Source organism: Sinocyclocheilus grahami, unplaced genomic scaffold (genome assembly GCF_001515645.1).
Source record: "Sinocyclocheilus grahami isolate Dianchi unplaced genomic scaffold, SAMN03320097.WGS_v1.1 scaffold6.1, whole genome shotgun sequence".
NCBI lineage: Eukaryota > Metazoa > Chordata > Actinopteri > Cypriniformes > Cyprinidae > Sinocyclocheilus > Sinocyclocheilus grahami.
The window spans coordinates 552405-618901 of record NW_015505185.1 but is presented as its reverse complement, the minus strand read 5'-3'; the positions used below and the strand labels follow the sequence as shown (position 1 = coordinate 618901).

General features: G+C 36.0%; 2 protein-coding genes across 2 annotated transcripts in view; one reads left to right on the top strand and one right to left on the bottom strand.

The window, feature by feature from the left end:
- Positions 1–5026, bottom strand: part of mffa (mitochondrial fission factor a) — a 10540-nt gene extending 5514 nt beyond the window's left edge. The window contains exons 1-2 of the mRNA XM_016274339.1: positions 4863–5026; positions 1383–1596 (exon numbers count right to left, since the gene is read on the bottom strand). Of these exons, the coding sequence (XP_016129825.1) occupies positions 1383–1596 (214 nt within the window). The 5' untranslated portion in view covers positions 4863–5026. The remainder of the gene's footprint in view (positions 1–1382; positions 1597–4862) is intronic.
- A 770-nt stretch (positions 5027–5796) lies between these two features.
- egfem1 (EGF-like and EMI domain containing 1) lies at positions 5797–52970 on the top strand. The gene is made up of 31 exons (XM_016275741.1): positions 5797–5879; positions 8495–8629; positions 15246–15382; positions 16531–16653; positions 20007–20129; positions 21178–21303; positions 21398–21520; positions 22023–22145; positions 22610–22747; positions 23906–24022; positions 24202–24324; positions 24619–24840; positions 24932–25063; positions 26179–26307; positions 28237–28365; positions 28454–28588; positions 28667–28801; positions 30455–30586; positions 32322–32450; positions 36634–36762; positions 38344–38472; positions 38882–39010; positions 42552–42683; positions 43315–43443; positions 43685–43813; positions 46386–46514; positions 47287–47415; positions 47516–47644; positions 48259–48384; positions 48469–48597; positions 51810–52970. Exons 1-31 carry the CDS (start codon positions 5797–5799, stop codon positions 51872–51874), a joined length of 3978 nt encoding a protein of 1325 aa, XP_016131227.1. The 3' UTR covers positions 51875–52970.
- The last annotated feature ends 13527 nt before the right edge of the window (positions 52971–66497 follow it).

Below are 66497 nucleotides of genomic sequence, written 5' to 3'. Positions count from 1 at the left end.
CTCATTTTGTCTCTCATAGTTGAGGTATACCTATGATGAAAATTACAGGCCTCTCTCATCTTTTTAAGTGGGAGAACTTGCACAATTGGTGGCTGACTAAATACTTTTTTGCCTCACTGTATATATATATAATTTTTTTTTTTGTGTGTCTCACAAAAAAAGTCATACAGGTTCGGAACGACATGAGGGGGGGTAAATAAAGCTTGAGGGACAGTGTTGACTCCAGTTGGGTGGACTGGATGAGGTCTAGATCTCTGGGAAACTGCATGTCATCACTGTCTCCTGAAAAAAAAAAAGATTGAACAAATGATCAGATATTCAACCCTTTGACAATTGGTTAGCAAATGAAATTGACCAAACATGTATGACTTTGGTTTTATGTTTTTTTTATAATGAAAGTCACTGGGGTCCAAAACTACATTTGATTGTCTAGATAAAAAAACACAAGGAATATTTAATATATACAGTATATATATATATATATATATAAATTTTTTTTTTGTGTGTCTCATACTCATTTTGTGTGTCATACAGGTTCGGAACGACATGAGGGGGGGTAAATAAAGACAGAATTACATTTTTTGGGGGATTTTTGATTTTGTGAATTTTTACATTTTTTATTGTTATTTTTTATGTAATATAGTGCTGCAGGGATGACATTTTTATAGGCCATATTCAGTTCTCTCTCTTTTTTTGTGTTTATCACACATTTGTTTGGTTTCTTCAATGGGTTTATGGTTAAATGTCTAAAAAAGGTCTGTGCTTAACAAAATTTTCACATTTTATTCTACAACATATAATACATCAAACTTACTAGTCTAAATTACAGCATCATTGTGTTTAAAATCACACTCCTGCAAACTATTCTAACAAACTTTCAGGGAAAAAGTTTTTTCTTTTTTTTTCTTTTTAAATATAGAGTGAAAGCTGTCAGAAGCTTAGTTGTGATGTTAAAGTTGTGAGACTGTGGTGTAGTTAATTTATAGCCATTTATATGTTTACCTTCTTATTTCTGGTGTTTGTATTTAGATTTCAAAAGTAAGTGCTCATAAGTTGTGCTCATTTTTCATGATGAAAAAAATATGCGAGTATCATGAACTTTTGTTGGTCACAGGGCGTATTTTCTGCAATAATCCAAAAGCCAATGGAAAAATCCTATTGGTTTTTTGTCGAGAGAACCAGGGCTGCGTTTCCCAAAAGCATCATAAGCCTAAGTTGATCATAGAACCAATTGTCACCAATGGAGCTATGATCAATTTATGATTACAATGATTTTGGGAAACACAGCCCAGGGTGATGCCAACATCTGGGTTGGCCTACAAAAATACATCATCACTGCACTATATCCCACTGTAATGTGCAAAGATCTTCCCATCTCGTACCTGCCACCACGATTCTCTCGGGAACGTGCATCATTGCCGTGTGGAGCGTCTCGTGCTCTGGAAGTTCCTGCTCTTCGTGCTCATACGAAGCCACTCTCAGCTGCACAGGAATACGCATTCTCTGACTGATGCCCTCTGTGTACTCCAGCTCATAGTGGATCCGGTTCATCTCCGCCATCTCGGCTGTGGGAGAGGGGAACGCCGCTCCATTCATCTACAGGGAAAAGAGGAGGAGGGCTTTGATGTGAGGAGCTCTTTCTTTCTTTGTACTGTACTGAAAAATGTTTCACGTCAGGACAGCTAAAAGAAACCAGGACTGCGTTTCCCAAAAGCATCGTGACCCGAAGTAGATCGTAGAACCATTGCCACCAATGGTCTCAAATATCAACTTATTTTATGATGAGAAACGAAGCCCAGATTAGGAGTCAGATTAAAATCCTGAAAAAGGTCCTTTATATCCGTCTTGCATTTTATTACATAGGTAATCATAGTTATTGTTATTGTTTTAGTATTATCTTTATACTATTATAGCATTTATTAGTATTTTACACTCGCTTTTATTTTTGTTTTCATCTTAATTAAAGTGTTAGTAATTTTGTAATTTTTATTATTGTGTTTTTTAATATATATATATATATATCTATTAAGCTTTAATCCATTTTTATATCAGTTTTAGTACTTTAATTTATAATACAATTTATTTTTTTCACTTATTGCCAAGACAGCATTTCTCATTTTAAATTTTTTGTTTGGTTTTACATTTTTCAACTAATATTTATATTTTGTTCAAGTTTTATTTCAATTACCAAAAACAATAGATTTAGTTTCAGTTCACAACAACAACACTTTCTAAATGATCTACAGTGGTGTGAAAAAGTGTTGGCCCCCTTCCTGGTTTCTTATTTTTTTGCATGTTTGTCACACTTTGTTTCAGACCATCAAACAAATTTAAATATTAGTAAAAGATAACACAAGATGCCGTTTTTAAATGAAGGTTTTTATTATTAAGGGAAAACAAAATCCAAAACTACATGGCCCTGTGTGAAAAAGTGTTGGCCCCCTTCCTGGTTTCTTATTTTTTTGCATGTTTGTCACACTTTGTTTCAGACCATCAAACAAATTTAAATATTAGTAAAAGATAACACAAGATGCCGTTTTTAAATGAAGGTTTTTATTATTAAGGGAAAACAAAATCCAAAACTACATGGCCCTGTGTGAAAAAGTGTTTGCCCCCTAAACCTAATAACTGGTTGGGCCACCCTTAGCAGCAACAACTGCAATCAAGCGTTTGCGATAACTTGCAATGAGTCTGTTACAGCGCTGTGGAGGAATTTTGGTCCACTCATCTATGCAGAATTGTTGTAATTCAGACACATTGGAGGGTTTTCGAGCATGAACCACACTTTTAAGGTCATGCCACAGCATCTCAAAAGGATTCAGGTCAGGACTTTGACTAGGCCACTCCAAAGTCTTCATTTTGTTTTTCTTCAGCCATTCAGAGGGGGACTTGCTGGTGTGTTTTGGATCATTGTCCTGCTGCAGAACCCAAGTTCGCTTCAGCCTGAGGTCACGGACAGATGGCCGGACATTCTCCTTCAGGATTTTTTGGTAAACAGCAGAATTCATGGTTCCATTTAATCACAGCAAGTCTTCCAGGTCCTGAAACAGCAAAACAGCCCCAGACCATCACACTAACACCACCATATTTTACTAAACAGCAGAATTTATGGTTCCATTTATCACAGCAAGTCTTCCAGGTCCTGAAGCAGCAAAACAGCCCCAGACCATCACACTACCACCACCATATTTTACTGTTGGTTTGATGTTCTTTTTCTGAAATGCAGTGTTACTTTTACGCCAGATGTAATGGGACACACACCTTCCAAAAAGTTCAACTTTTGTCTCGTCAGTCCGTCAGAGTATTTTCCCAAAAGTCTTGGGGATCATCAAGATGTTTTCTGGCAAAACTGAGACGAGCCTTTATGTTCTTTTTGCTCAGCAGTGGTTTTCGTCTTGGAACTCTGCCATGCAGACCATTTTTGCCCAGTCTCTTTCTTATGGTGGAGTCATGAACACTGGCCTTAACTGAGGCAAGTGAGGCCTGCAGTTCTTTGGATGTTGTTGTGGGGTCTTTTGTGACCTCTTGGATGAGTCGTCGCTGTGCTCTTGGGGTAATTTTGGTCGGCCGGCCACTCCTGGGAAGGTTCTCCACTGTTCCATGTTTTTGCCATTTGTGAATAATGGCTCTCACTGTGGTTCGCTGGAGTCCCAAAGCTTTAGAAATGGCTTTATAACCTTTTCCAGACTGATAGATCTCAATTACTTTCTTTCGCATTTGTTTCGGAGTTTCTTTGGATCTCGGCATGATGTCTAGCTTTTGAGCATCTTTTGGTCTACTTCACTTTGTTAGGCAGGTCCTATTTAAGAGATTTCTTGATTGCGAACAGGTGTGGCAGTAATCAGGCCTGGGTGTGGCTAGAGAAACTGAACTCAGGTGTGATAAACCACAGTTTTAACAGGGGGGCAAACAGTTCTTCACACAGGTCCATGTAGTTTTGGATTTTGTTTTCCCTTAATAATAAAAACCTTCATTTAAAAACGGCATGTTTTGGTACTTGTGTTATCTTTGACTAATATTTACATTTGTTTGATGATCTGAAACATTAAAGTGTGACAAACATGCAAAAAAATAAGAAATCAGGAAGGGGGCCAACACTTTTTCACACCACTGTGGTTTTGTTATGCTTAATCCAAAGACGATCCCTTATATTTCCTTCCAGATTATAAAATGAAATACTTCCAAACAGCAAACCATGCATCAGAATCTCTCATACAGCAAAACCGGAATCACAGGTTGTCTTACCTGGCCTGCTGTGCCATTTACCCCCAATACAAAAAGAGCTAATAAGACTGTAAGCTTGGTTGTGTGGTAACTAAATAATACCACATTTATGTAATATAAATAAATAAGCAACGCACACAGTGTCATGCCCAGATCCTCAGGCTAAAATGAAGCACAGAAAGAAAAGCATCCGTCATCTGTAGCTTGTGGTTGGATCATGAGATCAACTATTTCAGGAAGCAAAATGCCACTGAATACACTGGCTGCTCCAAAGTTTAATCTCTTAGAGAACATGCCTACTGAATGCTATTGTGGATTGTGTTTCAGAAAGTCAGACAACAAAAAACAACATCAATATGGGCGTTTTTCTTTGGTTTCATTTATGCTGGATACAAGACAGCAGCAGTAACTTACTACAGTAAAAGCACTTGTAATATTTTGTTTTGAATGTTTGGGTGGATCAATTCAAAACAAACAGAAGATACATAACGAGGTTTAGTACTTTAATGTGTCATATTTGGGCCGTAAAAACGGGAAATAGGTGATGAGCACATCAGGGCCCCCGAGCACATCAATGACAGCTGATAAAGGGCCAAATCATGACCGAAAACCACATCACAAATCTTTCAGACACATACCTTCACCGAGATCAGATGCTCCGACCGATTAGACACGTTAAAGTGAAACGCTATCGTAAAATGCGGCTATTTTGAGCTTTTTTGTTGTTGTTTAGAAATAGACAATCATCCCGTAGTACAACACAGACCAGATCAACCCAGACGTGCGTGAAGCTGGCGGACGAGGAGCGTAAGCAGTGCTTTTCAAAATAAAAGTCTCTCTGTATGTCATTTAAAAGTCACGCGTTTTCACTATCTCTTCTGGCGAAAGTTTGTTAATTATCACAGTCTACATAGTTTTCAGTTTAAGTTTATTGTGGGTTGCATTCCCTCAGTCACAAAACAGGAAACACACAAATTACAACTGTGATGGAAAAGTCTAGAACATTTTTTAAAAATAATAATTTATATTAAAGTTTTTGTTTTAACTCTTTGATTACATTAAAAAGCACGATCCACCAGCTGATTAGACGCGTTAAATGGTAAATGGTACATTTTCTGTTACTTCACATGCAATAATGACTTGGCGCGACACAAAACATTTACATTTAGTAGAATAAAATCTAATTGGTTTGTATTGTAGTATTACAAAAGCAAAAGAATATTCATGCATGTAAAACAGAATTTGAGAAACAACAGCAATGTTATGGGTCGTCGTGCTTCCATCGTGGCCCCTGGCGGTTGTGTGTGTGTGTGTGTGTGTGCTTGGAAGAGCGCTGAGCGATTGTCCAGTCTGTCTCAGTGAGCTCCCAGTTGAGGATACCAGCTCCAGAACTTCTAGGATGCTCGATGCAAGGAGAAAAGCTTTAGTGCTTTCATAAAGTTATTAACTACAGCACCTTACTCGTGTATAATGAAGTGATCGGACACTTTAAAGTGGACGGTGGGCCCCTGAAACCTGCTGACCACAAGCCCTGAAGAGTGTATGCTGCATGTGGATGCTGTAAAGTGTACGATGTGCTGCTCCGTGACGCTTCTCCTCTGCTGTGTGATCGTGTCTCTGAACGGTGCAGCATCACTGGACCTGCAGCCCGACATGTGAGTTATATTATATTTATTTTGAATCATGTTTTGTGGTCGCAAAAGTCGTACACGGGATATTCTTATCTGAAACTTAATTCCAACGTGTGTAAAACAAAACAAACTATGTTTTATTTTAAAATAATCAAAGAAAGCACTTTAAAATAACGTTAATTAATAACATTAATAAGAATTTACATGTTACATAGGCTATCATAATGATCATTAATGTACATTCAAATAATAAGTAATGTCTTGACGTTTTAATTAGCCTAATAGAAATGTTCATGTTCACATAAAACATGCATGATATATTTTAGTGATTAAAGTTATTTTTAGTTATTAAAGTACTCATTACAGGTTAAATAGTAAATGTGCTACCAGTGTTTTTAAGAAAATGTAACACCAACTGAAACCATTTCGCTTATGAAATGCTTATCTGTGAGTTTTCAAATTACTTAATGTTCAAATTACTATTAATAATAATAAATAACAATACATAGCATACTAATTACTTAATTAGTTTCATATTCCTGTTATTAATAATAACAAACAATAATTAATTCACTTGGTTTCTTACTGTTAGTTCTTTGTTTTGGTATAGCACAATAATTTGGAAGGTTCACTGACAATTAATCTAAATAAATAATGCATTATTTCTGTAGTGATTTAATTTCTCAGGTGTCGCCAAAAGTGCCAGAGGCCATTTGAAATGTGAAATGATATTCAAATATAAATGATCATCAAATAATTGAATTTATTCTGTAAACACTTGATTATCATGTTTTGAATTTGTACATATAGGCTACGTTTATCTAAACAAAATGTATTGGTCCAAATGGACTCAGATTCTGCACTATAAGAATTAGTAAATATGTTAAGTGTGACTGAGGCAGTGAATCAACGCCTCCTTGAGTCTCTGACACTCTAACTCCAGGGCTGATCCGGTGTGTGACTGTGCAGTTTATCTGCGAGCCCCCTAATGAACTCAGGATGTGTTGTATTAAGCCCAGATGGTCATAGGAAGCAACCTGAGAGAGAACAGGACCCTCTGAGGCAGAGCCCAGACTCAGTCTATAAAACTAAATTCAAGGATTTAAGAAGCAGAGTGTCACAGATGGATTATAACAAATCATTCTGCAATATCCTGATTTATTTATGAAGGTGAAATGCATTCCCAGCAATATTCCATACTCTGAGCTGTGAATAGGCTGCTCTAACATTTGGACAACCATAAGAAAGGTTTAAATCAACGAAAAGCTCCTGACATATATGGCTGTAAGGAGAAGTGAAAAAAAGTTGAGCGTGTATGTATTTAGCTATACTTTACGACCAAAATTATCCCTAAAATGGTCTAATTGTGAGAAAACCTCCCATTGGAAATATTCAGGTATATTTTCAATCTATAAATGACAGCATATCCTGTTTGAATTATACAAATAATTTTTAAAAAATCTTTCGGCGGTAGGATTTGGCTTAGTCTATAACACAGTTATTTGATTATTTATCAGTATTTATATTAATATTTTAAATATAACTATAGTTAAATTTGTGTGTTGGTGCAAATGATCATTTGGATCTTGAACATGTGGTTCAATGTGTTCTTGGAGCATCAGACTTTACAAGCTGTTAGGACATTGTGTCAACATCCTAAAATGAGCTGTTTCCGCAGCCACAAGATCTAAGAGCAGATTATTGATTTATTTTCTCAATGGCTCATAACACCATAGCATGATAAGAGCCCAACTCATTAAAGTTTTTCTACATATCCGTGTAGTGACATAATAAACAAATGCAGAACATCAAGACCCAGCACAGATATAAATGCTCTTTTTACTCTAAAAAGCCAACTTTCCCTTTGTCCACTATTTAGGGTTTGTAATTATTACATTTAGTCCCCAAGTCCTTATGTGGTTACATCCTTGCACAAATTATTGTGCAAGGATGCAAAAAAAGTCTGCATACTCTCAGCTGACAATAGGGTACACATATGTTGACCCACATACGTGTTCTTCTGTGAGCATTTATGTTGAAATTAACAATGCTTTTTTTTTAGCATGTGAACAGGATGGGTAATTATGACATCTCACTAAAGAAGGAGTTTTGATGTTCGAGGCCCTGTCGCAAATAAGACTTTGTTTTTCATGTTATTGCATGTGTTTTATAGTTCATGATGTTGCTCACAAGCACCCCCTATGTGCAATTCATTTACCCTTAATGTGCCCCCACTGGTCTGGATTTCACAGCGAACTGCTATCCAACAATCCATGCAACATTACATAACCAAACTGAGGAAGACCAAAATTGGATCAGGCCATAAATTTGAGACAGAAGTTGAGACGGTCCTAAAGAAAATCCAACCAACAATGAAAATTGGCTGAAAATGTACTTATCTTCAGGCCATCCGAGATGAGTTTGTTTCTTCATTGGAACATATTTGGAGAAATTTAGCATTCACCAATGGATCCTCTGCAGTGAATGGGTACCAAATCTGTTCCAATGAAGAAACAAACTCATCTACATCTAGGATGGCCTGAGGTTAAGTACATTTTCAGCAATTTTTTTATTTTTGGGTGAACTATTCCTTTAGGTTCCATGGGTTTTTGTATAGTATCATTTTCACTATTTCTTAGGCCGAATGTGTGTGAGGAGCAGGAGATGTCTATGCTGGGGGTGAGGCAACCATGCGTTCAGGCATTTACGCGAATGGTGAAGGTGTGGAGGCAGGGCTGCTCTTCTCAGCGCTGGTGCATGGGCTACGAGAGGAGGTAAGACACTCAAACAACAGCTGATCTTGAATGAATGGGTTCTGTTTTAGATCTGTTGCTTCTTGGGTCAGGTTATGTGCATTAATGCATGTGCACCACACACTCTGTCCACCACCTGTGAGTGCAGAGGGAGTTTTCGCAGGCAAACATCACTTTGGTTTGTTAGATTCCCACTTGTTTCTCCCCCTCTCAGTTTGTTTTGACAGTATATGTGAGGTTTTCTGTGAGGTGTCGAATGAGGCAGAATGAGGGTGTATGTGTTCATCTAAACATATGTGTGGTACCTTTCAAAAGTCTGGTGTCAGTATTTTGTTGATGTTTTTTTGAAAGAAATTAATACTTTTATGCAGCAAGGCTGCATTAAATTGATTAGAACTGACAGTAAAGACATGTATAATGTTACAAATGAATGCTTCTCTTTTAAACCTTCCATTCATCAAATAATCCTCAAATAAATGTCTCACAGTTTCCAAAAAAATACGAAGCAGCACACCACTTTCTCACTGCTCCATTCTGGTCTTTATCCTTCAGTTCAGTCATCTACTCTGAACTAAGACATGAAATGTTCTGATCCAGCACAAATATGTGTATGCGTGCAAACTTTGACTAAGCGGTTTGTAAATTATGATTGAGGTTCTCGAATAGATTACATGCTGTTCAAAAGCATGCTTATCCGACCGGGACAGCTATCCCTTTTAGTTTAATGAACTCGTACTGACATGCTCCATGTGCTGGTTTGGTGAGAAACTCATATTTGAACAAGAGCCTCACTGCTGCAGGACGCTCTGGCAGACACGGGCCGTTGAAACGGAAATTCGGTTTGAAGAATTATTGAAAAGCAAAACACTGGCAATGAAATCACTGGCATTGAAAACAGAGACCTTGTGAGTGAGAAGTGAGTTTCCCGATCAACAGTAGGTTACATCTTCTTGTTGTTGAGATGGGCAGCAGCAAGTCTGGCATCTTTAAAACGTTATTCCAGTGAGAACTTGAAAAGAAAATGAATCTAGCATTTCCACTCAGCAGGTGATCTCAGCTGAGAGACAGAGAAACCAAATCCTGCTGTGGAGAAACAGGAACCGGTTGTGTGTGTGTGCTGGAAGGTTCTTTTGCTTTTAACACAAAACCCTTTGGACTTCTAAAGATCAGTTTTTAAACAGTATCAGCTGTCAATATTCAGTGTTATAAAATATGAGTTGTTAAAGGAAAATTCTATTGCTTTTTAATGGTTCATGACTACACTTTAAAAAAACGCTGGGTTAAATACAACCCAGTGCTGGGTAAAATAGGGACAAACCCAGCAATTGGGATGCTTTGACCCAGCGGCTGGGTTAAATGTTTAAATGTTTAACCCAACCTTCTGGGTAGTAACCCAACCACTGGGTCAAAACAACCCAATTGCTGGGTTTGTCCCTATTTTACCCAGCACGTGTTGTATTTAACCCAGCATTTTTTAGAGTGTAAATAGGGCTTTCATTATCAACATTGTCTTAGATGTTTCCTTAGAGGACACATCAATATAGACAAAAATGAGGCAAACTGTTGACATAAAAAAAGAGTAGAGAGCTATAAAATTAGTCTTGATAGCATAGTACAGAATATGTTGAGAAATGTTTGTGTTTACATTGGAATTGACTGTTGATTGCAGACGCTTGGCTAATGTGAGACAATGTTTTGAGACATTATTGAGACATTAGTCTACTGTATATTTATTTATGTATATTATATTCTACCATTCAAGTAAAAAAAAAAAAAAAATTAATACTTTCATTTGACCAGAACACATTAAATGAATCAAAAGTGACAGTAAAAGGATTTATAATATTTCAGATATTTCAAATCAATTCTGTTCTTTTGAACTTTCTATCATCAGAGAATCCTGAAATAAAATGTATCACAGTTTCCACAAAAAATATAAAGCAGCACAACTGTTTTCAACATTGATAATAATGAGATATGTTTCTTGAGAAGCAAATCAGCATATTAAAATGATTTCTGAAGGATTACACTGAAGCCTATTGGCTGCAGTTATTTAAAATTATAATACTATTTCACAATATTACTGTTTTTACTGTATTTTGATCAGATAAATGCAGGCTTGGTGAGCATAAAAGACTTACTGACCCAAGTTTTGAATGGTATTTGAAATAATGGTATTTGAAATAAATATAATGATTCTCAGAAATGCTGTCTAATTTGTCTGTTTTCTTTTCATAGTCAGTTTCTTTCATGGAGTCTGTAAAGCAGACACCTGTAATTTAATATTTGATGGAATATGGAAACATCTCGTTGCTGTATACTGATCATCCGTTAATTGCGGAAACATGTAATTAATGTGCAAATGCTTGCCAGATGTTTTGCTGTCCCTTGCTGGTTGAAAAGAAGTCATGCTTGAATGTGAGGCCTGGATTGAATGTGTGTGTTTATGTAGGATAATACAGGGCCAAGTGCAGTGATCTGTGCGATCTCTATACAACAGAAGACACATGCCACTACATGCTGAGACAAAGCGGCTGGATACACAAAACTATCTTCTCTGATAGAGCACACAGCTCAAAGTTTCTAATGTTTTGTAACTCCTCTGTCTAAACCATTAAAGAGGATCTCCCAATGAAAGGACAGGGGATATTCCTGAGATACTGCTGCTTTTCCTCGAAGCATTTATAACCCTGAGAGATAACCAAACGACTTAACCATACATTGAGAAAAAGTAGAGGAAAGGAATGCAAGAGAATGAAAATGCCCAGTTTTTCCTCATTACGTTTCCTTTGAGACTTATTAGTGTATTTAAAATCTAGGACCTACAGTAAGCAGAAAGAGTTTATGCCTTAAATTCAAAGGTCGAATTGTTACAATAATCCTCTTTTCCAATTTTGAAGAGAAAAAGACACTATGTAGAGACCTTGTGAGGTCTTGTCAGCTGTCGTCTGTAGAATACATTAGGTGTGCTGTACTGTGGCCAAACTGAGTTCCCAGGAAAGATAGTTATGGTCATTAGATTTCCGCTTAATTCTGGCTTAGAATTTATGGCCATCAGTTAATATGTAACACTTCTTAATACTTAAATGGAAATACGTGAAAGATGTGTTTTATATAACTGAATGAACGAATGAATGGATGGTCAAAAAATCCAATACATTGAGGGACTCATGGGAAGAGTCTTGGATGGTGGGCCATTTTGACATGAGGCAATACTAACTACCTAGAAACACGCTGGTGAGTTTTGTGACTAAAAATGTGACTCTCCAGTCACATTTTCTATTGTATATGTCTATTTTTTTAAAGGATTAGTTCACTTCTCAGAATAAAAATTTCCTGATCATTTACTCACCCCCCCCATCTAAAATGTTCATGTCTTTCTTCAGTCGAAAAGATTAAAAAAATTAATGGGTTCATCGGATGCCCATTTTCCACAAGTTGATATGATTCTTTAGAGTCTTAATGAAAAGTCTATAACATACTTTGGTGAAATTTCTCAGTGGTAGTGTAAAACAACACCCTTTTTACCTTGTCAAAAACAGCTCCGTTTCCAGCAAGCTGTTTCGGTGCATGTCCCTTTAAATGCTAATGAGCTCTGCTTACCCCATCCCTCTCTTCTGTGGGGTAAAGCAGTTCTCACGAAACTGTAAACTTTAGCCGCATTTAGCCGTGGAACTTGCTAACTAGCACATTATTAGGAAAGGCGATTTGCAAAGATTCATAGAAAAACCTTATACTCACTTCTGAAGGTGAAGCTGGATCACGAATGATTCGCGCGAACATAGATGCATTTAGGTAGATTGGGGGAGCATTCCCTTCAAAAACAAGTGTAATCCACTGCGTCTTCAGCGGCTCAGATGTCGGGAGTAAATGATGACTGCTATGTTCATTATTACATCCAACAACAAAACACCTCAATCGCTTAGGAGACAATCTTGTCTACACCCGCTCCAGCATTGAAACAATGCGGACTGATGACAGCTCACTCAGGGTCTAAGGTAAAACACCAGTGTCAGTCAACAATCGTGGGAGGGAAAGCCTGATCCGAGAAAGTGATCATTATTATTGGGGATTTTTAAAAAAGCACTGGGTGGATTTTTATCATTACAGGGTGGATGTGAACATTCCAGGATTTTTCTCCATATAGTGGACTTCAATGGCGATCAACGGGTTGAAAGTCCAAATTGCAGTTTCATTGCAGCTTCAAAGGGCTCTACACGATCCCAGGCAAGAAATAAGGGTCTTATCTAGTGAAATGATCAGTCATTTTCTAAAAAAATACAAATAAATAAAAATGTATATACTTTTTAACCACAAATGCTCGTCTTGCACTGGCTCTGCGATGCACATGCGCGACTTCACACATAACGTAATCATGTTGGAAAGGTCACGCGTGGTTAGTTTTTCGTCTGTGTACTCCGGTTCAAAAAGGTACAGTAGGGTGAAAAACTCCATCTCATTTTCTCCTCCAAGTTCAAAGTCGTTCGACATCTCCGTTTTACCTTTTTCTTTAAAGGGCGTTTTGATTTAGCCTTTCATGTTTGCTTTTTAAACACTGGGTCGGTATTTCTGCCTACGCCATGCGTGACCTTTCCAGTGTGACTTCATAATGCGTGAAGTCGAGCTAGTGCAAGAAGAGCATTTGTGGGTACAATGTATACACATTTTTTAGCTTTTTTTTTAAGATAAAAATTGTTTCACTAGGTAAGACTCTTATTCCTCGGCTGGGATCGTGTAGAGCCCTTTGAAGCTGCATTGAAACTACAATTTGGACCTTCAACCTGTTGATCGCCATTGAAGTCCACTGTATGGAGAAAAATCCTGGAATGTTTTCCTCAAAAACCTAATTAAAAACCAAAGTAAAAATTTATTTTCGACTTAAGAAAGAAAGACATGAATATCTTGGATGACACGGGGGTGAGTAAATTATCAGGAAATTTTTATTCTGGAAGTGAAATAATCCTTTAAAGTACATACAAACTATTGTGCAAATACATTTTTTTATATATTTTTGTATATTTAATATTTTCAAATAAATTTATTTTATGTACATTTTTAAATATATTTACATTTATTTTATTTTTTTATTTTACATTTTTAAAATTGTTATGTAATATCCTATATTTTGTATTTCAATTAAAATGGTATATTTTAATTTTTAGCAAACTAACAGGGGTCATTCATTCAGAACGCACTTTTATGTTTAAAAATATGAGACACTGGGACAGTGGAATACCATAGTCTAGAGATTTTTTTTTTTGCCATAGTCTTAAGATATGGTTTTTTTAAAAATTGTAACTTGTTTTAAACTTAAATTTAGCATTTTTAGAACACAATTTATACACAAGATGCTGCAAAAGACTCAAGATGCAAGCCCACCAGTACCAGTGTGACTTCATAATGCGTGAAGTCGAGCTAGTGCAAGAAGAGCATTTGTGGGTACAATGTATACACATTTTTTAGCTTTTTTTTTAAGATAAAAATTGTTTCACTAGGTAAGACTCTTATTCCTCGGCTGGGATCGTGTAGAGCCCTTTGAAGCTGCATTGAAACTACAATTTGGACCTTCAACCTGTTGATCGCCATTGAAGTCCACTGTATGGAGAAAAATCCTGGAATGTTTTCCTCAAAAACCTAATTAAAAACCAAAGTAAAAATTTATTTTCGACTTAAGAAAGAAAGACATGAATATCTTGGATGACACGGGGGTGAGTAAATTATCAGGAAATTTTTATTCTGGAAGTGAAATAATCCTTTAAAGTACATACAAACTATTGTGCAAATACATTTTTTTTATATATTTTTGTATATTTAATATTTTCAAATAAATTTATTTTATGTACATTTTTAAATATATTTACATTTATTTTATTTTTTTATTTTACATTTTTTAAATTGTTATGTAATATCCTATATTTTGTATTTCAATTAAAATGGTATATTTTAATTTTTAGCAAACTAACAGGGGTCATTCATTCAGAACGCACTTTTATGTTTAAAAATATGAGACACTGGGACAGTGGAATACCATAGTCTAGAGATTTTTTTTTTGCCATAGTCTTAAGATATGGTTTTTTTAAAAATTGTAACTTGTTTTAAACTTAAATTTAGCATTTTTAGAACACAATTTATACACAAGATGCTGCAAAAGACTCAAGATGCAAGCCCACCAGTAAAACACGTTAATTTAGTGCATGTTTACATAGAAAAACAATGGAAAAACAGTGCAGTGGAATGCTAAAACACATTCCAAATTGAACAACATTCTTTATGGCATTCAATATACAGAAGTTCAGAAAGCTCTTCAAATGACAAATAATGGCTGAATGTTTAAATATTGCTCAACACAAACTATTTTAACATTTTAAAATAGTTTTTCCATTTGCTGTTCATTTCCTGTTGTTTGTTATTGATGTTTTTCTAGATGTTTTTCATCGTTCTATCGTGTTCCTGTTCATTGTTGCCAGAGCAAGATTAATGACAGAGGTCTGGACACAGAACAAGTCTAGATGTACAAAGATTTAATATGACAGAGAATGATCACCAGGTGTGAAACATGGAGAACAGGGGCCTAAACAAGCTAAACAGATGGCGGCGTGGATGTTTATTCTCAGATGTATTTGTGCCTGTATTTCAGAGTCAGTCCTTATCAAGATGCATTTCAGCCACTGCAGGCACATTCTACTTTTGTGAAATCACTTAAAGAGAAAGTTCACCCAAAAATGAAAATTCTGTCATCCTTTACTTACCCTCGTGATGCTGCAAACCCTATGTGTAGAGCATCTGTTTACTCCAGCACAGATGTCAAACTCAAAGACATTAGACACCTTGATCTGTTTTTGCGGTTGTAAATGGTTTTGCACTCTGCTTTTGTCTGTTTCTCACTCTTCTGTCTGTTTTAAACACTTAGACACACTTAGATACTAAAAGACATTTAAAGTATTTCCTCTGTCTCTTAAAGGGGTCATAGGATGCCCATTTTCCACAAGTTGATATGATTCTTTAGGGTCTTAATGAAAAGTCTGTAACATACTTTGGTGAAATTTCTCAATGGTAGTGTAAAACAACACCCTTTTTACCTTGTCAAAAACAGCTCTGTTTACAGCAAGCTGTTTCGGTGCATGTCCCTTTAAATGTCAAATGTGTCCTAAATCTGGGCATCGGAGAATGTCCTCATGTTTATAATATTAAAGAGTTAGATGTGGAGTTCATCTGGTGATGCTGTGTTGCCTTAGAAACCAAGTGTGGGTGTGGCCTGGATCTTTGTTATGGCGACCCATCCTTGGTTTCTGAGGCTTTACAGAAAAACACATTTTATTTATTTTTAAAAAGATCATTTTCTTTTGAATTATTTTTAGGCATTTTTGCCTTCACTGTTTCAAAACCCATCTTGTGTCTCCTTGATGAGAAGCGGTAATTGTGCAGAAGGCAGTTGTTTGGAGCAGCATGGACTTATTACCTGAGTCTGAGTGCTGGTGTGTGTTTGTTTGTGTGGTTCATTTGTTTATGTCTGTGTGATGACATTTTTTCGCAAGCATGTTAAAATGACCGCAAAATGTCCTATTTGAAGACATCAGACTGGAAACATTATTACAAAAAGCTTTTCACCGATCTAAACATCATGCTGGAAAGAAGAATGTATTCAAAATAAAGAAAGATTTTCCAGGTGGATGGTGAAGTAAAATGTTATAACTAACTTTGTATCAAATAACAACATACTATACTTGATTATTTTAAAAAATGTGTGAATTTTAAATCAAAATGATCTAAAAGCTTGGGTACATTTGAAGCATCTACATTTTTTCAGTGGAAAAAAATGACCACAACTCAATTTAATGAGTTTGTTGTTTTTTTTGTGCCTTTTTTTTCATGTTTCTAACAACATGCTCAGCGGTTTTCTTTTTTCTTTCTTGTCTTTTCAGATATAAACGAGTGTGCGGACAGTAATGGAGGATGTGAAGGCATGTGCTGTAACACTATTGGCAGTTTTTACTGCAGGTGTCCTGATGGAATGAAACTCGGAGCTGATGGGAAATCCTGCCAAGGTGAGTGAACACTCACATCCATTGAGTTTATTTCATCTTTCTAAAGTCATTTAACCTCTGTATAATCAGAGTGTTCCATTTAAAACCACCATCTGAGAAAAGAGCTCTAAATATTAATATCTATAAGCTGCAGTAAATCAAATCATAAGCTGTATAATATTGTGTATTCACCATAAAACATTCAGACACATTTATGACCAGATCATTAATGCATTAAACTATCATGATCATAAGTGAGAGTAGTTTTTAAAGCTCTCTTTTAATGATATCCAGGATTCACTTTTTTATCCATCCTGTGAATGTTATTGAATCTGGAGCTTGTTTAAGGCCATTCGTTTGGCCAGGTTTCATCATGAGATGAAGAAGGATGTATGATGGGCTTTGTGTGGGCTGTAGTTCCTGAATGCGCTGAGAGAGACGGTTTTACATCTGTGTCCATCTCAGCTATTAGTGTGTAGGTGTGGGAATGATGATCTGGCCTTCTGTCTCAGGTCCTGCTGGACTGAAAGGCTACAGGTGAGGAAACAGGTGTATGAGAGGGACGTGGCGGTTGGGGGATTGAACACAGAAATGCAGATGTTTTGTTATTATGTAGATCAACTTATTGTTGTTAATTTAATGAGAGAAATGAAGAGAAATAAAAGAGAGGATCCTGTATAATAGATTTAACAGTAATTCCGATGAAGAAATACTAAAGAATGCTGAAATCAGTACAGGTTAGGGTAAATTACTGTAAATAATTTTGCACTTGAATAATTTGCATTGGCAAAAATGTTACTTGTGTGAAAGTGTGAATAATTCTAATTAAAATTCGTTTTTTGGATGATTTCCACCAGTATCCAGTAAGTTATTATAAATTCACAATGACATTTTACTGGGTAATGAAGTTAGAGTAAATCTCTCTCTAATGGGGCTGCTCTAGATTTGTGGAAAATTGTCAGACGGCTGTAATTGATTTCTTTTGGGTCAAAAGGGTTAATTAGTGCTAATGAACTACATTCAATAATCCAGTCATGGGGCAGGCTGTATGTTAAAGCACTTGACCCACATAGATGACTGCATTCATGTAGGAATCTGTAGGAATTCATCCTGACAAAAAACAAATTAACACAGAGGAAATTGTAAATGATCTTAATAGCAACAGTATTGTGTATTTTTAAACATTTGCAATAGATCCCAACAATATTGTGCTGTGTTGATTTTGGATAGAGTTCTTTGACAAAGCAGAATGAATATGGACATTATTTGCACATTCACACATGCAGCAGATGTAATATATTTAATTATGAATGATGGATCAGACATCGTTCATCAGCTCTTTGGTTCAACATTTCCGATTTTTCTGAGAATTCTGTAAGTTTGACATTTTAGAATCTAGAATTTTAACAAAGTTATATTTTTCTTTAAAACCAAACTGACATCTGACAGGTCAGTTCTATTCTGACACCAGAATTAATGATAAGAAATCTACAATGACATCATGTCTGTGTTTTAACAGATACAGTTTCTTGTAATGTCATAAGCACATGTGTAGATAGGGCTGGGCGATATAGCTAAAAAATGTATCAACGATATAATGTTTCATATTGTTCGGTATCGATAATTATTGACATTTTTTATAACCTTTTTAAAAAACAAAGAGCAATACAAATTTTTTTTTCAATTAAACAAATATCTCATTTCTAATGTTTTATATGCAGATTAAATAGGTTTTGAGAAAACATTTGGCTTGTTTCCCGAGGCCACAGAAGAGCGCAATGAGCAAAATAATGCAGCACATTTAAATTGTCAATGCAAGGAAATAACTGTCTATAAAAAACGTGCATTACGTCTAAATTAACTCATATAAATCAAATATAATTTTGTAAATTGCAAAAACAATTATGAACAAAACAGCATCATGTATTTATGCATTGCTTAATACAAAGAGCCGAATCGCCCATCACACAGATTGCATTTAAAAACATATGAGACAGGGAAAAGGAATAAACCTCCACAAATTCGCGACGTGTTTTGTTAAAAGTTTAAACTGGTTTAACTTTGCATGGCTACATCTCTTGTGTGAGACGCGAGTGCAGCAGTCATATTTGTCCGTCTAAAAAATGTGCTGAATATGCATGTGTGTGAATGGCTTGGTTTCGGTTTTCACCTAATCAAGATCTTCTCCGCATTGAGCTTCTATAGTTCTCTAATATTTTGAATGCATAACACAGCAGCGGCGCATCTCGTGGGCTAGACTAACAAAACATGAAAATGCAACATCACTTACATCATTATCACCGCATCTCGTGCGCCACTGATGACGCTCCCTGACACACTCCTAACATTCAAATGCAAATGTTTATTTTAAATTCGACTAATATTAATTTTTTTTATTCACAATCTCCTCATCACAGGCAGGCACAGCACTCAATTCAGCATGTGTTCATGTTTGTGTGTGCTGTCTGCGTCACTCATAGCACGTGCCTATATCGTGGACTATATCAAACATTTTTATATCGTTATCGAAGAAGGTGTACCGTCGATAAATATCGATACCGTTTTATCGCCCAGGCCTATGTGTAGGATTTATCCACTACAGACTCATCTTTAACTCAAATGTCCACGTAATCCTTAATTTTTTCCCCCTTAAACATTAACTGAGGCTTATTTTGTGTGTATAAATAAGCTTTTAAAAGCAACCATCTGTTAAAACAGTCAAGAACTGGATGGAGTGAAACATGGTTGGTCACCATTAATCTCCTGTATTTAAGCACATTCCTCACAGTGACGGCTTGACATTTACTATTTATGGCAACTCATATGTATTGAACACAATGTTTCAAACCATACGTTTTGCAAAATGACCAAAAAGTACTTTGGTACTGTCATAAGTACCTAGGAGTACCATGTAAATACCATGGTGTATAAATATGGTAGTCATTTAGTACCATGGTATATATCAAAGTCCTCTGAGACCATCACTGTACTATGGTACTTTTTGGAAGGGTGTTGACAAAAGATAAAGGAATTAACTTACTAGCAGAAAAACAGTAAGTAAAATATTCAGAACTACATTTAGCATTTTTATTGCTTTTAAAATGATTATTTTTTATTATTATTTTTTGATTTTACCATTTAGATTTTTACATTTAAAGACATTAATGAATAAATGAATAAAATTAAGGACATAAATAATTAAATCACTTTAAATACATAAACACATTTAAAGGCAAGCAAACTAATAAATAAGACAAAGATAAATAAAGATTTTTAAAGAAAGAATAGGTGCCGACCAAATGTGTCAGCCTAATTTTGTCAATTTTTTAGGTGAAGGCAGACCATGTCTCATTTGTTGCATGCTATCTCAACAGATAAAGATGAGTGTGAAGAGCTAAATGGTGGTTGCCAGCAGACATGTGTGAACACACTCGGTTCATACCACTGTGAGTGCAGCGAGGGTTTCCGCATACATGCTGATGCTCACACATGCATAGGTAAGATCTCTATAACATGCATACATGCTCACAAACACACATACATGATGGAGAATCTCTCTCAGTCTTGAGTGGCATCTGTTTATCACCTGTAGTGATGCATTCAACAGCAGGCTGCCTAAAACTCAACAAACAGTGTTAACACAGCAAGAGAGCTCTGGTTCTGCCGATCTCATCACCCTAAAACAGCCTTTATCCTGTTTTACTGGAGTCTGGATGTGTCATCACTCTGTGACAGGCCTGGCGATGTCAAAACAGTGAGACAACAGCTCTGACCTGTCCCCTAAGACTCCGTAAATCTGCCAACTCAGACACGACATGGAAACATCATCAGCCAGAGAGCCGGAGAGAAGGAATGAGAACCTTTCAAAACTCTCAATATATATACAAACTCCAAACTGGATTTGATTCAGAGATGTTTTCCCTTTATAATAAAAGTTTTTCCTGTCCAAACAGAAAATCTGAGTTTGTCATTACAAGATTTCTGATTTTTATGTGCTCTAACTGGGATTATTATGGTTAGCTAAAAATAAAAGCATAAAAAACTTGCATGTTACTTAAAATAAAATCAATATTAACTGTAATAAAATAATAAAATAAAATACCAAACTTTAAAATAAAAAAACTTTATTTTATTTCAGCTTGTTGTCAAGGCAATATTTATATATATAAGTTGCAGTACTAAAATTGAGGTTGCAGTACTAACATAAATTAAAAATAATTAATAAAATTAATAAATACTATATAGACATATTAAAAAACGAATACAAATGACAAAAACACAACTAAAATACTAAAACTTTAACTAAAAGTAAAGTGAAAATAGAAAACATAAATATAAAGTCAAATTCAAAATATGAACCAAAACTATAATAGAATATCAATGATACTAAAACAGCACTGGCTGGTTGTTGGAGCATTAGCAAAGCTACGGTTATTACAGAGGGATTGTCCTTGTAGTATATGTGTGTAGATACTTATTTTTGATCATTACATGCATTGTGTGTGTGTGTGTGTGTGTGTGTGTGTGTACGTGACATTTTTCCAGCGGTGAACTCTTGCTCTGTGAAGAATGGCGGCTGTGAGCACAGGTGTGTGGATTTGGGGAACGAGCAGTACAAGTGTGAATGTCGCAGCAACTACCAGCTCAAAAGAGACGGCAAACACTGTGAATGTGAGTTCACATACATACGTTGTCTTTGACTTACCGTTTTACTGTAGTAATATTGTGATGATTATTGTGTGTGTGTGCTGTGTTATTCTCTCAGTGAAGAACCCCTGTAAGGAACATAACGGCGGATGTGCTCATATCTGCAGTAATGTGAATGGACAGGCGCAGTGCAGCTGCAGATCAGGATTCAAAATGGGAGCTGACTTCAAGAGATGTGAAGGTTCGAGTGCATGACATGTACCCATGTATATGTAGATTTCTTTACAGATAAATATTTATTTTACTTTTTATCTTTCACCAGCTTAGACATTAACAACTGTTATCTGTTTTATGTCCGTTTCAAAAAGTACCAATAGAATAGTCAATAGCCAATAATATTGTGTAGTTTTGTCACATTTTCTGTTACTAAATTTATTTAATTTAATTTTATTTTATTTTACCTGTCAGTGCAATTCCATTGGTCACAGCAAATCTTTAAAAAGAGTTTACAAAGTCTTGAAGACTTTATGAGACTACCTTAGCTGACCCCATGAAGAGACTCTGATTCCTGCTGTGCACACACATGCATTGCCACGCTTACGCACAGACACACACATACACACACTCATATTGCTGGTATCCTAACTGAATACATTGTGTTTATTTATTAATTTTAAAATACAAACTAGTGGTGAGTTTTACACTGACATATCTTCTAACTATCCAAACATTTCCTCTCCCAGACATAGATGAATGTGTGTCTGGTCAGACTAAATGTGCTCACGGCTGTGTTAACGTGCCAGGATCATTCCGTTGTGTGTGTAACCCAGGATTCGAGCTGGGTGCTGATGGGAAACAGTGCTACCGTGAGTACAAATACACACACTAACATGTGCTCTGTGATTCTTTTAGTGTAATATGAGGTGGAAAACTTAAAACACTTTAGAAAACAGTTATTAGATTATCTCAGTAGTTCACTGACATGTGGATTTGGTTTACTGGAGCCAAACAGTCTGTGATTGGTCAGTGTTTTTGACATGCACCAATCAGTGAAGTCTTAATCCTTCAAGCGACAGCTGAAAACTCATCTCTTTTGTCACTATTTGACTTCAACCTAAAAAAAAAACTTTCTCTTTTCTTTAATCTTTCCCTGGCTAGCTTGTACTTATTTGAACAATGCTTGAAACTTGGTATTATGACTTTCTGTGTCTCTTTGCCTCTTTAAGATGAATCATTTGATGTATTCCCCAATTGTAAGTCACTTTGGATAAAAGCTTCTGCTAAATGAATAAATGTAAATGTTAGTAATGTGGAGTGATGTATCCTTTAGGTATAGAGATGGAGATCGTGAATGGCTGTGAGAAAAACAATGGGGGCTGCTCCCATCACTGTGAGCACACCACCAGTGGGCCCCTGTGCTCCTGTAACCAAGGTTACCATCTCGCTGATGACCTCAAGACGTGTATAGGTATGGGCCCCACTTGATGGTTGTCTAAGAAATTCTTCACTATGTAAAATGTAGTCATTTTTAGATTATGAATTATATGTATATTTGCTACAATTATAAAGTTTGGGGTTGGTGAGAGTTTAAAGGGTTAGTTCACTCAAAAATGAAAATTAGCCCATGTTTTACTCACCCTCAAGGCATCCTAGGTGTATATGACTTTCTTCTTTTTAGTTATATTAAAAATTATCCTTGCTCTTCCAAGCTTTAGAATGGGAGTAGGTGGGGTTTTTTCAACAGTCCAATAGACGTCAAATAAAGTGTGTGCATCCATAATAAAACGTGCCTCAAACGGCTCCGGGGGTGGGGGTGAATAAAGGCCTCCTGTAGCGAATCAATGCAATTTTATAAAAAAAATATCCATATTTAAAATGTTATAAATACTTTTTTCTCTTCTGCTGACTGTCATACGTGCAAGCCATTCCGGCGGATGACATAGGACGTATGCGTCGCGCACGCGCCGGTGAGATATGCTACTCTCGCAAGTTTGTTTACAGGAGCATAGGGAGCAAAGTTTCCTTAATTTAGCAAAGGAAAACCAGTCCCCTTTTGGCTTATATCGAACCGTTTGAGGCACGTTTTATTATGGATGCACGCGCTTTATTTGACGGCTTTTGGACTGTTGAACAAAAACACCTGCCTGCTCCCATTCTAAAGCTTGGAAGAGCAAGGATAATTTTTCATATAACTCCGATTGGATTCGTCTGAAAAAAGGAAGTAATATATACCTAGGATGCCTTGAGGGTGAGTAAATCATGGACTAATTTTCATTTTTGGGTGAACTAACCCTTTAATGCTTTTGAAGGAAGTCACTTATACTCACTAAGGCTGCATTTATTTAATAAAAAAAATAATAATAATGTGTAATATTATTACAGTATATAATAACTTTTCTATTTTAATATTTTTTTAAATGTACATTCCTGTGCAAAAGTCTTGGGCCACTAGTAATTTCACCAACAAAAAATGGTTTCAAGTCAGTTCTTTCTATCTTTAGATTAAACATACTTATTGGTTTGTGTTGTCTAAACACTGTAAATATTTACCTGCTTTTTAGTGTTAATGTCACAGTATTGTTTTCTTATGAGAAAATGCTTCTGTATTTGTGTGTGTCGTCCACAGACACTGATGAGTGTGAAAACGGGGAGGCGTGCTGTAGTCACTACTGTAAGAATTACCCAGGAGGCTATGAGTGCGGCTGTAGACCTGGATACACACCCAACGGCTGCACATGTGATGGTGTGTGTTTAGTTTCATGTCTTCCTTGTTTCATCCTCTCTTAACCAAACCCTTTTTTAACATACTTGCAAGTTAAGATATTTTTCCTAGCTTTCCTCATAAATTGACTGTTTAAAGTTTACTTAAGCACATTTAGTGTAACACGAAAGCTGTTTTAATATGACTCTCTTTTTCTTCAGACATTGACGAGTGTGTATCCGAGACGTCAGGATGTTCTCAGTACTGTGTGAACACGCTGGGCTCCTATGAGTGTTTCTGTCAGGTGGGCTTCAGACTGGACCACGACCAGAAATCATGCTTACGTGAGTACAAGTTTAATTGGCTTTATGTAGCGTTGACTTCATAGTCAGGAAGTGATGCACAGACTTCATAATAAAGTTATAAACCAGAGTATTATTAACACCCAGGAGACATGCTTTAAGTTGGCAAAATGTTATTGTTATATATATTAGTTTGTTTTGTTATATGTAAAATGTTATATATTTCATATTTCCTGTTTTCATTATAAAATACAATTTTTATTTGATTTCAACTATTTATCTCTGTATGTCTCTATTTGCCTGTCTCTTTTGTTCTTTCCCATTGTGTGTGTTTAGCTCTCTATGAGAGGGAATTGGAGGAGGAGGAAGAGGTTGTCGACAGTGAAGATGAGGCGGAGGTTCTACGTTTGCCGGACTTGCTGTTCCGTCGCCCCCCTCAACTGCTGCATTACACCGCTGCTTTAAGTAGACCGTATGATGACGACACATACACCTATGACCCAGAACACCCACAAAACCTTGAACAGAGAGAGGAGCTGACCATCATCAGCAAGATTCGTAAGAGAAACCCAGAATGTTAACGTAAACTGTCTGTGACAAAAACATACAGAGATAAGGACATATGAATATGTTAATCTCTCTGTATCAGTGTGTGAGGAGGGTTCATTCGGTGACGACTGCGGTGTGAGCTGTGAGGACTGTGCTAATGGAGGAGTGTGTGCGTCAGAGAGGGATCGCTGTGTATGTGGACCTGGCTGGACAGGGGTCACCTGTAATGACAGTGAGTGTCTTTATTCTGAACAGAAGCCTTGAGGAAACACAGCTACATTGTTATGGTTTATTTACACAAAGCTAGACATTTTTACACAAAACATGCCAAGTACAAATTTAAATTCTTGCTTCTTTTGAACTCCCACAGACTCTGAGATATCATAATGCAAAAGATTATTTATTAGAGGTTAAGTTAACTTATTTCTTATTATATTTTTTTAGATGACAAACAACAAAATTATTCAGAGCAGGTTTATTATAGTTAACTAAAACTAAAACCATAAAAATATTTTCATTACTTAAAATAAACATTCAATATATAAAATAAAAACTTATTTCAGGTAGTTGCCAAGGCAACTTTTTTCATTTTAATTTAGTTTAACTTGATGGACTAAAATAACTAAAACTAAAACAGAAATAAAAATGAATAAAAATCATATAGACATGTTTGAAAAAAAATCTACTAAAAATAAAAACAAAAATACGAAAATTTTTAAGTGAAATTAAAAGGAAACATGAAAAAATAAATGTAAAAACTAATCAAAAATATTAATAAAAGCTATCTCAAGGATACTTAAATAACACTGCTTCAGAGAAAAATCAGCATCAAGAAAACACATTTATACATATATACATACACTGAATAAAAAGAAAAAGTTAATTTAGATGTTTCCAGAAAAAGCACATTTTGATGACTGAATATTGGAGTCAATATAAAACCTAAATTCAGGATATCATGGAATGCGTGTTCCATTTTTCCTGTTTTTCTTTTTCTCCTCATCTAGCTCTAGCTGTAGATTTCCTCTAATAACCTTTACTTATACAGAAATCCCTTCAAGCCCTTAAGTGGAGCAGTTCCATGACTCTAAGCAAAGTACTTCCTGTAGAGGCACTAACTTGGGTAGTTTATAACATAAATTGACAGCATATTGGAGAGCTGCAGCCCTAAGAGCACCTCCACACCCATCATTGTGAATTCACATGAGCGCAGTTTTCCATACCGTCTCATTTTTAATGCACCCTAAAATCAACAGAAAGTACAGTGGCTGCTGTATTTCTCTTTCTCCCTTGTTCCTCGGAGAACCCTAAACATGTATTTACTTTTGCATTCTCTTTCTCCTTTAGCTTGTGCTGAGGGCACATATGGCATTCAGTGTAGCAGTCTGTGTGTTTGTAAGAACGGGGGCCGCTGTGACCCAGTGGCGGGGAAGTGCTTGTGTCCTCCAGGGGTCCACGGTCTGCACTGTGAAAACGGTACAGCACACATGCATTATGTATCCTCTTCTTTTTTAACTTCTTCCATTTTTCATGGCTTGTGACATTTCCTCTTTCCTCTCTACTTGATGTATGTCATATTTCAATATTCATATTTTAACTTTTGTAATGTTCCACTTTTCCGTCTTTTCATGTTGTCTCATGAGGAAATAAGAAAGGAATATGAGAAGAAGCCACTTTCCCCACTTCTAGTATTTCTATGCTTGTTTGCTACTCTATAAGGGTCTCATTCCCATTACAACACAATATATTTAAGTTTTAGAAGTAAATAAACTTTTTGTATTTTTAGGTCTGTAACTGTTGATCATTTCTATAATTTTACTTTGATTCCAGTTCATTGAGGACTGTTTCCTGTGGTGTGAATAAAAATGCACTACCGTTCAAAAGTGTGGGGCCAGTACGTTTTTATTTTAAGAAAGAAAATAAGCTTATACTTTTATTCAGCAAGGATACATTAAATTGATCAAGCGTGCCAGTAAAGGCATTCCAATAAATGCTGTTCTTTTGAACCTTCTATTCAACAAAGAATCAGTTTCCACAAAAATATTAAGCAACACAACTGTTGTCAACACTTATAATAATAAGTGATGTTTTTTGAGCACCAAATCATCATATTAGAATGATTTCTGAAGGATCATGTGACACTGAAGACTGGAGTAATGGCTGCTGAAAATTCAGCTTTGACACCAGAGGAATAAATTACATTAAATTACCTAAAATATATTATTTTAAAATCATTTTATATATTGTAATAATATTTTGCGATATTGGTGTTTTTTCTGATTTTTATTCTGTAGGTTTTTTTAAACATTTAAAACCCCCAAACTTTAGAATTTTTATGTACTTTTAAATGTTTGTTGTGTATGATCAAAAAAACTCACAAAAGAGTCTGCTAAATGATTCAATGTAAAAATAGATGCAAAGCATCCATCAGTAGACTAACTTGAGCTCTTGGGCTAAAGTTTCTCCTTCCTGTCCACTTCCTCTCTGTCTGCCCTTGGCTTTTCCTTGTCTTCATCACATCATCCATCAACCTCATCTCTCCCAGCTGTCATTCGTTGCCCCGTCTCTGAAATTCCTCTCAGATTAGACCTGATAATTCTTGACAAGAGCATGTGATGTAAAGCCGGGCTGACACTACAGGAGTTTTAAAATCCTAACCGATTATGAAATCTGGTTGCAGCACACACATAAGGAGAATCTTTGCAGATTATCTTCCCTCAAATCTTAAACATGCACACACTACAAGATTTTAACATCGTGGCGCATCACACAATACTAAATATTATTAAGATTATCATGCCAGAGGGAGCGCCTCTGATATTTGATTGATATTTCAGGGATGTTTACATATGTTAGCTAGCATGCTAGCTGCTTTCTACACTCACCGGGTACATTCAAAACTGAGGCGGTTTCACTCCAGCGCTTCTCTTTCTCCTTACGGCTGTGATACGTTTTCGACACATTATACAGACAGTCGTGTTACTATAAAACGCCAAGAAGCAGTTTCCTCCATCTCCACTATCCAATGGGGCCGTACAGCAGCTGTTTTGCGGTCGCGCATTGGCTATTGTGAAAGTACTGACGTAATCATATAGCCGTCATCATCCCGATTTAAATCCTTAATATCAAACATGTTTGATATGATCGGGGTGGCCCCGATTTGTGTGCGAGCAGATCGGGAGGTGCAAGATTCGATCGGTGAACGCCTCACATTACCAGATAATCCGCGCCGAACATCGGGACCGATCGAGGGGCTCGACAAGTTTTTTACTCCGATTCTCGGGAGGGGGAAATCGGGGCTAAATCGGGCTAAAAATCCTGTAGTGTGAGCCAGGCTTTATGTACCTTATAGAATTCCAGATGAACATTGTGGAATTTCACTGATATTCCCTGTGATGTCATCAGGTTGTCCGCAGGGTTTCTATGGGAGGTTCTGTCGGAGGAGGTGTTACTGCCCCAATAATGGACGCTGCCATCGTCTGTATGGAGGGTGTCTTTGCACACCTGGCCTCTACGGCAAATTCTGCCACCTGCGTAAGTACGCTAAGATTTGACGCGTTAGAGTCAAAATGGTTACTTTAATTAATTTGAGGTATAGTAAAATAGTGTTTCTCCACATCAGCATGTCCCAAATGGAGCCATGGTGCGGGTTGCTCGGAGGAATGCCAGTGTGTGCAGGAAAACTCACTTTCTTGTGATCCACAAAAAGGCACCTGCATTTGTAAACCTGGTTACAATGGTGACCGCTGTCAGGAAGGTAGGTGATGTTTCTACAGCCATTTGAAACGGTCGTTTCTGACAGGTACATGGAGATATATGTTGTGTTCCTGTGTAGAATGTGATGATGGATACTACGGCCTTGGTTGCCACGAGCGATGTAACTGCTCTGATGGTGAGCCGTGCAACCCTAAAACTGGAGAGTGCCAGAAGACGTGCCCAGCCGGATACCATGGAGAGAAATGCCAGCTGGGTAAGACTCACAATCATACACAAAGTCTGAGAAGGGAATACTACTCTACTACTTATTGTAGTATAGTTTGTGGTCAGCAGTGTTGGGAAGGTTGCTTTGGAAGTGTAAGTTACAGATGACAATTTACCCTATTTAAAATGTAACAAGTAGTGTAACTATTTCAGCTAATTTATTTATTATTACTTTTTGATTACTTTTCTAAATTTCTAATGAACATTTTTAATTGTTAATCATTTTGAAACATTTAAAGCAGGTTGGGTTAACCTTACAATGTTACTCAACACTGATTACTGTCAGATTTGTCCAAATCCTTCATCACTTGAATTAAGATGATAATAATTTAATTTTAAAGTGCAACCACCACAAAATCAGACTTTAGCACCTCTTTTTAATTTGAGATCGTTCTGAGGTTAAATACAGATTTAAAGTCATAACAACACATATGTTAATAGCTATGATACTGTTTTCGAAATTAAATCTTTGCATAGCTATGATAGGAAACACTGGCATCTAACAATGCCTTGGATAAAGCATATACATAAAGCCAAATAGGAAATAAAACAATTATTAAATAAGCATGTGTCCTATTCTTTGTCCTAAAAAACTCCTGAAACATTAGTATCTCGTATTTTAGAGAAGTCAATGCAATTTGGGAAAGACATCAATCAAATCTGTATGTTTGTGAAAATATTCAGATGTAACCCCCTTTGTAATCATTAGCATTTTCATAATTAACTGTAATTTAGTTACACATTTTTTCTCTCTAACTGTAACAGATTACAGTTAGATTTATTTTGTAATTAAATTATGTAATTCTGTTACATGTAACTAGTTAACTCTCCAATACTGGTGGTCAGTAAGATTTTAAATAATTTTTAAAAAATTGATTAAAAGTGACAGTAAAGACATTTATGTTACAATGGATTTATATTTCAAATACTATATTTTAGAAAATAGTAGGCAATATGCAGTGTGTACTGTGCAGTATTTGGTAAAGCTTTCAAGGGCTGCTCACTTTTCAAATGGGCCAATAATGGCTTTGCACCGCCCTCTAGTGATTGTCAGATGTCAGTACATATAACTGCTTTCATGGCTCAGTTATTTTAATAGCACAATAATATCTGCATCAGAAATCAACTGTGACCTGTCAATCATCAGAAATATGTCCTTTTTAAAATTCAAAGGAGCAGATGCACTAAACATTCACTGACAGATGGAAGTTGCAGTCATTTCATAGTGTCAATCAGTTGAGCTCAGTAGCTTTGTGTTAAAGAGAAAGAGAGTCACGGAATAAATGTTTTATGTAGTTAGATTTATGCTGGCCTTCTCTGTTATGTTATGAAAATGATATAGTATCACACACTATGTGTGAGTGTGTTTATAAATGGGGTTTCCTTCTATTCGCTGAAGACAGAAATGAATGAATTTGAAAAGAGCATCATGTTTTAACAAAAACGAATTATTTTAAAATGTGGTAACAAAAATAACAAAAAATAATCAAAACAAATACAATAAAAATAGACATCCAGCAGGACATTAATAAACATACAAATGTTTACAACACACAAAGTGTGTTTGCATTCTCAAATCTTAAATCTGTATGATTTAATTCGTTATATGAATTCAAATGAATAATAAACATCCTCTGTGTAGTGTGTGAGGCAGGTTTTTGGGGCGTAGGCTGTGCCAGTGTGTGCCGGTGTGGCAGTAATGCAGTAACCTGTCAGGCCAGCAGTGGGCGCTGTGTGTGTGAGACTGGATACACTGGAGAACAATGTGACAAGAGTGAGTCTGTTCTGTTTCTTTCTAATTCATTCTTCTTGTTTAAATGTTTTATTCTTTTCAGTTATGCACTATTTAATTGGTACAACATGTAAAAGTTCAAGTTCAAAAGTTAAATCTGATGCTAATTAAGATGCAAATGCTGCCCCCTTGTGTCAACATAATACAACTACAGGCTGAAGTAACTGAGCATTATACTAATGCCATGCTAATATACTACTCTTACTAGTTCTTAAGTATATAGTATGCATAATGTGGACGGTATGCTAAATTAGGACAAAATACATATTACATACATACCTACAATATTAGACCAAAGTAAACAAGAGAGTGCAATGTGTGAGATACTGTATCCCACAATGCAGTGCAGTTTATTTGACCTTTGACCACTTTCACTGTGAAAGTAATTACAGATATAATTTTCAACATTTTTTAATATGTTTTGTTTTTTACACATTTGATCTGACGTTGAGATTTCTACTCAAAATTAGAAAATATTTTCAGTTTGAATATTTGAATATAAATTTGAATATTTGAAACGGATTGTTATTACCAAATTGATGACTGGACCACCCAGATTCAACATAATGAGGTCGTGTGACCGCAGTGTAGAAAAGTACTATCTGAAATTTTTATCAAAATGCATATTTAAAAAAAACTAAACGTGTGCAGTGCAGTATTAAATATATTCAGTGTCATTTAAGTATTATTTATATTGCTATTTTAATATTTATTAATATTTTAATTAGCTTTTATTTTTGTCAGTGCTGTCAAATGATTAATCACGATTAATCGCATCCAAAATAACAATTTTTAGTATCTGTACTTTGTTTATTTATTATGTATATATAAGTATTTGTGTTAAAGAGAAAGAGAGTCACGGAATAAATGTTTTATGTAGTTAGATTTATGCTGGCCTTCTCTGTTATGTTATGAAAATGATATAGTATCACACACTATGTGTGAGTGTGTTTATAAATGGGTTTTCCTTCTATTCGCTGAAGACAGAAATGAATGAATTTGAAAAGAGCATCATGTTTGAACAAAAACGAATTATTTTAAAATGTGGTAACATTTAGTATCTGTACTTTGTTTATTTATTATGTATATATAAGTATACATACATACAGTATATATTTTGAAAATATTTACATGTATAAACATTTATATTATTATATTTTATATTATATATATAAATATATTTTATATATAAACAGCATATTTTTTTTAAATATATACATGCATGTGTTTGTATTAAATATACATAATAAATATACACAGTACACACTCATATATTATGTAAAGGAAAACTTTTTTGGGGGATGCGATTAATCGTTTGACAGCACTAATTTTTATATTCAGAATTTTAATTTTAGTTTCAGTTTGTTGTAGTCATGTTAATATGTGCTTTTGTCAATTTTTATTAGTTTTTTATATTTCTATTTAATTTTGATTCATTTTTATTTGAGATTTAATTTTAGTACTTAAACTTGAAACTTATTTCTAATTTGTATGTTTTTAATTTTTTTTAAAGGTTTTCATATTATTATTATTTCAACCTTATTTCAATTGCCAAAATCAAGTTTTGATGTTTTTAGTTTTAGCTAACAATAACAAGACTGAAGTATTGAGCTAATATGTTATTCTGAAATCACAGCAATCGTGCATACTTCATTTCCAATCATTTCTATACATGCTTACTAAATCTAAATATCTAAATCTGATGCTTTTGTGTCAGAGTGTCATGAGGGCCATTATGGAGCAGAGTGTAAACTAGCGTGTGAGTGTGAGAACGGAGCCGAATGTGACCACGTCAGCGGAGCTTGTACCTGTACCGCCGGCTGGGTAGGATCACACTGTGAAAAGAGTAAGTTACAAACAAATACATCCAAATTCAAAAATGGTCAGTGATATCTGTGAAGAAAAACATTTATTTAAATGCATATTATATCTTATTTTCCTGAACATCTCTCTTTTTCCTCATTAGTACTGTTTTCATACCTCTAATGCACTGGGGCCTCTTCTTCACTAGGGAAACAGGAAGTCTCAATCAGTCTGAGAGGGCAACCCACCCATCATGCAATCTGAGTGGGTGTCTGTGTTTAAAATGGAATGTTTTTGATTCCCATTTGCGCATTGAAACACTCACTCATCACACATAGTCAAGCAACTTGAAAACACACAAAAAATGTTTGTTTAGTGTGTCATAATGACAGCAGCGCAGGAAACTAAGATCATATGTTTAAAAAACATGAAGTTAATAAGAACTAGAAGCAGGTATGAAGGTTTCGCCCTCAATGACCTGAAGGTACAGAGTCATATCTGCCTTCTAGTGGTTAATCTGAGCCACTGACTAAACATCTCACAAACATACATACACAGACACACCCTGCTGGATCCATGACAGCATCCTCTGCTTAATGAGACAGCCACATCCAGCTGCTGCACTTTATTGGAAAACCACAATGCACAGACATACACACAGTGCCAAACATAGAAGCCGAGTCCTATCTTAGCTAGAAAAAAACCCACCACATATAAACACACACACACACACATACAAGATGCAAGGACAGGCAAACTGGCTCATACCTTAACGGATTCCATGCATGTGTTTTTTGCACTGTTTTTAGCACCACACACACTAATACTCAATCTACAGCCACATTTTACCAGTTTGCAGTCTGAATCTAATATGATTAGATAACCGATTATTAGCTGACCACAAAATAATAGCAACTATTGAGTTGTCCTCAAGGGCTGAAAGAAATAACACACTTACAGTGCAACCAGTGTAGCCTATTTTACAAACAAATGGCTCTTTAAACCAATTCCTCTTAGAAAATCACAAACATACAGTGAAACCAGTGTTATTTGATTCATGAACAAATAAATCTTTTGAACTAATAAATCCTTTTTAGTGAATCAAAAACATACTGCACATGCAGTGTTGTCTAATTCACAAACAAGTGATTCTTAAGAGCTGATCCTTTTGTAGTGATTTAGAAATATACAGCTGAACCAGTGTAGTTTGATTCACAAACAAATGACTCCTATGAACTGATCCTTTTTTACTAGTCAAAAACATACAGCACAACCAGTGTAGTCTGATTCACAGACTGACCCTTAAACCGTTTTACCTAATTTCTAGATGTTTTTAAACATATAATTTAAGTTTCCTGCATTGATGTCATTACGACACATTAAAATTTTTTTTTGTGTTTTTGTGTTGCTCAACTGTGTGTGATGAGTGAGTGTTTCAATGGGTGAACAGGAATCAAAAACATAAATTTTTTCCAAACATACAAGCCGAAACCAGTGTAGTTTCATGAATGAGTGACTCTTTTGAACTGATCCTAAATTAGAGAATTAAAAACATAGAGTCTGTGTTCTGATTCACAAACAAATTATGAGATGATCTTTTTTAAACCAGTTCTTTTGTAGTGAATCAAAAACATACAGCGTGATCAGTGTAGTCCGATTCATGAACAAATGATTCTTTTAGTAACCAGTTCTTTTATAGTGAAACGAAAACATACAGCATGATCAGTGTAGTCCAATTCATGAACAAAATGACCCTTTTAACTGAGTTCTTTTTAGTAAATCAGAAATATATAGCATGAAAAAATAATGACCCTCCTGAGCTGATCCTTTTTAGTGAATCAGAAACATACAGCATACCAAGTATAGTCCCAATCACGACAAATCTTGCAGAAAAAGTATCTTTCTGCAGAGAAAGGAAGTAAGCCAAAATAACTTCCTGTACCCATGTGATGTGGTTGAGGGAGTAGTGAACTATCATTCATACGATAACCAGGGCCGACAGAATGGATCTAGATTTTGCACAGCAGGGGAAAAGAGTAGTAGAACTGTCCAAAATCAACTGAAATCCTACCATGAGAATTTGGACGGGGCAAAATCAGGTCTTAGGGGACCATTAGCGTTCCGTCTCCATCTGTATCAACTCCACTGCCATAGATTTAGACGCATAAAAGCAGATTGTTTTGGTTTATAGTGGACTTTTACATTCACAGATTTCATCTTTAATAAATCAGTCTGTGACTACAGAGATCAGGTCTCCGCAGGCCCACTATTCCACCCTGTCCGTTTTGGGACATTTTCAACTCGGTAGTTCATCTGGATGTAGCCAGCAGTTCCACTCATGTTCCATAGGCTCAGATGTCTTCCATGCTTCTTGATCATACAAACCGACTGAATAACAGCACACACACACATGTGGCGGGTCTTTAGCGAGCTCTTGAGTGCTATCATCGGTCTCCATCTCTGAAGGCCTCAGCCGTGAAACACATTTTACCGGCTGCAGCCGATCACAACCATCCGCTGCCGTTACACGCTCACGCACACGTGCTTTACAAGATCTTATCAGGCTGATGGAATACAAGACCGATCTCCTGTGATCGCGTGCATCTGCGTTCCATATGCGGGATTGTATGGATGTCTGTCTACACTTGAGCTCATACAGAGAGACTCCGATTTCATTTGCGTGTGTGTGTGTGTGTGTGTGTGTGTGTGTGTGTGTGTGTGTGTGTGTGTGAATGAAAGGCAGTAGCCGTGTAAGTGGAGTTTGTACAAAGTGTACTGTAGTTTCATGTTGGATACGCTATGCTAACAAAGGCAATGTTTCTAAACAAAAGCAAACAAAATCACGTATGTGTTTCAAAGAAGCAAACTTTGCAAACAAAGCAAAAGTTTGGATTTGGATGATCTGATCATTGTCAAACAACCAGACTAGAAGACTAGAAAGTGTTCAAACTTTTCGTAAAATCTTATGAATCTTCTTAAAAATATTGCTATTACATATTAAAATATATTCATTATATTTTAAGTTTTGAAAAACTGAACATCAATAAGAAATTAATGTTAATGAATGTTTTCTGGTCCTATTGTGCATGGATTATCATGCATGCTTTCCAGAGAAAATAATAGTTAGGTATAATAGCTTGCTTTGTCTTTGTCCATCTGGCTTTATTATGGTGTGCAACGCTCACTTTTCACAATTTTGTCAATTTAATTTATTTTTGTTGAAAACATTTATTTTAGGTATATTTCTCTACCTAGACAATGAACCTGTGGGTATTGTGTTCTAGTTGCCTTAATATTTTATTTTATTTTAATAAGAAAACATTTAAAGCAAGTAGAATTCATTGTGATTTGTGTGATTTGAAAAGCAGGGTTTAGATGAAAAAATATCTGATATTAATAAAGCAAACATTTTATGTTATCTAAATGAGCATATTTATTTTATTTTAATATTTTTTATTTTTGTTATTTTTTGTAATTGTATTTAATTTAATTTTAATAAGCAAACATTTACAGCAAGTAGAATTCATTTTAGCCTCTAGATTTTGTGCATGAAGTGTGATTTGAAAAGCAGGGCTATTTATGAATATCAGAAATATCTGATATTTATAAACCAAACATTTGATGTTATCTAAATGAGCATTTTTTTATTTTATTTTAATATTTTTTATTTTTTTGTCATTTTTATTTTGTTATTTTATTTGTCTAAGCAATAAGAAAACACCATTTTGGCCAGGTGAACTACATTTTTATGTGAGTTTTACATAAATGAGTTGAAAGCCCAGGGATTTAAGTGGAAAAATGTGAGTTCAGGGAATATTTGCACAGGAGGCATGTTTCTGTATCCAGACAGTGAACCTGTGGACTCAGCAGGTGTTCTAGTTTCCTAGAAATGTCTGTCTGTCTGTCTTCCTCACACACACGTTGACTTTGTTGTGGTGAGGATGTGCCGCACATGTGGCGAATGAGATCACGCAATTAATGCTGATGAGAGCAATTCACACACTGAGCATTCGGTAGGTAATGAGACATGAAAAAGAAAGATGAGCAGGACGAAGGGATGAAAGATGGATACATCCACATGGATACTAGTAAAACACTAACATAATTATATTCAAATCAGAATGCTGATATTCTGTTGGCTCTTGTGAGTGTGACTTTCCAGTGATGCACTGCTCATTATAATGCACACGCAGATGCTGCTGACTCAAAACTCCTCTCCTCCATAGGATGTCCTGTTGGGTTTTACGGGCAGGACTGTGTGCAGATGTGCCAGTGCGGGAACGAGGCCCAGTGTCACCACATCACAGGCGCCTGCCGCTGCACCCCTGTCTGGGCACCGCCGCAATGCATTCTGGGTAAGCCACCCACATCATTAAAACGGGGTGTGATTGGAGGCTCATCTCCGGCTGAATGCCGCATCCTCACACAGAAATAACCCAACGATCTCTCAAACCAGCTCACCCAAACACAGGCCTCCTAGACAGTTTATCACCTCACAGACATGGCCGATGCATTTCTTAAAGCATGTGTTTGTGTGTATAAAGAGGGGGAAAAGCCCCCCGGTGGGCTGCAGAAAGGTTAAATCCACCCATGTCATTAATCGGCATATCTCATCTGTGTATGTTTGTGTTTACTGTGGAGGGATGCTTTTTAGGAGCGTTCTGTTTGTGCGTCTGTCAGTATTTTATTAGGCTAAGATGCTTTTTAAAGAGAGCTCTGCGGCACATTGGTTTAGTACCATCTGTCTTCTCATGCATTCTCCCGTCAGTAGTTTAATAGATCAGGGTCCCAATAAAGATTTATCTCTCTTTCTGTTTCACTCTCCCTCTCTTTTTAATGAAGTGAGGTTTGTGTTAAAGATCCCTCTCTCAGAAGTTTTATTTTTACGTCTGGCTTTCCCATGACATGTTTTGCAGGGTAATCTCGACCGTGATGAAACCTCTCTGGAGTCGAGTGATGTTATTAGTTAGTTTTGTGGCCCTCTTTTTTTTGTAAAGAGTGCAAATCATAAATCATTATTTTGATTTGCGTCTCCTTTTTCTCATTTATTATTTGATAGTTTTGCAGTAGCGTGTGTCTACTAAAACTAATACAGTCAGGCTAAGTCCAAATCACTTGCAGGCATCACGTAAAGTGTGTTAAAACACATTTTTGCCTCAAGAACTATTTTTGTATTTGGTGTAGATATATTGTGTTATCAGGACACATAAAGATTTTTTTTACTCTTCAAATGCTCATATACCGGGTTATTTTATGCCACACTGTTCATGCTGTAGCTTTGGTGCCTGGAGACCTTTATATATTTTTTTGTATTTAGTAACACTTTGAACACTACTGTTCAATAGTTTGAAGTCAGCAATATTTTTTTCTTTTATGAAGCAAGGAAGCATTCAATTGTTTAAAATGCTGTTTTTTCCCCCTTTCTATTCATCAAAGAATTATCACAGTGTATCACAGTTTCCAGAAAAATATTAAGTAGCACAACTGTTTTCAACATTGATAATAAAAAAGATTTTTGGCCACTAAATCAGCATATTATAATGATTTTTGAAGGATCATGTGTTACTAAAGACTGAAGCAATGGCTGCTAAAGATTCAGCTTTGCATCATAGAAATCACTTACATTTTAAAATATACTATATAAAATATACCAACCTCAAACTTTTGAATGACAGTGTTATAACAGATCAGTAGTTGATTTACAATGAAATGTGAAAAATTAATGAAAATAAAGGAATGACAGTTTCATGACATTTCTATTTATGAACTATATACTATATTTATGAACTTACTAATATACTGTTAAACATAAGATGGGCATTTGGAACATCTAGAATAGAACATCTGTTACATCACATCATTTTGCATTGCACAAAGTGCTACATATTTAGATTTCTAAAAGTTTGGTTTGATTCAAATATGTGTTTGTGTTCTAGCGTGTCCAGCAGGTACATTTGGTCCCAACTGCAGTCAATCATGTGGCTGCCACAACGGAGGGTCATGTGACCCGGTGAGTGGCCAGTGCAGGTGCACACCTGGGTGGACAGGAACCAGCTGCCAACAGAGTGAGCTAAAACACACACACACACACACACACACACACACTCAAATGTAAAATACTCATATTTAATGTAATATTGAGTATCTATACATAAACAGCCTTTCTCTTATACAAAGCACACACAAACATGTGCATCACCATCCGAAGACCCTATATACTCATAAACACATCTGTCTTTCTCTCACAGACTCACTCAGAGTGCTTTATTTGGCTGTAGTTAGTAAGATGTAAGTGATTATGGTGATTTATAGTGAGGAGTTTGTAAGCACTGATAGCAGCGATTCACATGTCATCACACAAATTACTGTATTCTGTCTCCATTACACACTGGAATGTTCACATGGGTGAACGTGGGCCACTCACTCTGCGATCCATCTGCTTTCTCTCTCACTGTCTGTATGGTTTGTGTATAGCCTGTGCATCTGGATGGTTCGGTAGGAACTGTGAGCAAAGATGCATCTGTCCAGGGGGTGTGGCCTGTGATCATATGACGGGCAGATGTGGCTGCCCTGCAGGGTACACTGGGAACAGCTGTGAGACGAGTAAGATCTCTCTCATTTCATTCATCCTACTGATGATCCTAAGACTATTTTTTTAAATAGCAAGAACTACATCTAAAACCACTTGTAAGACCATAACTCAGTACTTCATATAGACTAATATATATTAAACAGATACAATATAAATATTTTTCTATACACTGCCATTCAAAAGTTTGGGGTCGGTAAGATTTGTAAAAAAAAATGTTTTTGAAAGAAGTCTCTTATGCTCACCAAGGGTGCATTTATTTGATCAGAAATACAGTAAAAACAGTAATTCTGTGAAATATTATTACAATTTAAAATATTTATTTCGGTTTTAATATATTTTAGAATGTAATTTATTCAGAATTTTCTGCAGCCATTACTCAGTCAGTTACATGATCCTTCAGAAATCCTGCTAATACTCTCATTTGGTGCTCTAGAAAGATTTTTATTACTATCTGCTTCATATTTTTGTGGAAACTGTTGAATAAATTTCAAAATAGAATACATGAATAGAAAGTTCAAAAGATAGAAATCTTTTGTAACATAAGAAATGTCTTTACTGTCAGTTTTGATATATTTAATGTATCCTTGCTGAATAATGAAAAAATCTTTCTGAAAAACCTCTATGTATAAATGGCCATTTTAAAAACCTTTTTAAAAACGTTTCACTGCCTGCCTTTTGCCATAGTCCGTTTTTATTTGAAAACGTATATAAAATCAGGTAATAATACTAATAAGTTAGTCTTATATATTAATTTTACTGTTGTTACAACCATTATATTTAAAGTGTCTCCAAAGTCCCTTTCAAGGAAAGTCCGTTCACTCGGCAGCCATATCTGCAATGCCTCTGGGCAGCTCAAACAAGACTAAGTCCTATCTAAATGAATGGGGAATCCTGAAATCTCAAAAACTGCTCACTGAACTTGCGATTAAATTACATATTTAAAATCAGTGCGTAATCAAATCAATGCGTAATTCCAACGTGCTTTTGACTGTGCTTGCGCATCGGCTGTTTCTATGGGAACCGGAGCTTCTAACGGCTGCTGTACTGATGCAATGACTTTACCAATCAACGATTGGCTCTTTCAATTAAAAGGTGGGAGTATCCCACCATATTGCACGTTGCAGTTTCTCCCATTCATAAGTATAGGAGTGAACCGTCTTTCTATTTCTATAGTCTTTGGTGTCTCTCTCTCTCTCTCTCTCTCTCTCTCTCTCTCTCTCTCTCTCTATATATATATATATATATATATTATATATAATTTTTAAAAATAAATTTCTTTCAATTTAAGTAGGACTTATTACTGTAACAACACCAGAAAGAAACTGCTTTATTTAATAAATGTATGATATACAACATTTCGGATGACTGCAGTGACTTTTTGAGCTAAAAATAAGTTTAAAAATCATGTTGTATTCGCTGTTAATTCATTAATTGTGATTTTCCTAATCCTATAATGTTGCCCGTTTTGTCAGAGTCTCAAGAACCAATCATCTGTCCTTTTATACATACATTCATCTGAGCAGCTTAATCAAAACGAAGGCAGAGAAAGACTAACATCTGTTTTTAATTTAAGATTAAATTTTTTAATTTACAGCAACATTTCATTCCATTCATCATCCCAAAAAGATGTACAAACAGCCCTATGCACACTTCTATTGCTTGTAATTCACATCTCCCTGTGTCTCTCTATAATTTTTACATTACACACGCTGGGGTTTTGCTCCGTGACTCTCTATCAACACCCGCCCACCCTTCTCACTCTCTCTTTCTCTCTCTCTGTGGATGTGAGACATCTGATAAAGGTTAGCGCTGAGCGGCCAACTCAAACAGCAGGCTTTGTTTTTGTCTGTGTAAGGATAAGAAGTCTGGAACAGACGTGAACACACACACACACACACACACACACACACACACTGCAGTAGACATGGCTAATGAAAACAGTCTAATTATTCTCTTTAGTCTGGAGTCTGAACTTATCTCTTACACATGCCGGTGGGGTGAATACACAAACACTCACACATTTATACATGAACATACACTGATCTGTGTTAGCCTCAACAATACGGATGCCACTGAGCCCAGTTGACAGCCCTATCTCTTGTCCAGATGGGCTAGTACTGCTTTTTCACTACATGCTAGTTTGTTGATTTGTTGTACATGTGTTTTTATATCTTGGAGACTTACAGATTTCTATCATGACAACTTTAGGAAGATTTTAGCATGGTAATGGATATGACAATGTTAATGTATTTGGTCTTGGCAGAATAGATCTGCTACGCTGCAGAATAGCTGCTACTGTTGGTTATTGCTGTTGTTGTAGATTATTGCTGCTGCTGCTGCAAAGCAAGTACAGGAACTTGCTACTGCTAATATATATGTGATACAGTGCTGTGAGTAGCCTACATACTGCTGCACAAGTAGCATATATAATAACCTGTAGCAGACCTATACAGGTGGAGCTGGGGAGGAGGAGGGTTTCAGAGGAACTCTGGAATGAATGAATGATGCATTTATATAGCGCTTTATTGTGTATTGTTGTACACCCAAAGCGCTTTACAATCATATGAGGGGGTCTCTCCTCAACCACCACCAAGGAAGCGTGTTGCGAAATGCTCTTGTGAATGCTAACCAGCCATTTAAATGTAAAGCAGTAAGCACATTGGCAATCAGCTTGTGCTAAGTAGTTTAACACTGTGAATATCATCAGTTTGCGTTAATGACCCATCAGCCTGCAACATCTAGAGTTTCATGACAGAACTTGGTATTTGTTTTGTGATAAGATTGAAAGTTACAGTGTTGTATGCATGTGTATATATACACATTATATTATGCAAATATGATAAATATATATTTTGACGGCATATTTTATATGTGAAAAATCATTTTAATTTTGAATAATTATAATATTGTTTTACACATACAAAACTAAGCTTGTCAAACTACAAAACAACTATAAAATAACTAATATATAAATAACTATAAAAGCCTAGCCTGAAAGTTTAACCATTTAATGCACAGGTAGTTCCAAGTCAGTTTAATCACCGTTCTATATTAATGCGCTGCTTTAATTGACGCTTCACATCAGGTGGTTCTTGGCCTCCACGTCGTGCATTTAAAATCCTTTAATGCACGGCAAGCCATTGATTATCCCTTACATACCTCATATATAACCACTGATCCAACTAGGCCGGTACAAAAATCCTTATTGTTGAGCCCTGAATACAATCACATCTCCATATAATCATGTTTCAGTGTGTGTGATATGGATTTGTGCTATGTAATGGACTCATACAGCCTGGCTTCTGTCAGACACTCCAGACATATGTGAAAATGTATGAAAGTAAGCATGTCTGAATGACGTTAAATGAAATGTCTAGCCTCCCCTTCATATCATATCATATCATATCGTATCTCCTTCCTGTCTGAGGCCTGACTGATGTCTTTTCAGGAATTTGTCTAGACAACTTGACATTTTATGGAAAACCCACACACATTTTTAAAGTCATCTCTGCATGTATTGTGTCATTTTCTAATGTTTTCTCTCTCTCTCAGTGTGTCCTAGGGGCAGGTTCGGCCTGAACTGTTCTCAGATGTGCACATGTTCTGGAGATCAGTACAACTGTCACCACGTCACTGGGAAATGCACATGTCTACCTGGATACTATGGCAACCGCTGTCATCTGAGTAAGACATACAGTATTCTGCAGATATCAATCTGATATAGGTATTTATATTGCTATCTGCAGATCGATATCTAGGTTGTATTCACAACTATGCACCCAACCTAATAAAGTTGTTTTCATAGTTGTTCAATCAGACCAAAAGACAATTACAATTGAGCTAACAGACAATGGTTATATAATCATACACACTACCATTCAAAAGTTTGAGGTCAGAAAGATTCATTTTTTTAAAGACATTTAAAATTTAAAATTGTATATTTTCAAATAAATGCTGTTCTTTTGAATCTCTATTCTATTCATCAAAAATCCTGAAAAAAATCATCATAGAATGATTTCTGAAGACTGGAGTAATGATGCTCAAAATTCAGCTTTGAATCGCAGGAATAAATTACATTTTAAAATATATTCAGATAGAAAACAGCTAATTTAAATTGTAATAATATTTCACAATATTACTGTTTTTACTGTATTTTTGAACCAAGAGTATTTTAAAAACATTACAAATTTTACCGACTTCACAATTTTGAACAGTAGTGTATCTGTATGTTATGTAGTTCTATACGATTACAATTTATATATTTATGCATTGCTTTATAAATGTGCTCAAATAAAAAAATATATATATATCACAGGATGTCGAGAGGGCACCTACGGCCCATACTGTAAGAAGAGGTGTAGATGTGCCAATGGAGGCCAATGTGACTTCAGGACTGGGTCTTGCATCTGTCAGCCAGGATACTTGGGACCCAACTGCAGCACCAGTAAGATCCTGATAATCAATACCTGAGCGGGTGTGGACATGTTAATTTTCGGCCTATGTAAACATGCATCAGACAGACATCTTTGTCCATGGTTATCATCTTTCTGCTTTTCTGCATCATAGGAAAGTGTCAAGTTAAACGTAGCTTAGCGTATTTTGTCCTTTTTTTAATGCATATTGAGACTGCTGTTGCATTCTGCATTTTCTAGCTAATACAAATTTTTTTCCTGTCTTTTTCTCAGGTTGTCCTACAGGTCGTTATGGGAGAGACTGTGCCCAGGTGTGTTTGTGTGGAGAGGAAGGACAGTGCCACCCAGAGACTGGGAGGTGTAACTGCGCACCGGGTAGAACGGGACCTTCCTGCGAACAAGGTATATATCTCTGTGGATAGCTGTGTTATTATAGTATTATTTTATGTATTATTATTGTGTATATATTTTTATTTGAATTACACTTTGGTTTTTTTGTGTCTTTTTTTACATTTCTATTTAGCTTTATTTTTATTTCTGTTAGTTTTATTTCAACGTATTTTATTTCAGTTGTCAAGGCAAAATTTCTCATTTTTTAATTTTAATTTTAAGTAATAATTTCTATGTTTTCTCTCATCTAATATTAATATTAATATTTTATTTTATTCCACTTTAATTTCAATAAATGAAAAAAAAAATTTGTACTTAACAACAAGAACGCTTGTGGGTAGCTGTGCTCAACTTTTTTTCTTTTTCCTTTCTCTTATTTGCTTTTTTCCCACTTATTTTGCCAACTTTTCCAACCTCTGCCATTCATTTCTTATTTTTTGTTTCTTCACTCATCCATGGTCCCTCCCTCCCAAATATACAACATTAACATTTTCATCTTGTTAGGATGTGAAACCCATAAGTGTTATGATGACTTCATAAGCAAAACGATATCGAAATACATCGCGTCTCACAGTCCTGCACTTGAAGGGACTATTTGCCCTCCTCCTGATTCTCTCCCAGGGCTTATTTACAATATTTAGTTAACAAATTTCTCCAGTTTCCTGTGTGAGGGAATTTGAGCACAGCGCCCATTTTCCTGAAGAACAGAAGCGAGAGATCAGATTCCTAATCTTCGTGTTTCATCACTCATCAGTGGGAATGGAACGGGACTTTCCAGGAGGGATTTTCTTAGCCTCCTTGAAAACGCCGGCTCGGAGCGTCTCACAGACGTGCCGCTGCTTACGTTCCCTGTGTTTAATGTTTACAGACGACTATAAGTAGCTGGTTCTCTATGTTCCGTGTCGGCGGATCTGCTGGCGAGGAAACAAATAAATAAGCAAGCGAATCAAAGCGATTGGCTTATTGTTTTCCCAATCTAAATTACCCAAAGAAACATGATTGCTCTTTTGCTGCGCTGCCAAATCAGAGCCACTTTGCCATTGCACTAATGATCTAGAGCTTATGTAAACTTGTGTGTGTGTTTGTGCATGTGTGTGTGGCTGTTTGTGATCGAGCGATCGCATGTGTGGCTAGCTCTATAAATGCATTTTGAGGGATGAGAGGGCCTGCGCTAATTGTAGTAATTGAGGAATTCAGAGTTTATTTGAAAATAATGCCATCTGTGCTCTTGTTGTTACTGGAAGTTTCCGTCTGGAGCAGGACATAGTTAATAGATAAAACAATGAGGTGTTTTGTTTGAGGGAAAGTCTGCTGAATGTTTGTCCTGGTACAGTGTAACAATGAACACACATCCTGATATAAAAAAACAGTACCATCTTAATGACCTTTTTGATGGAGTTGCAATTATTAGCATAGAATTAACATGTGATTTCATGCACTGATTTGGATGGGATTTAGGATGTCTGTAGAGTTTCTGTTGTCTAGATGTGGAATATGTGATATTATGATATGTATATGATTAAAGGAATAAATTAATTTAGCTAAGGATCATATCTGAGGCTGCTTTACTGTATTTGACACAGAATGTTAGCAAACGGTATGAATCCATAACATACCCCCCCCCCACACACACACACAAAAATATATTTTGTATTTTAAAAAATGTATACAACTGAGAAAATATTTACGAGGATTTTTATGGTTATAAATGATTTCTATTTCAATTCAATTCTGTTCTTTTGAACTTCAATTATCATTCAAGAATTCTGAAAAAATGTATCATAGTTTACACAAAAATATTAAGTCGTACTGTAGTAGTGTATTACATATTAATTATTAAGTTGTAGTAGAACTGTTTTCAACATGATAATGCTTCTTAAAATTCAGTTTTTGAAATATATAAAAAAATATATATATATAAAGTAGAAAATACATTAAAAGAGTTATATATATATATATAAAATACATATACAGTATACACACACACACACACACACACATTACAGTTCTTTTAAATTGTAATAATATTTCACAATATTACTGTTTTTACTTTTTTGATCAAATAAATGTAGCCTTAGTGAGCATAACAGACTTCTTTCAAAAACATTAATAAATCTTACCAACCCCAAACTTTTTAAAATAGGGCTTTTCTTTACTTACGAACATGAACTGTTGTCGATTGTGCATTTTTTTCGGTCATCCACTGTACCTCAGGATAAAAATAAATAAAATCACTAAGCTCACCAGGCCACAACTTCTTTTTTTTCTGTACGAAATAAGAATGGTTTCAGGCTAAAATGAGATATCCAGTGGAAATTAAGTGTTGACAGTATAATTTAGTGCTGGATGAGGATTAATCAGTGCTTGGTAAACCATCCTCATGTGGTCCAAATTGAAGACAGATCCGTGCGCCTTGCTGAAAAACAGAGTGTACAGATACAGCCAAGACATCCAGTTGTTTCACAACTTGCGTGTATTGCTACATGATGAAACAAAACAACACTTCTCATATTTATGCACAGATATTAAGCATTTGTTTTATGACAAATTATTGCTGTGAAATGTGAAATTGTCCTCTGTGCAGTATGTCCTAGGGGGCGCTATGGAGCACAGTGTCGGAGTTTCTGTATGTGTTCGAACGGAGGCGTGTGTGACCCTGTGAATGGGACATGTAGATGTGGCCTGGGCTGGACCGGGCAGCACTGTGAAAAAGGTAAATAAATACACAAATACACAGTAAACAATTTGGTTAGTTAGTATCCATGGCATTGTATCCTAACGTAACTAGGAATAAAATTAATACTTTAAACTGTTTATGGGTACTTTTAATTGTCTATGCATTAAATATAAGGCAAGGCAAGGCAAGTTTATTTGTATAGCAGATTTCATACACAATGGTAATTCAAAGTGCTTTACATAAAATAAAATAAAAACAATAATCACAACAATAAAACAAGGAATTTAAAAACTTTGAAAAAAAAAAATGAAAAAAAATAAATAAATAAATTGATTTAAGAGGTTTAAAATGAATTTAAGAAGACGATTATACATATAATATAGTGCAATCAGTTCGGACATCGCACAGTGCTCATTCAATAAATGCACAGCTAAACAGATGAGTTTTGAGTCTGCATTTAAATGTGACTAATGTTTTAGCACATCTGATCTTGACTCCTTTTAAGCTGCAGATTCTTTGTAGCCATGTGTTCAGCCCAAGCAAACGTGAAAACATATTAGTTCCTCTTGCTGGGAGTGGCCCACTGATGAACGACTGAACTTTAAGTCTTCGAAGTGTTTCAAAGAGTTCACTGAAGTCCTTCTTAAGGAGTTCTGACTGCTCTTTCCGAATATCATTCTTCCCCACATGGATGATGATTCGATTTGCAGTCTTGTGCTTCATTAGAATTTTCCCAAGTTCCTTGGACTTTATCATAAGACAAATTATGATAAATTCACCTGAATGCTTTTTTGTGTGCATGCAATAGTTTGTGTCCCAGGTCGGTATGGTGTGAACTGTGAGCAGCAGTGTGTGTGTCAGAATAACGGTACATGCGATCGCTTTACGGGATGCTGCTCTTGTCCGTCTGGATACTACGGTCCCGCCTGCCAACACCGTGAGTGACACTTCTCTTCACTGTTAGAATGAATAATTTTTGCTGCACTTGCTGAAATTTGTTATTATAAGATATGATATGAAATGGTTCCATGTCTCAGGATGCCCCGCTGGCTTTTTCGGTGAGCTCTGTGCTCAGTCATGTGACTGTAAACATGGGCACCTGTGTGATCACGTGACCGGACAGTGCATGTGTCCTCCAGGTTATCAGGGTGACAAGTGTGAAAAAAGTAAGTAATCTTACATTTTTTAAAACAACATCTACATCATCAGCATGAAATTATAGTGTATATTTTAACTGAGAATTAAAGCAGTACGGACTTAAGCGGAACACAAAGGTGAATTTTGTTCTGATCACTTTTCTCAATATAATTGAAATGAAAACCACAATGAAAATATCATACAACTATATTCCAAGTTGTCTGAATTTATACAACATAGATGACAGACTGCAGTTGTCATTATTCAGTGAAAATCTTGACATTCTTTCTAATTCTCATTTTTGCATGTTCACGAGTCTCTTTTGTGAACAAATCATTCTTTTGAGTCAAATCTTTTAAATGAATCAGTTGATCACAAGTTCACAAAACCAGCCTGAATGATTCATTCACAAATTGACTTACTGATTCACTTAAGTCATTGATATTTCATATTACATTGATATTTCATGAATTAAATAAGGTATGTTTATCATGCAGAGCTACTGTATAACTTAAGAAGATGTATGATGGACTTCTTTACATTTGTGTCAAAACAAAAGTGAAAAGCTTGAAAGGTCACGGGACTGCAGTGAGAGTATGAGTATGTCAGTTTGATGGCATCTTTGACTGTGTTTGTGTAACAGGTTGTGATGATGGACGTTTTGGACGTGATTGTGCAGAACTCTGTGAGTGTGATGGGGCTCCCTGTGATCCGACCACTGGACGGTGTCTCTGTCCATCTGGAAAGACAGGAGAACGCTGCGAGAAAGGTGCACACAAACACACCTTACGCATATTACGCAAACTCTCATAAACCTTTATTCAAACTTTCAAACCTTCATCTTCTCTCTTAGTTTGTGACAGCAGGTTTTATGGTCCAGGCTGTTCTTTCCGGTGTCAGTGTGCACACGGAGGCCAGTGTGACCAGCGCACCGGTCACTGCTCATGTCCCCTCACCTGGATGGGACCCACCTGTGAGGAAGGTGAGGGTTTGTATGTGTGTGGGCTTACAAAATTGTCCCCAGAAGTTAGCTAAATGTGATGAAATATACCGGTAATTAACTCTAAAAATGACGGTTGTTGAATTGACATATTAATTAAATAATTGAAGGAGCATAAATAATAATAATTCATACATACATATTATTATATAATGAATTACATACATACATACTGTATTATTATATAATTTAATTAACACAATTAATCATGTCCCTTAGTCTACATGTAATTTCATAATTTCCCATTATGTAATTGATAGAAATATTGATAGATATTTTTATTATAAAATTTTCACCAGAAGTTAAATCTGATAAAACATCCTCCAACTGAAAGAACAGGGCTCCTAATTTAATATGTAAATGAATGAATATAAATAAATAAATTAATTAATTAGGTGTGTATAATATATAAATAATATTAATATTTTTAATAATAATATTATTATTATTATTAGTAGTAGTAGTAGTAGTAGCAGTAATAGTAGAATAATTATAATAATAATATAAATTTATACAATTAATCATGACCCTTAGTCCATATGTAAATTGATCATTTCATATCATGTATTCAATTAAAACAAAAATAAATTATACTTTTATTCTCAAAAATGTCTCCAGAAGTTAGTTAAATCATGATAAAACATCCTCCAATATAAAAATGAGTGCTGTTAATTTAATAAACAGATTAAACATACAAACAATAATAATAGTAATACATATATATTATTATTCATTATTATATAATTAATTAATGCAGATAATCATGCTTGTTGGCCCATATTTAATTTCATAATTTCTCATCATGTATTTAAAATATTTAAATAAAGTACATAATATTTTTTAGACTAAAATGTCAAAAATGTAGGGTTATGGTTTGGCTTAATCTGTAGAGCTAATATATAATAATTAACTGTGAACAAAGACAGTACAAGAGTATGGTATGCCTTTGTTTAGCTAAGTAAAAGTGTGTGTGAGTCAGCTGTATGGTCTCATGCTGCTTCTTTCACTTTCTTTAATCTCTCACCATCTCAACATCTTTCTCTCCCCAAATTCTACTTCTCTCTTTATTCGTGTCAGTCACGACACAAACCCGAGCGTTTGAGCTCAAAGCTTTAGTGAGAGTGTGTGTGACAGCCTCAGTGTGCGTGTGTGTGATGGACCCCTGAGCTGTTAAGGGCCTCCTGTCTGTCTGTGTAACGGCGCCTCTCTCTGACAGTTATTTTAAGTGAATCACAGCAGGACGCTTCACAATGTGTGTGAGCTTTGTGAATGAGTGTATGACAGTGTGTGTGAGTGTGTCACAGTGGACTTACTGTACATGTTCCATCCACGCAATCACCTGTACATCCCCTAAAAATACAAATAGTTCTTTATCTTATGTTGTTCTCATCTTAACTTCCTCTTAATACTTTTCTTTTTTTATTGCACTTATTTTATATTATAAAACATATTTTATGTAGGACATAAGTTGAACTGCACAATCTGTGATCAATCAGCCATACTCACTTATTGAAGGATGAAATATCAGTGAAAAATACAGAAATAAATAAATATGGAATGAAAAAAGGTACATCAATATATGTAGGAATACAGAAATAAATAAATATAATAATAAATATATTTAATATATTATTCATATTACTAATTTCATTAATGAATACATTTATGATTAAATTCTATGGAAATTAAAATAGTTTCTTTATTGAATATTAAATTTATCATCATTTATTTTTTCATTCACATTGATTTATTTATTCATTCATTTATTCATTCATTAATGTACAACAAACATATTTATTTATCATTAACACATCCTTAACATATTTATTATTCACAATTATTATTTATTTATTTTGTGAAATATACTTATTTATTAATTTATCATTCACATTACTCATTTCAACTGATGTAAGAAATTAGGTTTTTAAAGTTTATAAATTTTAAAATGGAGTACACAGAAGAATGTTTAGGGCCCTATGAAATCCATTTTATTTTTTCCCAAATTACTTTTTAAAAATTTTTTCCCCAAATTCTGTTTTTTTCCATTTAAATTTTTCTGGATTCCGTTTTTGTCCATTTTAATTTGTCAAATTAAATTTTAGTAATCAAAGAACATGTATAATTATTTTAAATCATTAATGTTATACAATTTAACAATTTATTAAAAGTTTACCAAAAATTTCATTTGATTTATTTATTTATTTTCAATTTAAATTTTTTATGGATTCCAATCCATGTTAATGGTTTAGTTAAATTTAAAAAATCAAAAAGAACATCTAATCAACTGAATTCATACAAACACATTAGTAGTTATATACATACACAATACATATATATACATATTATACATATATACATTGTTATATGTATATACACATATAACAATAATATGGCCCTATCTCAGAAATTCTGAGTGGTGTATTTTTCTGTTTTCTATTTATATATATATATAAAAAAAAAATTTTAGCAATCAAAAAGGTTTACTGTTAAAATAAAAAAATGGAAGAAAATTGTCATTATTCCTTAAAAATGAAATTTATAAATATTATTATTATTACATCGAGAGGTACATTCTACTGTACAAAATTAATATATTTCGGTCACAATTTCTTCAAGTTAAACAAAACTTTTTTTGAGTGGGTTGCTGTGAAGACCTTTCAGTTTTGGTAAAATGCTCATGAAGTGACTCTCAGAGAAGCTTTGGAGATTATGTTCATGTGATCATGGATTCATATACTGAGACAGCAGAGGATGAAAACACCGCAAGCATTGCGCGCTCTTCAGTATGTGTAGTAAAAGAAACTTAATATTCACAGATACTAGTTCATATTGCAATCTGATTTAAGTGTACAGACCTGCTGTTGATTTATTTCTCCAAAATAACCCAAATTCTGTGACATTCCGCGTTATACGGTAAATTCCATTTTTATAAATGAATTCCGTGATTCTGTCAGCCCTAAATGTTCTTGAAAATTTGTGCTGTATATATTATATTATTTTTTTTTTTATTATCAACAATAATTTTATTGTGCAAAAATAATTATGGCTGATAGGGTTGCAGGGACTGCATTCAGTGCCTTTAGCCGTGACAATATTCACAATATAGTATATCCTCTTGTAACTTATTATTATTAAAAGAAATCAAAGCCAGTCAATACATTACAATAATCCCTCTATCTCTGTCTTTCTTTTAGGCGTTTCTGTAAATCATGTTTCTTCCAAATTACAGAAGAGGCGACGGCGTATTTCTCACTCCTAGTCCTGATACAGAGACCCCACACACACACACACACACACACACACACACACACACTGCTGACATCCCAGCAGAAGACGAGTGGCAAGGGTGACTGAGTGTGTGAGGATGTATGTGACTTGTTATTATGGGGTTTTCCCCCAGACGAGCAAGCCACAGGAGAATTAGTAGGAGGAAGCAATGCCGAAAAACACAGACACACACAAACATCCCCTCTGGATGCACACAAGACCACTGATAGGCTGTCATTGAGAGTGTGAGTATATGTGTATCTTTGGTGGAGGGGACACATTGTGGCTATGACCGAGTGTTTAATGTGAATATAACACACAACATAGTGGACCAGTTCAATGTGACTTAAAAACGCTTGTTCTGTGTGCATGTTTGTGCATAAACTCGCTGTTTCTTATAAGTCCCACATCAGACCAAACGCCCACCGAGCCACAAAGCCAAACTGAACTTCTCTATTACGGGATCAGAGTGAAGCCTCAACCGCTCATTTCTATAATACATACCACAAATACACCACTAAAGTGGCACATCAGAATACAGCAACACTCAGTGGAGTTTCTGCCTTCCATACATGCCATGCACAGTCTAAAATATACCTTGTAAACGTACACCAACACTAAATTTAACGTTATTTTTCCTCTTTTATGGTACTTTTATGTTTTTTTTAAGTAATATGTAGCATGAATCTGGAGTGTTTGTGCTATAGATATCCTATTTAAATCCATCTGGTTGGCTCGTGTGAGTGTGATGTATGTCCTGCGATGCGATTCCTGTGACAGCCTGACTGTAAATATTCACAGTATTGTTACCCATCATCGTGCCATCTGAGGTCAATTGTAAAAGTGGTGCTGTCTGACAGGATTTAGAAACAATCTGATGATTGTAAACTGAACAGACAGTTCCTCCAAAAGACGTCTTACATGCCAAACAATCCTAATCTTTATAAATGGCAGTGCTTAGCACTCACTCAACAGTCTTTTACTGTAAAAAATGCTGTAAAAAGTGTTTTGTTCCTCTCTTCTTCTTTTGTTCCTCTCAGGATGTTGTCAAAGTAAAGTTTAATTTCGCTGTACAGTGAAACTATGTATTGGTGCTTAAACTTATTAAATATGTTACAGAAAACATTTAGTTTTTTTTTGTTTGTTGGGTTGTTTTAACTGTACGGTAAAGCTTTACACTGCTGATTATTTTTAGTGTTTGTTTTATTTCCCTGTAAAAATATCTAAACATTCTTAAATCAAGATATACCTGAGAAGTAAAATGACTAAGATATATTGTGTTCTTGTATTTGTCTTGTCCGGTGAAAAAATATACATTTAAAAACTTTAAATCCAGATCAAAATCTGTCAGTAGGGTGGAAAAATTAATCGTTTCCCTTTAATGTTTTTTTTTTTATTAGTTTTTGCTTAAACAGGAACAAATCTGCAAATAAGGAATTGATTTCCCCTTTGAATTAAGATTAATTAAAAAACAGTGATTGTAATGTTTCTGAAAAATGTATAAAAATAAGGAGAGATTTTGCTTAAAACAAGAAAAAAAAACTGCTAATAGGTTTCACTTTGCATTTTTTATTAATTCAAATTAATGTTTGTAATGTTTTTTGCAAAATGTATAAGAATTAAGAGATTATGCTTAAAACAAGAAAAATCTGTCAGTTTGGTGAGAAAAATAATCTTATTTTCCCTTTGAATTAATTCTAATTAATGTTTTGAATGTTTTATGAAAAATTTATAAAAATTAAGATGTTTTTTTTTTTTAAAGAAAAAATATCTGCCAGTGGGGTGCGAACGATAATCTTTCCCCTTTGAAAAAATTAAAAACAATAATTTGAAATTATAAATTTAACTGAAAGGGAAAATCATTTTCTTACCCGTTTGTGTGTTTGTGTTGTTTCTTGTTTTAAGCATTGTCTCTGTCACCGGCGCCATCGCTGTAGCATTTCTCAAGTGCAGTGGACCGTCACTGCAGGTGGGAGAGCCAGGCTGGGACCCCTGCGCCCTGACGCGCGCTGCCCGGCATGAGTGATGGAAGCTTGGGGGCTGTCAGTGGACAGAGCCCTTGGGTCTGATGGATGGGAGGGGGCTTTGCTGGCCGCACCGTGTTGTGACAGCCTACAGATGTTCTCCAATAATGTTTATTAGCCCGAGCCTCCAGCAATGGATGACACACACCTGTTTCCAGTCAAACAGGGCTCTAGAGGCCATCCATCCACACACACACACACCTGAGTCTAGTCAAACAGACCGCCGTAGGCCATCCATTCAGTACGGTCTGGGTGGCCACGATACTGTACACCAGCTTTGATCAGTGGATGGGTGGCACATATAGAGACAATCGACTGGACAAAGGTCCATCTTGTCTTTCAAGGTCTCTATAGGGCTATTAGCTCTATCACCTTATCATATATATATAAAATGCAGAAGTAAGATATTTTCTGTAAATGTGCGAGACTTCCCATTCATTAGCCAGTATCAGTAAATAACTATAAAAATAGTACTGTATTTTTTATTGTTTATGATTACAATAATAAAAAATATATAACAAATACCAGTTATAATGGAAGTCTGTTTTCACCACAGAATAAAAAAAAAGATAATTAATTGCGACTTTTTTCTCTCTCTTGTTATTGTAACTTTACACCTCACAATTCGGACTTGGTTTCTTGCAATTCTGAGAAAAGAACTGTTGAGACATAAACTCAAAATTGCAAAATATACACTCTCAATTCTTATTGCGAGATATAAAGTCACAATTATGAGAAAAGTCAGAATGGCAAGATATATATTCAGAACTGCGCAACATAAACTCTCAGTTCTGAAAAAAGTATTTTTATAAAATTATATCTTTTCAGAATTTCGAGATATAATTCAGAAATCTCGGAGGAGAGAAATTCTGAGTTTATATCTAACAATTCTTTGTTTAAATCTCAAAATTCTGTCTTTTTTTCTTGAATTCTCAGTTCATCTTGTAATTCTGCCTCAGCCACGGAATAAAAAATAGAAAAAGTAACCGCAACTTTTTATCTCACAAGTTTGAGTTTATATCTTACAATTCTGACTCCAAAAAAAAGTATTCTGTGGTGGAAATGGGCTTCTATAAGTTTGCAATGTCAAGCAGCATAATGGACGTTTTGTACAGCTAATATTAACTGGAAGTTAATACCGGAAGTGTCGCACATTCACGTTACAAATCGCGGGGCCTTTTTCTGTTAAAAATAAAGTGGATAAGGCACGAAGCCAACAGACTTCTTATTTAGCTGTTGCTTATTGCATCTTCACAGTTCTGTCGTCTTGGGTGAAATGTCAAGGAGGCAAATGTAATTTTGCTGGGATGGCGTTAAAACGGATTTAGATTTACTACCCTGGCCTCGGTGCCTGCAGTCACCAATCTGTGCATTCAATAAAAAGTATAATTAAACTGAGGCATGCAGATAAATATGAACTGTATTTAAAATATCTTCTTAAAATGACTGTCTTGCAAAGCAAGGGATTGGCACCGGTGGTTTGTTAGACACGACCAGGCATAAAACATGTTCTATATGTGTCAGTTTATCTCTGTTTACTTTAATGAATAGCCTATGTTTTTGTGCATGAACGTTACACAGTTACACAACCCAGGCTTGTATGACACAGATAGGTTTAATATGCGAAGACAAGCCTCGCGTCCTGAAAGACAGCCAGATCAGTGGCTTGTGATGAAAGAACCCATTGGAGAGGTCAGATCAGATGCGATCTGACGGGAACTTTAGCACGGAAATTATGCGTACAGCGCCAGCGAAGCGACACTATCAACGCGCTGTCGTTTCGCACCATAGAGATTACGCTCTTCTCTCTCGGCGCTCGCCCCGTTCCCGGAGGACTGTGACTTTTTGAACCGGCGATAAAATTGAAGAGAGACCGAGGGAAATCAACTCAATGGGGTCTCGCACCATTTGGGCCACTTCTTGGACAGAAACAACAAACCCTTAAATGCCAAAGAGCTGCTCTGGAGATGAGTATCAGCAAACTCCCACACTTACCCGTCTGTGAACGCATCTCAGAGGGTGTAAAAACCTCATCTGTTTGTGTACTTGCTGCACTTTAGTTTAAATGGATGTTTAGATTAATCTGTGCAGCACTTGGGGAATGGACCTTACTCAGGTTTTTGCAAATGAAAACGAGGTTGTGATGGATTAAACAAAGAAAGAAAGTAAATGTCTTGGGGAAAAAAAGACGTTTAAAAAAGTTCAAAAAAAGTTCAAAAAAGTTTATTGGACTATACTATCGAAAAATTTAAAGGATATGACAGCACTGGCTGCTACGTTTGGAGATGCAGAGTAGGCTAATTTCCAACCATAGACTGTAAAAAAAGATTTGACCTTTGATTTAACTGACATAATTTGATTAGAATCCCTTCTCTCCACATCATGTGGTATGCTTTCTCTATGTCAAAGAAGACAGCCACTACACTCTCTCTATTTATTTGTGCTTTTCTTATTTCGTGTTCTAAACACACAGCCGGATCCATTGTATTTCTCCCTCTCCTAAAACCACTCTGATATTTGGATAAAAATGTACTATTTTCCACATGATAAATTAACCTTTCATTCATCATTTATTTTACCAATATTAGAAGTCAAAGCAATATGTCTATCATTTCCTGGCACTATCATCGCCTCCTTCCAACTTTGTGGTAATTTTCCTTCCTCCCAAATTTTATTGTACATTTTTAATAAAACTCACTGAGATGACTTATCCTTAAATAGCAAATCTGATCCATACCTGGAGCTGATTTCCTAAGAGATGGATTTAACTCTGACTTCGTAAATGTCAGTTGATCATTATTCTATTCCTCACTCTGTATGATCTCTTTATACTGCTCCAACGTCCTTTCCCTTCCTCTTTTTCCCTCCTCACTAATATTGTCGGATTTATGTATTTTAACAAAATTTTTCGCCAGCATTTCTGCTTTCTCTTCATCTTTTACAGCTGTTGTATCTCCATCCCTTAAAATTGGATACCCAAACTCTCTTTTTATCCCATTCATTCTTTTTATCATTCCCCATACTTGACCTATTTCCGTTTCCCTTCCCACTGTGTTACAAAACTTCCTCCAAAACTCTTTTTTTTGTATTTTTAATGATTCTCCTTACATTTGCTTGCTTCCTTTTATATTCAATAAAATTCTGAAAACTATGATTCTTTTTTTAGCATTTTAAAAGCTTTATTTTGAGATTTAATTGTTATATCACATTCTTTTGTCCACCATGGTACAATCTTTTTTTTCTTACCTCCCTTCTTTGGAATAGTCTGACTTGCTGCTAACAATATAGCATTACAAATATCATTATTAACCTTATCAACCTCTTCTTTAACTTAAATTTTTTCCATTTCTTGTTCACTAATACTCCTAAATGCCTCCCAATCTGCATTTTCAAAATAACCCATTTGTCTACTCCTCCTGTATTACACTCTTCTATACTTAAATTGACTTCAATCACTATAGGATAATGATCACTCTCTATAGTCGTTTCTCTAAAGTCTTACTAGGCATACTAGAATATTTCCCGGCAGGTGTGTTGAGGCAAGCTGGAGCTAAACTCTGCAGGACACCGGCCCTCCAGGACCGAGTTTGGGCACCCCTGCTTTAAACTCTTGACCATTTGCTTACAAGCTTCTTGCATTCCATTGTACAATATTTAAGTTGTCTTATCACCTGCATCTCTCGACTTCCTATCAACTTCCAGCCTTTTATTGATATTTTCCAGCTCCCTTCACAATTATTTTAATTTTCTCTGTTTTGTGTCTGACTTGGTCCGTTCAATTAATTACATAAGCAATTAACAAAATCAGCCTATCCACTGTCGGTTTTGTGCTGCTTTCCACTGCTTGATCAACCTCTTGTCTCGAGATGTCTTTATCTTTGTCAGTATCACCACCTCTCCTTTGCTCTTGGACCTTCTTCACTGCCTCTGCATAACTTATGTTGTTTACCACTTTCGCTTGTTCAATTTCCACAGCTCTCTTCCTTACATTACATCCACTGTATATTACCCTATGTTGCCCCCTGCAATTACAGCACTTGTCTTGTACATTCTCTTCACAATTTTCAATTCTATGATCACCCCCACACTTAGGGCATCTTTGTTTTCCTTTGCACACTGCTGCTATATGTCCAGCGGGGTGGGGGAGGAATATATGGCCTCACTGCAAAAATGTTTACTCTTTCTGGAAGCACTGAATCCTGAAACTCCAAAAGAATTGATAAACTATCAACCCTTGCAAACATTATACATTTTTAGTGCTTAGTTTTTTTGTTCTTCTGTTTTACATATTGGCTTCCATCTCTCAAAATCTTAGCCGTATCCACTTCTCCTAACTTTTTCTTCAGCTCTCGTGACAATGCTATTGGACTTGGATTAACATGTTCATCTTCCTTTCTGAATTTAAGAATTACTTTATATTCCTCTCTTACGATCTTTTTACGGACAACCCTATTATCTTCATCTGAGCTGTTTCCTTCTAATCCCCTTTTACTGGTTTGGCTATACCCAATTCCCTTCATTTCGCCCACTCTTTCTCTTTTCTTGTCCTTTCCTACTACTTATTAAATTCCAGTCATCTGACTCCATTTCATCTTCATCAATTACCCCAGAAATCATCTCAATCCAGTCACAAACCAGTTTATGTCAACCACCAAAAAACACGACGCGGAAGCGGCAACCTTCTCTCGTGAAACCTACACGGAAGTGACTAAAACTGCAATTCATCGACTGGCCGCTAGAGGCTGGCTCCAAAAGGGAGTCAGTCCCATAGACTCTCCATGTTAAAATGCCCAACTTTACAGCAGAAAAAAATAAGTTTACAGCCTGGTTCAAAAAGTGGTTTTGGTCTATATAGCTAATTTTGCCCTTCATGACAACTGTGAGGGGGGTGATTTTTTTTTTATAACTCATACGTTTAAATTATATTAAGCCTTAAATGTATGCATAATTAAGGGCGTGGCCACTTGAGTGACAAGAGGATTGCCGCTGCTATCACCACCGTCAAGCTAGGTGGGCGTGGTTTCAGCAACCAGCTCCCACCTCTTTGCCCATTTTCAATTATCCGGGAGTGATGCACGGTGACGTGCTTGCCAAGATGGTGATGGCAGGCTCCGCCCACTTTGAGCTTAAAAAATACTCTTCAGAAACCTACGGGTGACGTCACGGACACTTCGTCCATGTTTTTATACAGTCTATGCTTGGCACCTATAATGAAAAATAAAAAATCCCCACAAATCATAAGCACTTTCTCAGATCAAGCCATTCACAGATTCTTGGCAAAGTGATGTAACTTTGCACAGGCCCCTCCCACGACTGTTGACGAACACTGCCGTTTTATCAGACAAGCCCTGAGTGAGCTGTCATCAGTCCGCCATTGTTTCGACGCGATTGGATTCTTCTAAGCGATTGGGGTGTTTTGTTGGATGTAATAATGAACATAGCAATCGTCATTTACTCCCGACATCTGAGCCGCTGAAGACACAGTGGATTACTTTAGTTTTTGAATGGAATGCACCAAATTCCCGACAGTATCTGCTGCCTCGTTCTATTTACGATGTACTGACACAAAGTTAAAATTATTTGCAATGGTCGCTTTGTCGCGCCCACTATACTACATTAAGGTCAGAGGCGTCAACTCTCTGATTTTTGAGCCACGTGGATTTTGAATGCAGCTTCCAAAAGACAAAAAAAGCTGAATAATATTTTTTATATTTCATACAATCACACCGGCGTGATTAGAACGTGCAGTGCGGCACAGCATCAGCTGCTAAATTCAAATCTGCTATCGCTGGCTGGCGCTGAGCCAGAGACAGACGCGTTTTTACAGCGCTGCACATTGTAACCAATCACACACGATTCTGTTGAGCTTATGAATGCAATGACCAATCAGAGGCGTTCAGATGAGTCATCGCTGAAATACAGCGTTTTGTTCACTCGCTCGCTGAAGGAATTCTGCCCTCTGACGAATTCTCTCATCAGAAACAACAAAGTGCAGATGTGCTTACGATGTAAGCAGGATATTCATTTCACAGTGTAAACAGCTTCAGTGATCATAATGAGAGTTTTTGAGAGTACTTGAAAAAGTTCTTTGCTTTCTTTCTGTACAATGAAAGTGTTATAATTAGTAAATTACAATGTTTTTATTAAATTCACATTAAATACAAAGTCAGCCGTATTAAAAATATTTTATGGCATGACACCCATATCTGGTACTTAAGTAAAAAACTGGTTTTCATCGCCCACCATCTATAAAGGTGCAAAATGCATTTACTTACACATTATTTGAGAATCGAGATATTTCATGATAAAGTTAACACGTTTGGGAATATTTCGAATTAAAAAAAGAGAAAAGAAACAAAACATAAGCCTATTTCAGTTATACTTAGGCTACACTCTAAAAATGCTGGGTTATTTCAACCCAACTTTGGGTCAAATATGGACTAACCCAACTGTTGGGTTAAATTTTTACATAAAATTTTTAACCCAAAAGTTGGGTTAGTCCAAATTGACAAGCATGATGAAACAAACCACCAAACATTGTGAAACATGATGAAAAATAATGTTGAAAAATAACTTCAGCAGTGTTATTCGATTTGACTGAATAGACTGAATCTTACGAACAAACCAGATATTTTAGTGATCAAATACATAGCAGTAGGCTATTTCAGATCTGAATCCCGCAAAATTGACTCTTATGAGTCGGTTCTTTTTTGTTAATAAAAATCTGACTCGAGATGTTGCTTTAGTCATGCCTAAATTAATCAAGATTGAATGAATGATGAGCCCAATTTTATTTAATATTTATTTATTTAGCGTTTTAGTCATATTTATTCAATATTTTAAAGTAGTCAGAACCAATTTTTGGTTGCATATTTATGCGGCCTCTTGTATGTGTGTGTGTGTGTGTGTGTGTGTGTGTGTGTGTGTGTGTGTGTGTGTGTGTGTGTGTGGGGAGTGTATGACCAAATTCACAGTCTACATATATTCACACAACATGTCACAGTAACAGTGTGTATCCATAGGGGGTATATTGGTTAAAAACCGACATTGCCATATTTCGTTTTTCTGCGATAATGTATTGCAATCACCAGACGACTTGAAAAGCTCTAATAAGAAAAGGAAAAAGTTCTAGAATGATAGCAGAGAGGAGCATCTGCATAGAAAATAATACATTTTTTGATTGCACACTTCACAAAATCTTTTTAGGGCTAAACGATTTGGGAAAAATTTGGGTGTTCACACTTGGGTATATTTTTTTACAAGTACCAACTTAAAAATCTAAGTTTAAAAGGCAGTGAATCTCTTTCCACTTGAGTTTTCATAGGACACGTTCCCACCATTTTTGACTCATTTAAAATAACTATAAAATATTAATATGATTTTATGATTTAGATTTTTTGGTAATTATTATTATTAATATATATATATATATATGTGTGTGTGTGTGTGTTACTTTAATACTATTGTAATGTAAAATAAACTGTAAAACTGAATTTAAATTCCTTGAAATAATTCCAATTCAAGTTTGATTTTAGCTGGAAATTCCCGCCATCCGTTATTTGTTAGTTATTTACGTCATGTCCGCAAACAAAGAAAATATATTCCTAAAACCGCCATATTTCTCAACACAGACATGCAATGCCAAATATGTTCCAAATAACTTCCCTGTATTATAAATTGGAAATACATTTGAGCAAACTGCCTTTCTAACTTTCTCTCCTAGGACAGTTTGTGGACATAGCTGGACATAGGCCTTCTCTGTTAAGTGTTTATATGGGTGCAGTACTACCTCAATAAGACAGTGTATGTTTTGTTACATGGGAACAGTCAGGTCCACTAAAGGGAAACTCTGTGGCAGTACAGTGTTTGATTATACAGGCCCACAAAAACACGCTGGCCATCTGCACGCACTTCAGCCCTTTTTGCCCATGCTGCCAAATGCAGACTGAGCAGTCTCTTTTCTTTACTTCCACTGCATTCAGGGATCATTTCTTCTTATTTGGCTCTGTTCTTTCACTCCCTGCTCTTACTCAATAAAAGAGGCGGCTCCATTTTTATTCAGCTCTTTCTCTGGGACTTTGATTCAATCAATCCACCAAATGGTAAAACTGGCAAGAAAGCAGCACTCTTTTAAGTTCTTAATATTTTGCTCAGTCAAAATAAATCTGGCTCCGGATTGGACACCCCTGCCCCAAACCATAGGTTGTCCAAGGCATTTTACAGGGATCTGAAAAGTCAATGAAATGACCTCAACAGACATGGAAATGGAATTTCATATAATTAATTCATCTTGAACTTTCAAGACCAGGACTGGGCAACTCTGGCCTTCAAGATCCACTTTCCTACAGAATTTAATTCAATCCTAATTAAACACACTTGAACCAGCTAATCAAAGTCTTGAGAAACTTACAGAACAGCGTGTTGGAGCAGGTCGGAGCTAAACTCTGCAAGACATCAGCCCTCCAGGAGCAGGACTGGACATTCCTAAACACTTGCTTATGAAGCTGGTTGACAATAATCACAATTCTTGTCAACCAGAACACAAAACAAGAACACACTGGGCCAGGCATCCTGAGATCCCTGGATAAAGATGTGAATAAACCAAGCGACAACCTTCCGGTCTCTCTCCTGAAACCAACACGGAAGTGACTAAAACTGCAATTCATCGACTGGCCGCTAGAGGCTGGCTCCAAAAGGGAGTCAGTCCCATAGACTCTCCATGTTAAAATGCCCAACTTTACAGCAGAAAAAAATAAGTTTACAGCCTGGTTCAAAAAGTGGTTTTGGTCTATATAGCTAATTTTGCCCTTCATGACAACTGTGAGGGGGGTGATTTTTTTTTTATAACTCATACGTTTAAATTATATTAAGCCTTAAATGTATGCATAATTAAGGGCGTGGCCACTTGAGTGACAAGAGGATTGCCGCTGCTATCACCACCGTCAAGCTAGGTGGGCGTGGTTTCAGCAACCAGCTCCCACCTCTTTGCCCATTTTCAATTATCCGGGAGTGATGCACGGTGACGTGCTTGCCAAGATGGTGATGGCAGGCTCCGCCCACTTTGAGCTTAAAAAATACTCTTCAGAAACCTACGGGTGACGTCACGGACACTTCGTCCATGTTTTTATACAGTCTATGCTTGGCACCTATAATGAAAAATAAAAAATCCCCACAAATCATAAGCACTTTCTCAGATCAAGCCATTCACAGATTCTTGGCAAAGTGATGTAACTTTGCACAGGCCCCTCCCACGACTGTTGACGAACACTGCCGTTTTATCAGACAAGCCCTGAGTGAGCTGTCATCAGTCCGCCATTGTTTCGACGCGATTGGATTCTTCTAAGCGATTGGGGTGTTTTGTTGGATGTAATAATGAACATAGCAATCGTCATTTACTCCCGACATCTGAGCCGCTGAAGACACAGTGGATTACTTTAGTTTTTGAATGGAATGCACCAAATTCCCGACAGTATCTGCTGCCTCGTTCTATTTACGATGTACTGACACAAAGTTAAAATTATTTGCAATGGTCGCTTTGTCGCGCCCACTATACTACATTAAGGTCAGAGGCGTCAACTCTCTGATTTTTGAGCCACGTGGATTTTGAATGCAGCTTCCAAAAGACAAAAAAAGCTGAATAATATTTTTTATATTTCATACAATCACACCGGCGTGATTAGAACGTGCAGTGCGGCACAGCATCAGCTGCTAAATTCAAATCTGCTATCGCTGGCTGGCGCTGAGCCAGAGACAGACGCGTTTTTACAGCGCTGCACATTGTAACCAATCACACACGATTCTGTTGAGCTTATGAATGCAATGACCAATCAGAGGCGTTCAGATGAGTCATCGCTGAAATACAGCGTTTTGTTCACTCGCTCGCTGAAGGAATTCTGCCCTCTGACGAATTCTCTCATCAGAAACAACAAAGTGCAGATGTGCTTACGATGTAAGCAGGATATTCATTTCACAGTGTAAACAGCTTCAGTGATCATAATGAGAGTTTTTGAGAGTACTTGAAAAAGTTCTTTGCTTTCTTTCTGTACAATGAAAGTGTTATAATTAGTAAATTACAATGTTTTTATTAAATTCACATTAAATACAAAGTCAGCCGTATTAAAAATATTTTATGGCATGACACCCATATCTGGTACTTAAGTAAAAAACTGGTTTTCATCGCCCACCATCTATAAAGGTGCAAAATGCATTTACTTACACATTATTTGAGAATCGAGATATTTCATGATAAAGTTAACACGTTTGGGAATATTTCGAATTAAAAAAAGAGAAAAGAAACAAAACATAAGCCTATTTCAGTTATACTTAGGCTACACTCTAAAAATGCTGGGTTATTTCAACCCAACTTTGGGTCAAATATGGACTAACCCAACTGTTGGGTTAAATTTTTACATAAAATTTTTAACCCAAAAGTTGGGTTAGTCCAAATTGACAAGCATGATGAAACAAACCACCAAACATTGTGAAACATGATGAAAAATAATGTTGAAAAATAACTTCAGCAGTGTTATTCGATTTGACTGAATAGACTGAATCTTACGAACAAACCAGATATTTTAGTGATCAAATACATAGCAGTAGGCTATTTCAGATCTGAATCCCGCAAAATTGACTCTTATGAGTCGGTTCTTTTTTGTTAATAAAAATCTGACTCGAGATGTTGCTTTAGTCATGCCTAAATTAATCAAGATTGAATGAATGATGAGCCCAATTTTATTTAATATTTATTTATTTAGCGTTTTAGTCATATTTATTCAATATTTTAAAGTAGTCAGAACCAATTTTTGGTTGCATATTTATGCGGCCTCTAAAAGGTATGTGAAAAGTCATAAAGTCTGTGTAAACACACCTTAAGAAATGCATTACTTGTATGTTATTTTTTCCCGTTATGGATCCAGAATCATTAAATAACAATTGGATCCCTATTTGACATTCTACTACTAGACCCAACTCAACGGACAGAGATGTGACACATGTGCAACCAGTCCAACAAACTGGCCCTGTGTGAACACCACAGACACTGGAAATCCCCTGGTTTCAGTGAAGGAAACAAATCAACACGCAGCATCTCTGTGTATACGTAAAGAGCACTATCATACTTTGTTTCTTTTAACAGAACCCCGTCATTAATCTAAATTATTCAGGGATCATTTAGCAGGTTCTGGGTGAATGTCAATGAGCAGTGCTTCGTGCAGTGTCAGCACGGGTCAGTGTCGAGGAGGGCCACTAGGTGGCGCCCGATGCAGTATTGTGGTGTGCCGGTGGTCAAGCCAGAGCTTGGATACACTCTGCACGCCTGACGAGCCACAAACCCCAATTGTTTTACCATTCCTGTGGTAGACTGAGGAGAGCGGGGCTAGTTGTCACAATGTTTTCAAGTCAATTTCTGTAATACCTATTTAAAATTTAGACTGTTACTGCATGAAAAAGAGATCATTTGACACGTTGACTCAATAGTTGGGTAAGCTGTCATTAAAGAACCAATTAAACAATTTTCTTTTCAGCTAAATTTGATCAGTAAACCAATTATGAAACACAAAACAATAACAGAACAGAAATGTAGCCTAAAAGTTCACACACACGCACACAAAATAACACCATTATTTTGGCCAACACATTTAGTCATTAAAACTTAAAATAGGCCTAGGCTACATGTCAATTTTTCCCAATACAAAAATGTGCACAAACTGCCAACAAAAAGAAAAAGCAATACTCTATCCCGAGTTCTGTATTTTAGATGAGTATCTAATATATTTAGTTTGATTTTATTGTGTTTACCCAACAGCTTTTTACTAAATGAAGCTACTGAATTTAGTTTGGGCTGAATAATTGACTCAAACTATTTTTTATTCTGACGTTTTTGAGGTAGGCTTATTGAAACAACGTACAAATTGCTAGTGAAAACACTTGATTCAAACCAGTATGAGATGCAGACCTTCTGACACTGCCCTAAATGCACAGACCGGTTAAACTAAGTAGGCTACTTGATAATAGTGTTCAGAATGTGGTCTTAAAACGAGCATTTAAACTACTTTGCTGCTGCTCAATCAGACAAGACGGTGATTGTGTTTTAGATTGTTGTGGCACTGAGTGGTGGGTGTATCAGCGCATTACTGAAAGGAAATGTGGCAGCATATTTCCACAAACCAGTGAAAATATCTTGAGGGTCCAAATTATAGCAATAAAGCTCTAACTATAGTCGATGAGCAACCTTTCATTTCAGTGCGTCATGCACGATATCTAAGGTAAGTGAGTTTCCAAGTGCACAATTGACTTTTTATCCAAACGGCCTTTTACGTCAGGTCCACGGACCTCTGAGGCATTTTAAACAGTAAGCCGTTCCCCTAACACGTCTTGTCATATTAAAACCATATGCATGGCGGCATCCGCCGCTCGCACTGAGTGCCCATCAATAACGCTAATGACCCGTTTCCCGGGGGATCACAACAAATACCCGAACGAAACCGCCGGTCTTTAACGGGGCCGCCGCTCCTTCCGCGGCTTACGAGCTGTCACGTATCCAGCCACAGCTGCCACCGGCCTGACTTGATCAAAAACAGCGAGGGATGAAGA

Excerpts from the sequence above, each read along its gene's own strand:
- egfem1 (XM_016275741.1), top strand. The coding sequence starts at position 5,797 with ATGTGCTGCTCCGTGACGCTTCTCCTCTGCTGTGTGATCGTGTCTCTG. Across the intron at positions 5,880-8,494 it reads CTGGACCTGCAGCCCGACAT|GCCGAATGTGTGTGAGGAGC; the intron begins GTGAGTTATATT and ends ACTATTTCTTAG. Across the intron at positions 8,630-15,245 it reads TGCATGGGCTACGAGAGGAG|AGTCAGTCCTTATCAAGATG; the intron begins GTAAGACACTCA and ends CCTGTATTTCAG.